Raw genomic sequence first — 72,089 nt, forward strand, 5'->3', positions numbered from 1 at the left:
TGAACACTCAATATTCCTTCCTGATATGGGAAATGTGTAAATTGGGTGATAACCTTTATTAAAAAACCCAATTGACTAATCTGTCCTCCAAAATAACCTTCACTTTGTCTTTTAAGAACATTGCAGTCAATGTCTCCTATTTTTCTTTGTACAATGTATTTGGTTACAGAACTCCATTTAAAAGATGTTGATGACTAAGAAAACTTTCATAATTCTTTTTCATCAAGGTCCTTGTCCTTGTGGCCATGGAACAAAAGAGAAAGAACAAAATCAGCGGGAACAATGGTGATACAAAGGATAACACATGAGTTTCACACCATTGCAAGGGAAATAACAAGCTATACAACATGACAACATTCTGAGTCATCTAATAAGTGTTCCTGAGGCCATTTTTAATAGATATAATTATTGCCAAGGTTGTGAAGGTTACAAATGGAAAACATTTTAGGAAAAAAGTAAACAGAAACACAACAGAAATTATATTTTAACTGAAACTAAACAACAGTTTATAGAGACCCAACATTAATGTCATTTTACTAGTCTGTGGCTTTTATTAAAATAATCCCTGTTGTGTGGGTTTTCGGGTACTTTTTGTTATAGAACTACACGGTTCTTTCTTTCACCCTGATTGCGTGCCTGCATTGTTTCTCAGTCACATGGGCTTCCAAAGTGAACAAGATTCTTTCTTGTACCCTGATTGCATTCCTGCATTGTCCCTTTGTTGGATTGGCTTCTAAGGGCCACAAGGTTCTTTTTTGTACCCTGATTGTGTCCCTGCGTTGTCTCACATTAGCTTCTATGGACCACAAGGTTCTTTTCCTGTACGCGAATTGATTGTCACATGGGCAGATTTGCGATTGACAGCAACATTCTATAGCAGGCTCCCAGTTGCTTTCATACAACTGAACAGGAGTGGCTGGAAACCATTTGTGTTTCTGTTTGCACATAGCTGCAGTTGTGAGGATTCTTTGTGGCAATAAGTCCTTTCTGGTTATGCAATTATATTTCATACTCCAAAGGAAGAACCGTATTCCAACTGCACTCAACCTCATAACAAAGAAGATTTAAAACACTAAAAAAATGCTTGGTTGAAAAGGGATGGTCAGGAGAAGGTAACCGCACACTTTTATGGGGAACTATGAATGATTATTTTACCTAAAATAGAGACATTACTGAAATTCACGTAGAAAAGGTGTGACAGCATAGATGCTAAATGATATTAGCAGCAATGAGAATTAGCAAGGGATCATATAAAGGGAAAACAATTGTCAAAAAAGAAAAAGGAAGAAGAAAAGATCCGCAGAATACAGAAAGCAGAAGCAAGGGGATCCTTGCGCTGCAGGTCCTCAGGTACGGTTTTCACTCCAACAAGGATAACAGGGAGCAGCATAATGGTGATACCAACAGATCTCACTCCAAATCTGCTGAGATTAATAGTCAGAAGCAACAATGCCTTCAGAACCATTTCATATAGCTTTTAGGTCTTGAGGAAACCCTGCGATGATTCCATATCCACAGCTCACAATACATTAGTGTGGTGGTCAAGGAACCTGAGAGGAACAAATCACTCATTGCTCAAGGAACCCCTAGCAACTTTCGGAGGAAGCCTGGCTGAGAAACACTGCCTTGGATCATCACAGATATTATGTTGTAGGCACAGATGTACATTTTTCAACTGACATTTCCAAAAATGAAACCACCAATGTAACAAATCTCCACTTTTCAGGTCCACTTTGCATTAGGAGCAAACACTATCTGGCAAACATTTCAGTAAAATATTTGATGCATCTAAAATAGGTGAAATTGTTCCTGAATATTATTCTGTTGTTTTTCGTTTTTAGTAGATAATTGAAGATTCTCAATTCTGCTTATCCAAGCAATAGAAAGGTAAGCGGAGCTGTCAGGGGCCGCTGACGTCTCCTAGGAAATTAAGCTTCACAGTGGAAGCATTTGTGTCCCGGATCCTTTATGCTGAGACTTCACTTTAAATTTGTCTGACGGAAGAATGCCTCAGAAAGTTCTTCAGATGTACAGAAGAAAGGGATTTATAGAGTTACGTCCCATTCGGCTTGAGAATGCTTATTATATTAGAAATAATTGTGAGCTGCTTTGGTGATAGAAGTCTCTCCAAGCACCACTGTCAAAACTGTCAAAAAGGTTCATAATTCCCCACGTAGGTGATTTATTAGAACCAAGACATTATATCGAACAATTGCTTTGCCAACCACACATAACTCTGGCTGGTGCTTGTAAGGTAAACATCTACTCGAGCCTTTCTCAAACTTTTTTAAGTGGTGGTACCCTCAAAATAAATTTTGGAACTTAGGGAACCCCTATTAAGTTTTCTATATCCACAGCTCACCATCAGCATATTGGTCAGTGGAAAGAATTCCCCCATATTGCTAGCCAGTGGGAGAATGTTACCCTTATTTATAGCCAAAAAGATGATTGGGGTCACTTATACTGACCCGAGAGGTGCAAATTACTCCAAGGAACCCCCAGCAACCTCTGGAGGAACCCCGGTTAGGAAAAACTGATCTATGCACGCACCAGCTAAACCAGTCTTCTCAGCCAGGGTTCCTCCAAGGGGCGCTGGGGGTGCAATGAGTAATTTGCCCCTCTCAGGTCAGTGTAAGTGACCCCAATAAAGTTTTTGGTTATCTGTAAGGGTGACATTCTTCCCACTGACCACCACACTAATATACTGTATGCTGTGGATTTAATAATTTTAGAAGGGGTTCCCTGAAGACTGGAAAGCTATTTCCATTTCCAAATAATAAAATGTAAATGTAACATACTACGATAACAAACATAACATAAAACAACTGCAAATCTACTGCCATTATATTTCCTACTAATCTATATCTGTGCCTATGGATAAATCATATGAAACAATAATTCAAGGCAAATAAACAAAATGGTCAGAAGCACTTGCTTTACAGAACTGATATTCAAATTGGAAATGATCTTGACTTGTCCTAATGTTCCATATAATGTTTGAAAGAAAAATAAAATCCAATCTCCGATAACTTAAAGGCCATCATAGCAAATACGCACAGCACAACGGAAACACAAAAGAGCATTCATTCATTATGAATTACTGAGAAAACAGAAATATCAGTTCCAAGAAATCATTACAGTCAATTGAAGATGATCGTTCCAACAAACTGGTAAATTATCACTAAGCATAAAAAAAAATTGTTAATAAATAATGGATGTGAAATGGAACCGATGGTTAGGGTATAGCAAAGATGAAAACAAAAACTCTTGACCTGATGCATGTTTGAGCAATAAAGCGATGCAAGTTTTCTAAAAACAGCAAAGGATATTTCACTGATTCTGGAAATGTAAAGCGAATGGAGAGATATATGCACAAAAAAAGGTCATTACTTGCCCCGAATCTGGGGCTAAGCAATCTCTAAACCTTTAAAATAAACCCCCTAAGACTAAAGTTAAATCATTGCTTTTGTGCTTCCCAATTCTTTGATTTTCATGGCTGAATGTCTGAAGGAAACTCTTAAATTATTAATCAGTATTTATATAGCGCCAACATATTATGCAGCGCTGTACCCCATGCATTCCCAAGCACAGCATGTTAGATGCTTTGTTATTCATGGAGTACATGTATGACGTGTCTCTCTGTGTGACTTCCCCTAAAGAAGCCTCTTATAGGCGAAACACGAGACCTTTTACTTCTTTATATATGGATTTATTCCAACCCAAGATTTGATATAACATAACCTTGAATGTTCTTGCTGTCACTAACTTATGAATAAAAATTGTGCAGATTTTTATACTACTCGAGGTTTTGGCCCTGATTTATGAAAGCTCTCCAAGGCTGGAGAGAATACACTTTCAGAAGTGAAACTGGGTGATCCAGAAAACATGGAATGGATTTTTAAAAATGATTTGCTATTTGCTAGCAAATGTTTTGAATCCTGGACCAGATCCATTCCAGGTTTGCTGGATCACCCAGCTTCACTGATAAATATGTATTCTCTCCAGCCTTGGAGAACTTTCATAAATCAGGGCCTTTGAGTTTTTTTCTCTATATATTTTTGAATCTATGGGGTAGCATTTTAACATATTTAAAGCATTTTTAGAGTCTCCCAGTTTTCTTTTTCTCATGTATATCATTATTATTAGCTAGGATTTATAAAGCGCTGACATATTACGCAGAGCTGTACAAAGCCCATAGTCATGTGACTAGCTGTCCCTCATAGGAGCTCACAATATCCCTACCATAGTCATATGTGATTACCAAAGTCTAAGGTCAATTTTAGGGAGATGCCAAATAACCTAACTTCATGTTTTTAGAATATGGGAGGAAACCCACACAAGAGACGGTAGAGACACAGAAAGACGCATGGGGAGAACCAGCAAACTCAACACAAGTTTCTGGAGAACCTAAAGACCCTTTGGTGAGGTCATGTTTGGATGTTGGATGAGAAGACCTGGCTCACCAAAGGTGTTCAGTAGGATTGAGGTCAGGGCTCTGTGCAGGACACTCGAGTTCCTGCACACCAAACTGGTGACCCCGAGTCTTTATGGAGAGGGCTTTGTACCCCGGGGCACAGTCATGGCACAATTGTCTACAATGTCTCATGTTTGACCCTTCACTGGAAACATCTGAACCCAACCATGGAGAGGTTCCTCAGACATTCGACCATTGGGCCAGAAATTGTCTACAATGTTTTTGTATGATGGGGAATTACCAGGACTTTTCATTGGGGACAACTAGTTTCCATCATTTGGGGAGGTGTCCTCCTTACATCTGCCCAAATGAGTAGGTACTAATGTTGGATGAGAAGACCTGGCTCACCATTCCAATTCATCCCAAAGGTGTTCAGTAGGATGAGGTCAGGGCTCTGTACAGGACACTTGAGTTCCTCCACACCAAACTGGTGACCCCATGTCTTTATGGAGGGGTCTTTGTACCCCGGGGCACAGTCATGGGGGAACAGAAAAGGGTCTTCACCAAACTGTGACCACAAGGCTGGAAGAGCACAATTGTCTACAATGTTTTTGTATGATGGTGTATTAACATTTCACTTTACTTTACCCTTTAACTGGTACTTATTTATTGGTGAGTACAGATCCTTATGTTGGATGAGAAGACCTGGCTCACCATTACAATTCACAACTCCATGCAGATAGCGTCTTGGCCAGATTTAAACCTGGTATCTAGCATTGCAAAGTAGCATTGTGGCTCAGTAGTGCCTGAGCTGCAATGTTATGGGTTGGTCTAGAAGAATCTGTGTCCCATTCCCATGGTTGGAAGGTATCCATGCATTGGTTACAGTGCGGTCATGATATTAAAGAGAAGTGCAGGAACAAGATTTATTGGAGAGACCAATGTCAGCAAAGTGGTTGACACACCAGAATAGGAGGAGCAAATCATCAGATGACAAATTAAGGTATATTTTAGTGGGTGTATAGGCTTCACTGGAAAAAAAAATGATTGATTGCTTAGTAGAGGGGGCTACAAGGGAACATCCTGCCAGCTTGGACATGTATGGCACCTGAAACCCTTGGCCCTCCCCTTGGCTTCCTTATAACCACTTTGTCTGTGCGCCCTCCATTGCTCTTCCCTCCTCTTCAGCCAATGATAATTTTGGGTGTAGAGCAGACGTGGCGTCTTCACCTGTGACAATACTCAGCAACCAGCTGTACGGCCCAAGCATCGTCTCATGTCTATAGGAATGATTAATGCTCCGCAGAAAAAGGGGTCGAAGATGTCCTTTTCATAGACATTGTCCCATCGCCGTGCATGATCATGGGTTAAAGATATACACAATATGATTTATTAAAGCTCTCCAAAACTGGATACGGTAAGATAGGCTATCACGGGAGAAACTGGGTAATCCAACAAATCTGGAATAAATTTCTTAAAACCATTTGCTATTAGTTGCCAAATCTTTTCAGTCCTGGACCAAATCCATTTAAAGGTTACAGGATCACCCAGGTTCTTGCATGATAATCTATCTTATCCAGGTTTTAGGAGCTTTAATAAATCAGGTCCAATGTGTTTTTGTTTTAATTTTGACATACACTTTAGGCAGCCTGCTGTAAACCAGAATGAATTGCTCCACAGTGCCTGCAGCTACATGAATCAATGATGGTTTGTTTGAAATTTCCTTTTCTAAGTATTATGAATACCTATATACCTAAATACATGAATATCTACAAGCTGGACAGATTCTCTTATTATGCTTCCATTTGTAATAATATGAATAATTCTTTAAATATTGTAAATAGCTTTCTCAGACTCGTCAGATGATCCAGATAACGCAGGCCAACACCAGATGAACTTGCCCCTAAACAATTTACCAACTATTGTCCACCAGCTATTCATTGTTGCAGAAAAGTATTTAAAAGGAGATAATATACTAATATATTTCCATTATACCACCTTTACAATCTTAAGGGAAGACCACAACAAGTGCATCTCTTTTAGAACTCTGGAAGATTATTATGCGTTATTTTAAAAAGTTTTAAAAGAATGTATAGAATGTATTGTTTATTATTGAGAGGCAAAACATTTCTGTGTATAATCTCTAAGTACATTTCTATTTATTCTTTGTCAGGAATATGCAATTATAGAGCTTTATATGTTTATTATAGAGCATGGGAACCGTTCAAAGAGTTGTAGTTACACATTAGCCACCGACTTCTAAGAGGAGTGAGGATCTGAAATGAAGCTGCTTCAGGCTCCTACTAGTGAGGAAATACATTTTGCTTTTAATATCCAAAAATGCCAGTCATAAATATATCTGCCAGTTTATTGCATTTCTAAGTTTGTGCATTTACAAACTAATGCTTATTTGTTATGTGACCTAAACATTGTGGATGTTTAACCAGTATGTTTTAACCTCCCTAGTGGTTCATTTCTTTCTTGTTTTTATTTGTCTAAAAGCCGTACATTGTTTTTCATGAAAATGCATTTTACGGTATAATATAACAGTATAAGTATAATAAAGTTTGAAACACAAAATCATGTAAAAATAGTAAATTAAATACATTTAAAAATCTATATATTTAAAAAAAATACATATTATACTCATACTATTATATATACTGTAAAAAATATTGTTGAAAACAATGTACTGCTTTTACACATATAAATCCAATGTATTGCATTTAGTACAGGTATTTGGTATTGAATGCAATACAAATAGATTTTGAATTTCCCGCCCCGCCGTCAATGTATACACGCACCAACGTGACTGGGAACTCCCCGGTGACTCATCGGATGCAGAAGCCGGCCGTAGGAAGAAGGAAGAAGACGGAGATCTCAGCAATGGGCGACACGGGATGCTGGCAGATCAGGTAAGGCTCTATTTACTATTACCTTCTATAGGTTTACCTACCCCGAGTGTGACTTGGGGTTACTGCTTTCAGCAACTTTTTTCCAGCCCTGTGACTCGGGGTTACCGCTGGGAGGTTAATGAGCATGGTGGAGATCAAATTGGCACAGCCATTTATATAGAATTGCCCCTTTCTGTGGCTTTAACATCCTCCATCCCCCAAGTTTCTGGAGAACCTAAAGACCCTTTGGTGAGGTCATGTTTGGATGTTGGATGAGAAGACCTGGCTCACCATTCCAATTCATCACAAAGGTGTTCAGTAGGATGAGGTCAGGGCTCTGTGCAGAACACTCGAGTTCCTCCACACCAAACTGGTGACCCCATGTCTTTATGGAGCTGGCTTTGTACCCCGGGGCACAGTCATGGGGGAACAGAAAATTGCCCTCATCATACGGTGACTTCAAGGTTGATAGAAGACAATAGGAATACCGTTGCATTAACAATGACTTCTCCAAAATTTTAAGGGGTTTCCACATAGATCATGTATTGTGCCTGTTAATTTTCCACTCCAACCTCTTGAAACCATATCCTTATGGAACTGCTTTTGAGGCATTTAAACAAGCTTCTACTGGCATATTCAACCAGTGACCATTTATCCTCTAACACCCTTTTGGAAATGATAAAGGGTTGGACATCATTTTAAAGTAGACATTTATTTTTATTTATTCAAATGAGCACACTGAGAAATACGGACACTTATATTCACTGAGATGACAAAGGGCCTCTGAGGTGTACACGCAGATTCGATAGCTGTCTTGTAGTTTGGTAGAGAGTGCTTATCTCCTGAAAGATGATAGTTCTTCATCACAAATGCAAGGCTTATCACGAACAATATCTATATATTTATATATATCCTTTTCTTAATGCGCAATGAGCAGAATAAAGTAAGTGCTTCATTCTTTCTGCTCCAATGACTTTTAAAAGGTCTCACAGTTGGCGTCCTTGATAAAGACGCTTCCTCTCTTGCTGCCTTGCACATAGGCACACCCGTACATCTATGAATGCATACATTTATCTTTACTTCCTATTTGCATTAGAAAGATGATTACCAGGAATACAAAAAATAAGTTCTGTATACATAGACTTACAATGATATCTTCATCACCTGTGCCCAATGATTTTTACTATTTTGCAGCATCACAGCATTTTTTTTTTTAGCGGTGCATTAGTTAAGCATTTTAGGGAAAAATCCAATTCATATAGTTACCAGATAATGTTTATTTTGGTAAAAGATTTGGATGCATACATTTTACTTCCTAGATTTTAACTATTAAAGGTGAGGATTTCATGTTTTAAATTTTTAAAGCCCAAGTCCATTATTTTAATTATGTTTCATGCTTATTTTAAAGTATAATATTTTGTTAAATGCATGTGTTTCTCCAGGTACAGCTGATTCTGACAAAATAAATCAGAACTAGTATTATTCATATAATTCAAAAGTACATATTGCAGGACATTTAGTAGGTTCTAACCTGCAGATTCTTGTCCCTGATATCCTGAAGAAGATAAGTCGAAGGCTCTGCCAATTATAATATCATGATAGAATACTAACGCTGGTGATGTAGGCGGCTTGGTGCATTCTGAAGAAATAAGATTTCTGAGCGTGTTCTGTGCACAAATAGTATACTGTATTTTATATGTTTGTGTTTTCCATTATTTGAGCTAAAGCTATGTGTTACATGAATGTGTATAATTCTTATCAAATAATTGACGCAAAATTAAAGCTTGGAGATCTTAGTTTATTTCACACAAATGTCCCATTTCCCAACAACAAATGCTCAAATAATCTAGCAGAACATAAATCCTATTTTTCTGTACACAAGTGTAATGAAATACAAGAATCTAATGCAGTATATAGAAATGAGTAGTTAGGTTGAATTGAACTTTTTCTGTAATAATGAGGATTTTTTTAAAAGATTCAAGTATCTTCCTCAGTGTTGGAAATAGAGGTGAGCATCTTCATTTTACTGTTTGGTAAGATTGGAGTCAATGAGAACAAGTCAATGCTCAAGACACTTAAGTTCTTTTACAACAAACTGGTCAAATCATTTCTATATAGAGTTGGCTTTCTACATAAGGGTGCAGTCATGTTGGGGCAGAGAATTGATGAGCAGACCAAGCTCAGTTATTCGTTAGGATTGAGGGCTGATGGTGAATGAGAAGACCTGGCTCACCATTTCAATTCATCCCAAAGATGTTCAGTAGGTTTGGGGTCTGGAGTCTGTGCAGGACACTCAAGTTCCAATTGTCTCCAATGTCTTTGTATGATGGAATAATACCAGGACCCTGCACTGGGGACATCAGGTCCCTATCATTTGGGGAGGTGTCCTCCATACATATAGCCTTATAGGAAGATGTGATGTTCAGGTGAGAAGATCTGGTTCACCATTCCAATTCATCCCAAAGGTGTTCAGTAGGGATGAGGTCAGGGCTCTGTGCAGGACACTCGAGTTCCTCCACACCAAACTGGTGACCCCATGTCTTTATGGAGGGGGCTTTGTACCCCGGGGCACAGTCATGGGGGAACAGAAAAGGGTTTTCACCAAACTGTGACCACAAGGCTAGAAGATTGTCTGCAATGTCTTTGTATGATGGAGGATTACCAAGATCTCATAGATCTTGCTTGCCTGGAGACACCTGGCCTTCATTATTTGGAAGTTAGTCCACATAGCCCCATTTTTGAGCAGGCCACTTGATTTCTACCACTGCAATCTCATCAGACCATTTGCACATAAAAAAGATTTTTTATGTTTAATGTAATATATACAAAATTAACTGCAATTTTTTGAAACAAAATATATTTTCCCTGAATCATTCAAGTAATCCCTATTTGATAATATTTCCATGACATGTTCCCAACACTTATTACAGCTATATATACGTCACAGGTACGTAAAACAAGATAGCAATCATCTAATAATGATGGACAAGTTCTAGAATAAATCTTAATCTTAAATATACACAGCAACACGTTGTAATAACTTCACATACAATAGCAAATATATTTGTAACACCGGCACCACAATTAGGTGAATTCTGTGGGTATATTTAAAATATTTATATCACCTACAAATAATTTAACCTGAGAATTTGCTAAAGTTTGAACCATTTAGGATCTACCCTGACACTTATGGCGTGTGCATGTTAATTAGTGTTAAAATGTTTTTGAAGAATATCAAGATTTTTTCCAAGCTGTTAGAATTTGAAACATGGCCTTCGAAAACTCTTCTTATGGATACATTTTACATCTTTGTGGAATTTTTCATTTTCTTTTAAGGTTGGTTTTCTTTGTTGGAAATTCTCTTTGTGATAGAAGAAAACTTTGTACGGTCTGGGACCCTAAGTGGCCCGGAATAAAAATGATCCAATCGGTATTATTTCTGTAAAGCAAAAGAAAAATGGTTAGTGTTTGAAAGAATTAACAAGATGTTTATGGAAGCAAAAATTTCCTAGACACAAAATAACACATCACAGTAAAATCAATCCTTAATTTATCATTTAATCAATCAAGCCCTTAAAGATGTTGTGGCTGAATTATGTCCTCTCTTATCTCTAACATCCCCTTGATAACATTGTCTATAACTAAGGCTTCTCGTCCACAAAGCATAGACTATAACTGTGTCCTTTCCCCATCTCTACATTATCCTAATAACACATGTCTTCTCCTCATCTCTATTACATTACTACAGCATATTCCATAACTATGTCAATAAAATCTCTATAGTACAATCCGTGCTAATCCTCATCTCTATAGCATAACCCATAACTACATTTTTTCCTCTATTACATCTCCATACCATAGTCCACAGGTATGTCCTTTCCTCATCCGTAACATCTTTATAGTAGCATAGTCAATAGATAGGGCTCCACTGTGCCCTCTACTTATCGCTATAGCATAGTCCATAACTACATTTTTTCCTATACAACATCTCTATAACATCATCCACAGCTATGTCCTCTCCTCATCTCCACAGCATAGCCCATATTATGTCCTCTCTTCCCTAAATCATCTCCATAACATAGTCCATAACAATGTCCTCTTCTTATCTCCAGAATATTTTAATAATCTAAGTCTTCTTCTTATCTCTATTACATTACTGCAACACAATCCATATCTATGTCCTCTTCCCACCTCTATAGTATAGTCCCTATCTACGTCCTTTTCTCCATGACATCTCTTTAACATAGTTAACAGCTATGTCCTCTCCTCATCTCTAAAACACCTTCATAACTAATACGCTTTTCATCTCTAAACCATCTTCATGAGATAGCTATGTCTTCTAACATCTCCATAAAATGGTCCAAACCTATGTCCTCTCCTTATCTCCAGAATATCCTATTAATACATGTCTTCTCCTCATCTCTATTACATCTCCACAACATAATCCATAACTATGTTCATAAAATCTCCAATGTCAATGTCTCTCAAAGAACAATGTCCTTTCCTTATCTCTAATTTAATTTTATCTATTCTAATATAGAATATATTAATAACATAAGTCTTCTCCATCCTCATCTCATCTCTCACACACTACAACATAATACATAACTAGGTCCTCACCTGATCTCTAACATCTCCATAATATATTATCTATTACTATGTCTTCTCTTCATCTCTAAAACATCTCCATAACATAGTCCTGAACAATGTCATCTCCTTATCTCTAGAATATCTTTTTAATATATGTCTTCTCCTCATCTCTATTACATTACTACAACATAATCCATAGCTATGTCCTCTTCCCATCTTTAACATCTTCATAATATATTATCTATAACTATGTCTTCACTTCATCTCTATAACATCTCCATAGTATCTCTCCATATGTCATCTCATTATGCTTATAACATCATAATATATTTCTTCTTTTGATCTCTATTTCCATAAAATTGTCTATAACTATGTCCTCTTCACATCTCTAGCATCTCTACAACATAGTCCACAACTATGTCCTCTCCTTTTATTATATCTCCATGATATATTGATATAACTATGCCTTCTTCTCTTCTTTACCATCGCCATTGTGCTATAATCCATAACTAAGGCTTTTCTTTATCTCTATAACGTTTCTATAACATGATCCACAACTATGTCCTCTCCTTTATAACATTTATACAATATAGTCCCTAACTATATCCTCCCCTCATCGCTATAACACCTTCATAACATATTTCATAACTAAATCCTTTCCTTATCTTCACGACTTCACCACAATAACATAACCCATACTTATACCTTCACCAAATCTCCACAACATGAACAATATAATTTTCATAATATAGTCTAGACATATTCCTGTTGCACTTACTATCATTATTAATATTATTATTATTATTATTATGAATAAACAGGATTCATATAGCGCCAACATATTACACAGCACTGTACAATAAATAGGGGTTGTAAATGACAGACAGGAGGAGGAGAGGACCCTGCCCCAAAGAGCTTACTATCTATGGAGAAACAGTGTTGTCTCCCTAGGAAACGATAAAACTACAGAACATTTCTCCTTTATGGTATGGTAATATGGAGAGGGAAGTATTACAAAGATAAGGAGGAGATGAGTGTTTCTGTAGTCCTGCAGGAAGGAACCCGACATGGCTGATAACATTGCTTCAGTTTTTAATGCAGATTTAGCAGTGTAGTCAGCTCACTACGGGAAGTTTGGAACTTTTTTAACATTTTTCCCAGACTTATTCTTTAATATAAATTTGTTTACTTGTTTTCTGCAGACAACCACAGAATTTAAAATGTTTCAAGCAATTTAAGAAGTTTGTGGAGAGCTACAATTAAACATGACAGCGTTATGAAAACCAGCACAGCAATAATAGCAGCTCGAATTTTATCGAAGCAGCTTGTTTAGAGAAATGTCCAGAAAGCCCAGAACAAAATGTACAGCCCTGATTAGAAAAGATAATTGGATCTTTTATACAGCCTGGACCTCTAAAAGCTATACTTCGGATCTGGTACACATTCTTTGATCAGAGAAAAAAAATCTCAACAATTTTCAAAAGGGTCTACTTATAAAGCAATTTGACATTTACCAGACATTCCCTGGTGGACATTCAATCGCTGCCATTGAAAAGACAATGACCTGGAGGGCGCTTTTTCTTGACTATTTTTAACTTTGATTTTCAGCAGGCTTTTAAAAAACCTTTTGCTGGGGAGATATTCCCACACGACCCATTGAACCCCCCAGCAATTTTGGTCATCATACTAAGTTTAGTGCAATTAACTTACATCATACTTTTACAGACATCTCCCACATGCGATATGTTCCCACTGAGTTATTTAGTTATTTTGAGTTATCCAGTTGTTTTAGTGACAATATGATGTTCAGGGGCTTTGCAATTAACTATAATGTATGTGGGCCCTTGATGCATTCACATTAAATGCAGAACCAGTGGGGGCTGTTGGTCCTGCAATATACACGATGACATTGGCAATAGGGATATCCAGACAGCCAATAAAACATAAGTGGTTTTATTTATATGGTTTAAGAGATCCTCTCAGCAGCTCAACTCACCCTGCACCGACCTCCCAACAGCGACCCAGCAGCTCAGCTCACCCTGCACCAACCTCCCAACAGTGACCCAGCAGTCCCAACAGTGACCCAGCAGCTCAGCTCACCCTGCACCAACCTCCCAACAGTGACCCAGCAGCTCAGCTCACCCTGCACCAACCTCCCAACAGTGTCCCAGCAGGTTGGCTCACCCTGCACCACCCCCACAACAGTGACCCAGCAGCCCAACTCACCCTGCACCAACCTGCCAAGAGTAACGCAGCAGCCCACCAGCCTTCTGGAAGGAATTTTGTATCTCCTATTGAAGACCATCATGCTGGAAGCTGGAAAGTTATAAAAACTATTATGTTTTTCCTGATCTGCTGTTAATTTTGTAATGGAGAGGAAGCAGTTAAAAAAGTCACCCAATTAGAAAATCAATAGAATATCTTTTTTTTATTCCAGATTTCATTTCACATATGAATAATACAGATGTAAACAGATTTGAAGACAGCCTTCCAGTAGTTTGATGGGATTTACTGGAGGAGAAGATCAATAAGATAAATCCCCTTCTAATCTTTTTTTTTCTGTGTTAATAACATTCATGGCATTAACTCCCCTCTTAGATATTTTACAATAAGTTTTAAAATGGAAAATGGAATGTCTGAAATCTTTTCATTTTAAAAAAAACTGAATCATTGTTACAAAATGTCATTATTATTCCACTTTTTTTTCCAGCATATAATGACTTTTTATTTGCTAATAATATATTTTTCTCTCCTTTCCTTTACGTTGCAATATAAGGTGAAATATATTTAATTACTTAGATTATAATCTTGTTTATTAGTATTCTGCTAATGTGAAAAGGCTTTTCAACATTTTCCACTCTAACCCACTCATGATAAAATTCTCTGCTGTCAAAATGTATTTCAATGAAGCTTCTCAAGGTGCTTCCAACCCCAACAATGGCTGGAAAGCTACAAATAATGAACCACAAGCACATTCTTCCACGGTATTGTAATATAAATGATATGATAAATATATCAATTATACCCAAATCTCCTCCTATACAAAATGGAAAACAAACTATGAATCCTGAAAATCAATATTCTTCCAATATTCAACATATGATGGTCAATGCACATATTAGGTATCTCTTAGTCAAAATCTAACCCCCACCCAAAATACCATTTCATAGCTTAGCAGTGCTTGGATTCTGCCAGTAACACACTTCCTGACAATGTTCACCCATTGCACTTTAGCCATGAATGCCTGGTCCACCTAGTCTACTGAATTAGACTACCAAATATTCATCTAAAATACGAACAGGAAATTTGTAGAATGAAAATAATATTGTTAAGCTAGATCAACAAGATTCTCTACTTTATCTTCATAAAGGAAAACTAATGCAGCCAAGGTAACCTACACTATAATACATTTTTGTTATATTATCCATTAATTCATATCCACAAATATTTTAAAAATCATCAAAACATCATTTACAACAATTTGCTTTAGACCTACATTATATATGGTTAAGTCTTATTATTGATGCAACGTGTGTTCACAAAGTTTTGCTTCATCAGGAATAATGAGACCGATGCATCCACATTTACTCTTTATAATACTCACTAACTGGCAACAGGATAGGTAAAATATTAAATTTTAACAACACAATAAGAAGGTATGTCTGCATGATGTTAGTATTTGAACATTGTTTACAATTAGTAGTTAGTTAGCTGATGTATGAATTTCCAACGCGTTTCGCAGGCAGTTTTCCTGCTTCTTCTGGGGAGTAAATCAGTGCACAGGGGATTTCCTAAAAAAGTCCACGGGGAGGTAACGATCCCTCCTGAGTGTTTGGTTACACTAATTGTAGCAGGACAGATAACTCTGTACCCACAGCACACACACAGCATAAAAGAAAACGGCCGATGGCAGGTATTCTTGCCCACGTGAGCTGGCAGGGATCTGTCTCAGTTGCCCCAATCACTGCCCTCTAATGCTGAGGATCTGACAGATCCCTGCACGCCCACGTTGAGAGCTTGGGTTGTCAAACTTTTTTCTTTGCTGTTTTTTTACCCAATCATGAAAATAATTCTTACAAAATAATAATTCAGAAAAATATTTGTGCATATGAATAATCAAAGGTGGCAAATAGTCCCGTTTTTTTATTTTGCGTGATGTATTTTTGATATAGGATGTGACTCCAGATATTTTACCCATTCACTGATATGAAGCTTACAATATACCTTAGGTTGAGATATACTTTAATCACATGTGGTTGGAAGGTGCATGTGGCAATGGAAGTGCTACAGTTAATATAGCAGACCATTAATTCACTGAGGCTATATATACGTTTTAATTCTACAGCTGTCAGAGTGTTCCCTGAATAGACATTCACCGTCATTAATCATTTACATTTACGTAATTATTTTAGTGCTAGAGACTTCTGATGCTGGTGGGCTCTTATGGATGCATACAACAATCACATGCCTGATGCCTACACTTTGCTTTTTTTCTTGTCAAACCAAAAGTTTTCCATAGCCTCATATCAAAAAGATGAATTTTATTTTTGGAAGATTGTTTTCATCTCTGTGTTGCTGAGAACGATGCACCAACCAAACCACTAAATTTGTTTAGAAAACTGTGATATTTCTATATTTAGATATCAATGCATTGCATGCAATAAGAAAGTTGGTGCAATGATTAGAGCTGAAATAGTAATGGTATTCTTCAAACTTACCATCAAGCTTACCATAACATCAATAAGTTATATTGTAATATATCTGTATGCTTTGATTATTATATCTGTCCTCTGACTGTGGGTCTGATTTATTAAAGTTCTCCAGGACTAGATAATAGAGACTTATGGAAGAACCTGAGCGATTGAGCAATTATGGAATAGATTTCATAAAAGTAATTTGCTCTGTGTTAGCAAATGTTTTCAAACCTTGACCAGATCTATTTCAAAGTTATCTGTATCACCTAAGTTCTCCCATGATAGTGTATCTTCTGCAGACTTTAATAACTCGGCCCCTATGTGTCAGCCTTTCCTGAACTGTGACCACAAGCCTGGAGGAGCACAATGTTCCACAATGTCTTTGTATGATGGAGGATTAGCAGGACTTCAGGGATATACAGTCAATCTAGTGATCCTTCAATGAAGGTTCAGGCACTTCCTGTTATAAATTGACGACACTCTGTCCTTATCTGCCTTTCAAGCTCTTGTATTGACCTTTTTTCATGAACATTTGAAAAAGAATGGCCACCATTATGAGACAATACGATGCAGCCATCAATGAAGTCCATGTAGATAGAGAATGGCCATGTAGAGAGAGTAACAAACAATGAAAAGAATCTAAAAGATGTAAAGCATTTTATTTAAAAAAAATGACAATTGGTTTTGATACACAGCAAACCTAAAATCATTTAGCGAGTATATTTATCTACATTCCTGATCGTCCACTCCTGCATGCCTACTTTTTTCAGTTTTGTATAATGGTAGAAAAATGCCTAATTTTTTTTTTTTAGAATGGCATCTTTAATTTAATGTCAGGGACATCAGTAGAAATCAACCCAAATTGGATGGCTTTGTGGATGGGCCAGAGACCCTCTTCCCAATCCATGCTTGTGACTGGCAAGGGGTTGCCAGTATCTGTCACCTTTTCTAGTGTTCATGGTGGCCACATTTCTGCTGCTACCAGCGGTTGCTGTTCTTACATGTATTCTCCCCTGCCTCCTCCAATGCCCAATCACAATTGTATAGAAGATGAGAAGGCAGCAGGCTGAAGTGGAGATGTCATGGGAATGTTTGGCAGGTAAGAATGACAATGGCAATCCTAACCTGCTGGACTAAACCTCCCCTTTTCCATCTTCAGGTCCCCTCTGGAACTTGAAGGGTCATAAAAGTAATTAGTATATCCATGTTTAAAGAGAACCTGTGCCCAGACCAACAAATGTAGCTTAAGAGCTAAAGAACTCATTTATTGCTTTATCTGTAAGCACTGTGGAGAAACGCATCTTTAAAAATCCCAGCAAATGCCCTGAAATCATAGGATCACTGCCAATTATTTTCCATTCCAGCAAAAAATTGCTACTCATTTGATGTAAGTAGTTGTTTCTAAGCTGCTAAAAACATCTAAAAGTATTTATGTTCTAACCACTGATAATGAATAATTTCACAGTACAATGAGCTAGAGAGGACAATGCTTGCTACTTGTTGTAAAGCTCTTTTACTGGTTGTTAAGACAAATTTTTATACCCAAAATCTGGACACAAGTGTGGGTGCCATTACTTATATTGTAATGTCTTACTGTAAGTTTTGCTTTTAGAAAAGGTTCACGGCATGCTTCATGTACTAAAAATAAGGGGCTAATTTCTCATATATATTTATTAGTACTGAAATACTATAGAATATACAAAATAATATAAAAAGTTATCCACCCACACTAAGCTAAATTCTGTTTATACTTGTGCTAAACATGTGCAACAACACTTTGTAGAATTCTAAGATTCGGATTATTCCTATCACTGTGTGCATCGGTAATCGCTACTTTCTGGAATAGCATAAAGAAGATTTATCTAAATATCTCATATATTATAAACAAATACATCCCAAAATCTTACCTAACTGTCACATGGTAATGTCTTTTCAAAAGTAACTTTTTGTGTTAAATCTGCAGCTTTCAATAAAATAAAATGCTATAGCCAAAGGTTTGTGTCTACTTGACCGTACCTCTACACGCTTGGTGGACATCCTATTCCAAAAATATTGCCAATAATATGCAGTTGTTCCTCCGCTTTTTGTTTTGTAGCCTCCTTCTTTCCCAGAAATATTTCCACAAGATCTTGGAGGGTATCTGTGGGGATTTGCCCCTCATTGGTGCAATCAGGTGCTGATGGTGGATGAGAAGACCTGGTCCATCATTCCAATTCTCCCCAAAGGTGTTCAGTAGGGTTGAGGTCAGGGCTCTGTGCAGGACACTTGAGTTCCTCCACACCAAACTGGTGACCCCATGTCTTTACGGAGCTGGCTTTGTACCCCAGGGTTGGCAGAAAAGGGTCTTCACCAGACTGTGACCACATGGCTGGAAGAGCACAATTGTCTACAATGTCTTTGTATGATGGAGACACCCTCCTTCGGTGTTATTCACAAACTTTTGGCCATGCAGTGCACCAGCCTTGTGCTGAAGGCATCATACTTTTTCACAGCCTCAAGTCAAAATCTGTACAATGACTTTTAATAACTATCATAAAAAAACAAACTTTATTCAAATTAAATGATTTAAATCAATGAATTGGCCCTTTGTAGTAAATGTATGATAAATAAAATGAAATAAGACAAGTTGTGCAATGAATCACCATTGGATGATATCACAATTGTCTTTAACTGACTGTGACAATTGGCTCCACAATGGAAATGTCAGTTCTCCCTGAATGTACATTAGTGGCAGAGCCACCAGTCTGAGGGCTGTTACCTTGCTTGCAGTTACAGTTTTCAGTCCAGGCGTGTCTGAATTGTGGTGAGACGGTCTGCAGTGCGTGGCTCTGAGCAGGGCTCCTTCTTCTGCATACACACAACAAGGCCTTGAGCTCTGAGCGAAAACTCTCATTCAGCCAACAGTAGATAAACGGGTTGTAGCAGGTGCTGCTCATGGCAAACCAGTGGCAAGCAAAGTACATGGCATTGCTGCTGCTGATAAGTTTACTGGATATCAGAATCACATAGCAATTCAACGGGAACCAGCAGACGGCAAAGACCACCACAACAAGCATCAGCATCTTAAGGGTCATCTTTTTCTTCCTCCTGTGGGCATAGTATTGTTCCATGGTAATGTCCCCGATCGCATTTCTTAGCCATAGTTTCTTTGCCACCATGGTATAGGTGATTGAGATGACAATCAAGGGTAATACATAGAGAAGTACAAATGTAGCCAAGTCCAAATACTTCCAGAAGAGGTCAGCTGGGTAAGGGAAACTAGGAAGGCAAACCATCCGCACAGTATTTCTGCAAGAGAAAACATTAAAATCTGGTTATGGTATGCCAAGTACCAAGACAACTTGGTTACAACTATGGATAAACAAAATTTAGAGTTTTCATTATCCCAAAATTTAGGTAAAATTGGGAAGTTGAAACAAAATTTCCTGAGGAAATTGTTCCTCATTGAGTGAAAGGAGTTTAGGTTTTTGTTGAATGTTTTTGATACAGTTGGCTTTCAAAAACTTTTGGGGGTTGTAAAAACTTGATAAAAATTTCCCATACCTGAACCAAAAAAGAAACCTTCAGGAGCCACTTAAAACCCATTGAACTCTGAAAAACCATGGCTCTGTCACACAGCACAGCCAGTTAATTGGCACATTTTACTTTTTTGCACTCAAGAAGGGAAAAAAAGTTTGGATTGGACAATGAAGGTGCAACAGCAGACTGGTTTGGTTATATCTTTGCTACACCAACTGAACATTTACCATACCTCAAATTGTGCATCCATGTCATGTTCTATTCATTAGTATTAATGAGTTATTCATGGGTTAGTGACTTTCTGAGAATAATTAAATTCCAGAAAATGTTATTACCAACAAATTTAGCAAATTGTCTGTAAAAGCCGATACATTCCGATTAATGCCCATTTAACGCTTGCCATTGAACATTAACATGCAGAAACATGCATTAAAGACAGAAATAAACCACAGCTACAGAGCAGTATGAATATCTTGCTGCTGAGAAATCTAACCCTTTGGTCATCGGTGCCTCAACAGGATAAAAATGCTCATTTCTGCTACTAAATCATTAGAATTTAAACCTGTGGCGCCTTTCCCAGTCTCTTCTTCCACCCCCTCATCAACATGCTTCTGAAATGTTTAAATAAATATTTCCATTTTCATCATATATGCTATTCTAGACTTAGACTGAGTATTTGTACTTCTGTATACACTAAAGGAAGATCATGGTTGGTCCGAGGGAGTGCAGTCTCCAAAAAAACATGCCTCCGTATTCCTAGTAAGGGTCTTGAGGACTGCGGCCGGCCATAGGCTACCATTTGGGTACATTGATGGCTGGATATTAGTTTGGAGGTATGAGTCTGTATTAGCATGCAGAGCATTCTAGGTAACACTCACACGTGGTTCTGAACCTCCATGGTTGGAAGAACTAAAATCCAATAAATGAAAAGCCAAGGGCTAGGTGATGCTGGACATCCTACAGAATAGCAATGAACCAGACAACACCATAGACTCAACCAGGATGGACTCCTTTTAACTTGAGTTGGTATATTCAGGTGAAATTTAGAACAGGTAAATTATTTTTTGTGGTCCCACCTATAGAAGTTATCTGCATGATCAGCAGTTATGCCCTTCAATCACGTTCAATAAGTTTTTAAAATTACCCCGAACTCATAATAAATTGACTGTACCCTGCTATTTTTTCTACCCCTTGCCCTGCTAGATCAATAAGTTTCCCTGCTAGCCCAAGACATTGCATATTTGCATTCAGCATACTTTTAAAGATGCAGTTTCGATTGTCCTTTCAGCTCTTTCAAAACTAGAACAAAACTGCCTTTGCTTCCATGCTTTGTTTATTATTATTGATGTGACCAGAAAAGTGTGAACTCCTTTTGTTGGAGAATATGTTCCGGAAAAAAAACAAAAAGTCTTCAGCATGGAACCTAAAGTGACTCTACAAAAATATAAAAATAATTATAAAGAAATTGGCAATTGTTACTTGGTTTATTATGTCTATAAAAAGTCTTCATAGATTGGAAATTTTGTTGTCATAGAAACTACCACGCTCCTATTTTGTTATTTTTTCCTAAAGTGATTCATACTCCATGTGGGGCCAGAAACAGCTAACACCAAGAGGCTGATTCACTGCATGGAAACACAATAAGGAGCGGGAGATAACACACTGTACATTGCTTTGTTGTGTATTTGCATTAGGAAGTACAAGTGCTTTATGGAATGTCTGCCAAACTTCAAAGAGTTTGAACAGATGAGATACATATATGCGAGTTGCTTCTCCTGCCAGCATTTTTTCTTGTTCATTCAGTACAAAAACTCAAACAACTCTACTGCACAATGAATGACACAACTTAACGAATATTTACCCCCCCCACACACACACACCCTGCGTATTAATCTTGTTCTTCTGATCTCTGATCACTGTTGACCTTCTTCTGATTTACAGTTAACCTTCTTTTGTTTGGTTGACCTTCTTACGCAGTTTGTCATGCACGGGGAGAAAGAACCATTAGGGGGCGCTATGGCTTGCACAGAGATGGTGTGAGCCCTGAGAAGGGCCAAAGGTGCAGAGTCTAAGCAGTAACCAGGTTTTCCTCAGAGCCTCTAGTGGTGAGGATGTTGCGCTGCTGGTTACTGCCAGGTTGCGATCCGTGGGCACACCAAGGTGGGAAAAGCACGGTACCAAATCACAAAGCAGAAGGATAATCAACGAAAGCCAGGGTCGTGGCAGGCAGCAAGCAAGAGAGGTCAGGTCACACGCCAGGGGTCCAGTACCAGGGATTCAAGGGACAGACACTAGTGACACAGGGGCCACTGCGGGCACAGGGAACACAGGGGACACTGGAAGCAACAGGAGGCACAGGTGACACAGGAATATCCACAGACAGACAGGAACACTGGAACAGCACAGGGAAGTTGGCTGGGAACCAACAGACTGGACAACAAGGGGTTAACACAGGAGCTGGACACAGGAAACACTGGATTAAGCACCAGATGTACAGGAACTAGCTCACAGAACTAGGGGGCTCGGCACAATGGAGACACGTTGCATGAACACTGAGTGCAGTTTGTGAGCTAGCTAAATAGCCAGGGCTGGTCAAGAGGCTATTTTCTGATTGGCCTAGCTGATTGAATGGAGATGATAAAGCTTGGAAACAGAGACATACCCTGCATTAGAAAAGCCCGCATGCGCAGGAGAGAGACGCCTGCGCTTTAGTGAGGAACAGGTAAGTATGACACAGTTGACCTTCTACTGATCTACATTGACCTTTTTCTTATGTACAGTTGATCATCTTCTGATCCACAGTTGACAATCTTCTGATGTACAATTGACCTTCTTCTGATCCACAGTTGATTTGTCTTCTGATCAAGAGTTGACTTCTGATTCACAGTTACCCTTAGGACTTCAGTGCGTGAAAGATGGCTTCTCATCCACAGTTGACCTTCTTCTGAACTACAGTAGACCGTCTTCTGATCGTCAGTTAACAATCTTCTGATGTACAATTGACCTTCTTCTGATCCACTGTTGATTGTCTTTCAATCCACAGTTTACTTTCCTATGATCTACAGTTGACCTTCCTCTAAACCACAGTTGACCTTCCTCTAAACCACAGTTGACCTTCCCTTGATCCACAGGTCACCTCCTTCTTACCTACAGTTGACGTTTTCTTATCCAAAGTTACCCCCAGGACTCCCATATGTAAAGGATAGCATCTGGAGAAGACTAAAAGAGGATCACGACCTTACATTATGATAAACAACTGGTGTGGAACATGGGAAGCTTTAAGGGATCAGTAGCCAATGACAAATATCATAGCCAGGAACCAATGCACTTATAAGCTGCAAGACATATTCTTTAAAGCTTCTCAGCTCCCAAGCTCCAGTGGCCCATCGTTATAAAGGGTCTGGTCCTCTGTCAGTCCTCCCTAGACCAGGCCTTACATTACGATGGGCTACTGGTGCTATGGAGCTGGGAAGCTTTAAAGAATTTGTGCTGAAGCCAATGAGTGCATTGGTTCCAGGCTTTGATCTTGCTCTGCCATTGTCAACTGGTCCTTTAAAGTTTCCCAACTCCGAAGCACCAGAAGATCATGGTAATGTAAGGCCCCGGTCTGTCAGTCCTCCCCAGGATCCTATCCTTTGCATACTGAAGTCCTCGGGGCAACCACTTGCCTTACATTATGGTGTGCCACTGGTGCTTGGGAGCTGAGAAGCAATAAGGACCAGTGTCAGAGCAAGATCATATTGAATCTGCCTCATTGATAAATCAGAAGGCTATAGGAGGAAGTTCTTAGTAAGGTGGAATGGGCTGTCAATCATAGGCTGCCAAAGGACACGGAACGACAGGTCAGATGGCTGGAGGAGACATTTTGGCATAATGAACATGAACAGTCAGTAATTGAATGTCAAAATTTGCATAAATCTACAGATGGCTACGTTTCAGCATAAAGAACTTTTAAAATGGTAATTCAGTAATAAAATATTTTCAAACAAATGTAACATATTTGGGCAGGGAATATCAAGATTTGGCTTGGGATGGTTTTGGCCAAGTTTGGGAACTCTTTGGGATTACCTTCATATATCTATGTTACATTTTAGTTCCAGTCCACCCTTACCTTCTCTCTACATAGTCTTATAAGTGGTAGCTCGGGGAATATAACACAGTGTCACTTGAGTGGCAGCTATGAGTCTGCTGGGGCTGCTAATATAATATTAAAGATGGCAGAACCCCCCAATGGTCTCAGGGTTCAGAGATCGGTACACTAGGGTGGCTTTTACCAGTTATAACAAGCACTAAATACATTTATAATCTTATGAAAACATTTTTTGTTTAGATAAATAGTCTGACAACAGGGTTTCCTTACAGAATTGCATTAATTATTGTTTTATATCTGCATAGAGTCCACCTTTTACTGCACCAAATGGCCAATTTGTCCTCCAAACATGCTTTGTTCTCCCATTTTCTAACATGCTTTTATCTTGGTGATATAGTTGATTCAAAACATTCTAATAAATTTATGATGAGCATTTTTGTCCAATTATCGGACTAATTAAACTTTGTGTAACCACTTACAATAATTAGGTTCATGTTTAATGGTTCCATTAGATTTTTGATTGGACTATAGAAAGAACATAATGAGGGGTTCATGATCTGAACCATCCAGGATTTCTAATAATACTTTCAGTGCTCAGCAAAGGACCTAATTACATCTTTGCATATTTAGATCTAGACTCTCACAGCATGCTCACCCAGATCTTGGGTTTATTTTATGAATCAAGATCTGTGTGTTTTTGTGTTGTCTTGGTAGCTAGAAAGATACCTGTGGCACTTTTACAGCATAGAAAATGACTTAATAAAAGGACACTGTCAGCTTGCCCTTGCTTCTAAAAGAGACCCAGTCTGAAACCCTTACTACTCACCTCCTGCTCTCCCTATAGCTCATTGCATCTCTGCAGACATTGGGAATACCCAGTATGGTGGAGCACGTGATCTGCTACGCTGGGACAGCGTCTGGGCCTAACAGCCAATTGGCCTGAACACATTACTTGGTAGGTGATATCAATGCTTCAGCATGCTGTGAACACTACTGACTGCAGAGAAGCAAAGAGCTGTGAGGGATCAAAGGAAGTGTGAGCATGCAGATAGTGTCTTCTTCATACAAAGCATGAAAAGGCTAGTCTTTAAAGAATGAACTGATACATACCTGTTCCAATGTCTATGGTGCAGAACACCACTCATTTGTGAAGCAACAGTGTCTCTAAACTTTTCAGCATCCAACATTTCTAGGTGTTGCATGGTCCTTTTTTCTAACCTATGGTTCCAGTCACCATCCCCAGCACACTAGGAAAAAGAAGTCCTGTCTGATAAGACTAGCAGATAGAACCACATTGTACACAGGTCGGATAGAAGTCAACTGCACATCAGAAGATTGTCAACTGTAGATCAGAAGATGGTCAACTGTAGATCAGAAGATGGTCAACTGTAGATCAGAAGACCGTCAAATTTGGATCAGAAGACCGACAAATGTGGATCAGAAGATAGTCAACTGTAGATCAGAAGACAATCAACTATTGATCACAAGACAGTCAACTGTAGAAAAGAAAATGGTCAACTGTGGATCAGGAGGCGGTAAACTGTAGAACAGAGAACGGTCAGCAGTAGATAAGAAGATGGCCAACTGTGTATCAGAAGAATGTCAACTGGAGATAAGAAGACACGTAACTGTGGATCAGAAGGTTGTCATCTGCAGATGAGTTTAGATCAACCACATGTCTATCAAAGTAATATAAATGATCGTGCATCTGTTAATCTGAATCAATGCCATCAACACAAGCACAAAACAATTTGTTCACAGACTTGCCCCATTTTTATTTTTTTTTAAATAGCAACAGATACACATACAAAATTGTAGTTTGTATTGTTTAAATGTATTGACTGATTTTGCTGTTGTATATGTGAAGACATTACATTCACAGCTATAATCTAGAGGTCATAAACCTCTAGGAATTGTGAAAAATGAGAACAAAGCTGTAGAAATAGAAAGAAGTTGTTATGAACGAGGTGTGGACTCACTGTGCCGCTGGCCAGGTAAACTCTAGAGGGGCGTAACTAAGCAGCTACCCGGTTTTCACTAGAGCCTCTGATGGTGAGGATAGGCTTGGCTGCGGGGTAGCTACCAGGTGCCACTCCAGAACAATCCCCAGGCCAGTGGCAGCTGACCACAGGAGTCAAGACCAGGGTGAAGACAAGCAGAGTCCAAAAGCGTAGTCCGAGGTCAGGGTCAGGCAGCCAACAAGCAAGGTCCAAAAACGTAGCAAGGTCCGGTACACAGGAAAGCAGTCAGATGAATCACTAAACACAGGGTAATGCAGGTAAGCCAGAGATTGCTCAGGCAACTTCCTGTGGTAGGAAGTGCCTTTAAATACCTGCAGGGCATCAGCCATAGGCTGAAGGAAACAGAGGGCGTGTGTGTGTTACCTCAGAGACACACCCACACCAGAGCAAGTCTCAGCATGAAAGAAACACTGACATGGAAGACAGGTAGTGGATTACCTGAGAGATAGGACCCTGCGCCCGTGCCTGCGATTAGGAGCAGCGGCGCCGCCACGGCCTGCAGTGCTAACAGAAGTGTTGCATTTATCCCGAGGTGGCAGGAGAAGCTCCTACTACTACATATAATTAAGCAATCAGTTGTGGTAGCAATGGATCAGTCCTGTAATTTGTTTTCCAAAATTATAATTATGCTTTATTACTAGAGTTTTTCTAGAAAATACATGAAAAAAAATGAAATGTGGTAGAATCTAAAAGTAGACAGATAGAGAATGTGAACCTTCCAAAATCCACTTGTGAAGAACTGCAATTTTATGGGAGCTTAAAATTAAAATCCATTAATCCACTAACTACACAATCAGGGTATAAATATATCAAAGTAGATCACTGAAATCCCATTAGCATTCCATGTCAGTAAAATAATTCCTGGTGATCCTACCACAAAGGTCCTTATTCAGGTACATCTTTTTATAGGGTGTCTTATAACTGTGCTCCATGTGTTGTCACACAGACATTTAATGGTGATTACAAGTGCTTGATCAACAAATGTTCACTAAAGCAAACAGGACCTGGGCACGTCATGACTCTGTAAAAACTGCCAAGAATGCAAAGCAAACACCCCAGGGATGTTTATTTGACTAGAATGTTCAAGACTAAGCACGAGGAGCCAATCAAGGGTGCTGCAGAGCAGGAAGGATGCCGAAGGCAAAGGAATCAGAGAATATGATTATCAATGTTAAAAGACGCTGATCTGGGCAATTCTGTGATGTGCACCTTATTTATTCTCTATAGTGTTTTCACTTGCAGCAGCAAAGAAATCAAGGAATTAGTTGTCTGCCCTCTGCTCAGCAGCTCGGAGCATCCCCAGCTTTCCTTTATCCATGCAGCCTGAGATAAACCTTCTCAGCATCCCCAGCACGTACACAGAGGGTGGGCATAGCTGAAAGGGATTTTAGGAGCAGATTAGTCCTTGGCTTCACCCTACCCTGCCAATGGCTTTTAGGACTTTATAGCTTTTCTCATTGTGACTAGTTGCCTGTTGTAGCGTTAAGCTGGGCTGACCTGCCGCTGGTGTGTTTAATTATACATTTACTGTTGGCGATTCTGCCTGTTTTCTGGACCTGAAATTGTTTGCTGCCTGATCCGACCTTTGCCTGTAACTCTACTTTGTGTTTGCCCCTGGATACCTCTTTAGCAGACAGATTATATGCATAAGTACCGGTATGTATTCTGGACTTAACTCTGCTGCACTCACCTGTTATGCATTATCTGTGGGCTCCTGGGCCCCTGTCAGTTCCTCCCCAGATGCCATGCTTTGCAAACAGAAGACCTGGGGGCAACCGTGTGCTGGGACAGAGCAACTAGCCGCTGAGCGGGGGCTTGCTATAGGTGATGAGTGTGGCATGGTGGAATGGCATGTGGCGAGCAATTGCACCTGACTAGGGCCTTACAATGCTTATGATGCTTCTTTTGTCATAGTCCATGATGGGTGCAAAGGAAAGAGTTTGGGACAACTCCATAATAACGACCATGGTTGTGAGATTGAATTACCAAGCTCATATGGGGACACCGGTACCAAACTGGTATCATCTTCTTAGATGTTATCTTTTGAGATGATATTATCCTGCAATATATCTTTGTCCCCGTTATAATAAATGTTAAATCCATGGGTTATTTTCTGCTATCGTCTGCACATAAAAAGTCAGATGCATTTGTATCCATTGTATAAAACATCTGCGCAGATCGTTCTCAGAGGGACATCATTCATTTTTACAGATGGTCGGTTGGCACAATAACTACAAAACTTTAAATTATTTCTAAAGCTGAGACTTTTTTTAAAGTTTTATATAGAGCTAGAACAAGTTTACATTGCTGGAAAAGTAGCAGAAAAAATGCTCTTTAAGCAGAAGGTGTTCTTAGTGAAGTTTTAAGGTGGACTTGTCATTGGAAGATGATGGAAATTGCCATTGCTGCACTCATTCTATGGGATTCTGATTGCCTGGGTTGATCTTTGGATTTCAGTAGCTTTAATCATACACCTGAAACAATCATTTAGATAACAATATGGAATTAGCTGAACACTCGAGCTGCATCTTCATTCTCAGTCAATGATTCAGAAAGTAATAAAGATTGTGGACTTTCACTGTGAAAGAAAGTAAAGACTGCAGCTGACCTGCATTGTTGTCTTAAAGATCTTTCCAAGAATGATTCAACATCAGTCTGTGGTGCAAAGAAAGATTGGGAACCGCTGGTGTACTAAGAAAATATTCTGTTTTATTTAGACTTGTATGTTGGTTAGTTGGTTCAAAGGGTCCCTCTTCTTTGGAGCTTAGTATTGTAGAACAAAGCATGTTCTTGTCTGACAAAAGTGGAAAGTTTCTCAGGGATTATCCATATGATTGCTCCAGATGGAACCATCAGTGTCCAGGAGTTATCCAGGATCACGATATACTTCCAGGACTGATATTCTGGTCCAGAAATGACGCAATCATGTAAATAACGGTGCATGTCTGTGCCTACAAATGTCTGGTGAGGATCAAATATAGTATGTGCCTTGCTATAATGGTACAATGTTAGTCTGATAATTGTGGGAGAGGAGACTGAAGAATACATAATATTAATATGTCACTGTTTACATGCTCTACTTTGCCCATGTGAGGAATGCATTCATGCAATATTACAGACAGGTCCACTTAATAACGCTAATAACAGTACTGCATATACAGGTGCCACTGGCATTATCAGTTGTAAGGCTTAGAACCATAAAAATATATTTATATTTAGGATATATTATTCTAAAACTCAGGCCAACAATACAGTTCTTATGAATATTATCATATTAATTCAAAATGTATGCATATGTAAAGAATACTATAGTTATAATTTAAAAAGAAGGAAAGCCGACTAATTTACCCAATATAAAATCGCTCCATTTTTTGGTAGACAGCATGAGGTATGGAGAATCCACTGGCCATGAACCAAATGAAGATAATACAGATTATTCCTCGAACAGTTGACATTCGAGGTTTTAGAGGATGCATAATGACCTGAAAAAAAAAAGAAAGGCTTTATAGTCTAAACAGAAATAGATAAATATCGGAATATGAAAAAGCCAAACCTGCACAAGATAGGGGCAAAGTTTATGTGGGTTACTGACCATCACAAGCCTTTGAGCTTAGAGGATATCGAAATCTAAACCCATGGTTATTAATATGGAGTTTCTCTTAATGGCCACTGGTATGGAGCTGCACCACAGAGCCAAAAATATTGAGTTGGCTACAATATCATGCACTTTTCTGGGAAGTCTTTTCACCCTTTGGAGGGCGTCTATGAGAATTTGCCCCCATTGGTGAGGTCAGGTACAGATGGTGGGGATTTCCCCCTGCTGGTGAGGTCAGGTACTGATGCTGGAGGAGAAGACCTGGGTTCACCATTTAAACTCATCGCAAAGGTGTTCAGTAGGGATGAGGTCAGGGCTCTGTGCAGGACACTTCAGTTCCTCCACATCAAACTGGTGACCCCATGTCTTTATGGAGCTGGCATTGTACCCCAGGGCACAGTCATGGGGGAACAGAAAAGGGTCTTCACCAAACTGTGACCACAAGGCTGGAAGAGCACAATTGTCTGCAATGTCTTTGTATGATGGAGGATTACCAGGACCCCTCACTGGAGACACCTGAACTCCATTACTCATTGGATTGTCCATACATTTGGCCAAGTGGAGTATTAGTAGGCCATAGTCATGGGGGAAGAGAAAAGAGTCTTCACCAACCTGTGACCACAAGGCTGGAAGTACAATATTTGTATGACGGAGGATCCTTCAATGACTCTTCAAGGAAGACAACTGAATACAGTGGGCTCTCCAAGATTATAAAAGACTATCATGGGAGAACCTGGGTGATCCAATAAACCTTAAATGGATATCATAATAATAATTTGCTGCTAGTTGGCAAATGCTTCCAATCCTGGATCCTGGACCATATCTGTTCCAGGTTAGTTGGATCACCCAGGTGCTCCAATGATAGACTATCTTCTCCAGTTTTGGAGATTTTTAATAAATCATACCCAATCAGTCTGAAGAAGGTCTATTGATTTTTTTTCCAAATAGATAGGTGTGATGGTCAGGTGATCACATGTCAAGAAAGCCATTAGGATCAACCAATAAATACATATTGTAGCCCATATAATATACATTGAATTATTTATTTTTTATAATTACATTCTTAGATTAAAAAGCTCTAACGTGTAAATAACATAAAATATATTGAATAGGAATATAAGGAATCCAGAACAGCTGGAAACATAAAATTAAAATTGCTCTAATCAGTTACATAAGATTCGCCAACACAAGCAGCTGAAGCAGCTGTTACATTTACATAATAACTGGTTGTAAACTCTAACATTTCATCTATCACATTTGGTTTAATTGCAGCTAAAAAGGCCATCCAATCAGATATTATTGCAGTGGGAAGTCAACAAAAAGTCCTTCTAAAGGAAAGATAATAAAGGGTTAATAAAATAAACCCCATGATCCCTAAAGTAGCATTGTCTAGACAGTCCCTGAAACATACAAATTATTATATTCCTCTTTCTATAGCTTCTAATTTTTTCTTCATTTACGTAATATGGTCTCTATCAGACTATACAGCATTTCACGCTTCTGGGAGTATCGGACATCTGTGTCCCCCGCTGTGTGTTGTGGTTCATTTCTTTAATATCTCAGCAGGGATGAAGAACAGTAGGACCACAGTGCTTGGTCTGGGAGGAAAGATCTGGCACTCCTAAAAGTGTAGAATTTTAAAGAGTCTGGGGGAAGCTACATTGCTGGAATGGAAGTAGGGAATAGGAAAGGCCTCCAGATGGGGACAGAGAATAGACATAGAGAATAATATTTGTACAGATCTGCTGCTTTTGTAACAACAATGTCATATTATTAAAAGATCCACATTTTTTATCATGTTACAATGAGGCGTATTTACTTTATAATATAAACTCAAGCAAAGATGAACCATAGAGCAGAGGTGAGTTGTACAGCAGGGGTGAGTCATAGAGTAGTGACGAGACATGGAGTATTGGTGAGACATAGATTAGTGGCGACACATGGAGTAATGGTGAGCCATAGAGTAGTGACGAGACATGGAGTAGTGGTGAGAAATAGATTAGTAACGAGACATAGAGTAATAGTGAGACATAGATTAGTGACGAGACATAGAGTAATGGTGAGACATAGAGTAGTGGCGAGACATGGAGTAATGGTGAGACTTTGAGTAGTGGCGAGACATAGAGTAGTGGCGAGACACGGAGTAGTGGTGAGTCATAGAGTAGTGGTGAGATATAGAGTAGTGGTGAGCAATAGAGTAGTAGTGAAACATAGAGTAATGGTGAGACATAGAGTAGTTGTGAGCCATAGAGTACTGGCGAGACATAGAGCAGAGGGTAGTAGTGAGACATGGAGTACTGGTGAGACAGAGAGTAGTGGTGAGACATAGAGTACTGATGAGACAGAGAGTAGTGGTGAGTCATAGAGTAGTGGTGAGTCATAGAGTAGTGGTGAGATATAGAGTAGTGGTGAGCAATAGAGTACAGGTGAGACACAGAGCAGAGGAGAACCATAGGGTAGTAGTGAGATATAGAGTAGTGATGAGACAGAGAGTAGTGGTGAGACATAGAGCAGAATGGGAGCCATAGAGTAGTGGTGAGACATAGATTAGTGGTGAGATATAGAGTAGTGGTGAGCAATAGAGTACAGGTGAGACACAGAGCAGAGGAGAACCATAGGGTAGTAGTGAGATATAGAGTAGTGATGAGACAGAGAGTAGTGGTGAGACATAGAGCAGAATGGGAGCCATAGAGTAGTGGTGAGACATAGATTAGTGGTGAGCGATAGAGTAGTGGTAAGACATAGAGTGGTGGTGAGACATAGAGCAGAGGTGATCCATAGAGTAGTGACGAGACGTAGAGTAATGGTGAGACATAGACTAGTGGTGAGCAATAGAGTAGTGGTGAAACATAGAGTACTGGTGAGACATAGAGTAGTGGTGAGACATAGAGTAGTGGTGAGCCATAGAGCAGAGGTGAGCAATAGAGTAGTGGCCAGACATAGACACTCATTGGGGCCATAGAGTAGTGGTGGGACATAGAGTAGTAGTGAAACATTGAGTAGTGGCGAGCCATAGAGTAGTGGTGAGATATAGAGTAGTGGTGAGCAATAGAGTAGTGGTGAAACATAGAGTACTGGTGAGACATAGAGCAGTGGTGAGACATAGAGCAGAAGTGAGCCATAGAGTAGTGGCCAGACATAGACACTCATTGAGGCCATAGAGTAGTGGTGAAACATAGAGTAGTTGTGAGACATAGAGTGGTGGTGAGCCATAAAGTGGAGGTGAGACATTAAGTAGTGGTGAGATATAGAGTAGTGGCGAGACATAGAGTAGTTGTGGGAAAAAGAGCAGAGGTGAGCATTAGAGTAGTGGTGAGACATAGAGTAGTGGTGAGACATAGAGTAGTGGTGAAACGTAGAGGTGAGCAATAGAGTAGTGGCCAGACATAGACACTCATTGAGGCCATAGAGTAGTGGTGGGACATAGAGTAGTAGTGAAACATAGAATAGTGGCGAGCCATAGAGTAGTGGCGAGTCATAGAGTAGAGGTGTGCCATAGAGTAGTGGTAAGATATAGAGTAGTAGTGAAACATAGAATAGTGGCGAGCCATAGAGTAGTGGCGAGAAAGAGAGTAGTGGTGAGACCCTGATACTTTTTCAAGGTAATATCTGAATCTGCCAAAGTCTTTGTTGCACACAAGGTGATCTTTTATTTATTTCATGTTAGATCTCTCACCTGATGTCTGTCCAGAGCGATAGCAGTTAGAGTAAGGACAGATACATGGACCGAGCAATATTGGACAAACCGGCTCACATGACACATGACTTTACTGAAAGCCCAGTTGCTGCTCACAAATCGAACCTGAAGAAAGAGAAGAGGGTTTAGATAATTAGGACCTAATTAGAAAAAGACAATCCAGATGTGTAATTTAAACATACAATGACTCCAGTCTCACAAATGTTGCCTACACATAAAGAAGATTTACTGTTTTATGATTCTTTTTATCTGCAGGTGCAATTTCTCACATTGACCAGCCACTGGCTTTTGTGTTATAAAGGTATAATAACAGTGAGTGTTTTCATTGGTCGGTGGTTTGTAGCAGTGGCCCCGCCCCCAAGGAACCAGAGTCAATGAAAATGTTTTCTATTATCTTGTTAAAGGTTATGTTCACCTTGCAAAACTTTGGTTTGGATTTTTTTCAAATCCAATTTTTTGCCTCATTTAAACCAAACAAATGTTGGACCAAAGTAACTCCAGTGATGATCCCTTCAGCTAATCACCAACTACAAAAATGGACCCCATAAAGTGAGATGACACAGCTGTGCAAGTGGAGAAAACATTTAAAATGGAAAAATTAGAAAGTTCTAGAAGATAATTTTTTCTGTGCTCAACACATTTGGATCATGGTGGTGATCACATGACCTAAAAGCACTCAAATTGATTTTTTGAATTTTCCAGGAATTTAATAAAATGGCAATGTTTTCATCCATGGAGGAACCAACAAATTCACACATATTTGTCACAATGCAGTGAAGAGAACCAAGAATAGATCAATGTGATGGAGCTGTCACACAGAGCCGAGAATAACTCGGAGAGGGGGTGCTGGATCCAAAACAAAAGATTCAAGATCTATGAGAATAATAACTATAGTGATCTAAAAATAGGAATATCACAGTATGAAAAAGGTCAGAGGGGGAGGGACACAATGAGACTCAATATATCATAATACAATTTAATATACCACAATACAAATCAATATAACACAAGACAATGCAATATATTATTATGCAACTTATACTTATTAATATAATATAATACAAATTCATCTACCAGGTACTTTAAGATCTAACTCATTTAAAAAAAAAAAAAAACAAGTGATAGAATATTTACAGTTATTTACACAAGCCTCGGAATATAAAATGTTCACATATAGGAGATTTCTACCATTCCCGGTTTAGGCAGTGGGGGCTTTCCAAACCCCAGAGTAACGAGAGAATGTGCATGGACATTTTGCTATTCCTTAGCCATCATTTGATTGGCTATAACCCCAATGAATGGCATTCAAGAACAACTCCTAATTCATGACTATGGAAGGGGGAAATTCCATACTAATTTGCATGGGCAGCAACTCCAAATTACCTTCATATTGATGACCATAGAATGAGGGGAAAAAGGAAATTCCACACTAATTCCAATAGAAGAGCAAAAAGTAGATACCGGCTCTTTATGGCAGAAAATGAATCCAGCATGGCATAAAACCTTTTATTTCATTTACTAAAACATATACTTTTTAGAAACATAATTTGTAAAAAAGGCAATGGCAATGATAACCATTAATTTAATAAAATACTCTCACTACTAAAGAGTCCAAGATGTGGGTCAGTACTGTACTTATGGTCTTAGCCGACGCGTTATGCCTTAAACAGGCTTCCTCAGGAGATTGCCTAGACCCTAGAAATTACATTAATGATAAAATAGAATAGAATTTCCATAGTATTCCTACAATTTTAACAGAAAAAGTCACAAAAAGGGGAAATGGCCCGATTGGAGATTCTACAATTTCATGTGAAAAATAACTGCATTTCGAATTTATGTCATGCTAGATTTGTTTTCTGCCATAAAGAGCCGCTATATTTCCACTTTTTTCCTTCTGTACTATTGGCTCAGCTAAGGCTTTTCTAACCTTATCACTGCGGGATTGGTAATTCCAAAAGAAGGTATCTTTAAAAAATGGCAACGGAGGGAAGTGTTCCTATGGGTGCAACTCTATTTTAAAGGTCATGGAGGGAGGGGAATGATTCCATACCAGTTCCCAAGCGAATGGGGGGGGGAGCAACTCCATATTCATGACCAAAGAGGGAGGCTAACAATTCTATAACAAATTTCATGGGGGGGGGGGGGGTGAGAGGAGTTCAATTTTAAAAGCCATAGAGGGAAGGGGTGCATTTCCACACCAATTCCAATGAAGAGCAACTCCATTTTAATGGCCATGGAGGGAGGGGGCAATGCCATACTAATTCCAATGTAGAGCAACCCCATAATAATGGCTAAGGATAGAGGGGGCAATTCGATATCAGTTCTGATGGGGAGGCAACTCCATATTAATGGCCATAGTTTTGGAATGGGATATCCAGCAAGCTCCTTTTAGTGTGATGGTCAGTGGTTTCCAGAGACTTTTCACCCTAGAGTGTACTTTCCCCATTGAATTGATATCATATGAGTATTAGTCATTTCCAGGAGACCGCAGCCTCATACAATTAGTTCCGCTCTGATACATTGTATCCTAACATATTAGCATACTAAATATCTAATCCGATTTGAAAACAAATCTAATTTCATGGATAATGCAAGGGATTTATTCTAATGTATGAAAAGTCAGAATATAAGGAAGGCTTGTACTCATTATAGATGTCAGCTCATCTCATTTCACCCCATCAGAGATAAGCCTGACTTCCCTGAGAAGGAATCCCACAAATTGCAATGCTACAGATGTCATAAAATAATCCTCATTCCATTTAAAACTATTTCCTACACCTCCAAGTTGACATTTTTTATTTAATATACAGAGTGGAGATTATTTTTTCTCAGATTTACGGAAAAAGAAAATGCCGCACACATTCCATCTGCTGCTCACTAATCTATTCTGAGCATTTGAAAAACTCAGACAGTTGCAGCAACCCTTAGTGGTACACAATACAATGGTTTAACTTGCACTTAGATGAGACAATCATCATCTTCCAAATACCTACCTGGTACATAGGTGTTTATAATTATTCCACAGAGTAATACATTCAACAAAAATGCTTGTCTTATTGATGTGGGATAGGTTGAATATACATAAAGTTAATAAATGAATATACTTTAAAGCACTTGAACGATATTAAAAAGACATGAACACACAGATCTATTGGTTAATTAGAGATTGTCATTGTCGACTTGTTCACTAGATGGCGCTGTGTTTACTTTTATTAGCAATTAGTGCAGTAGTCTAAAGCTACGTACACACTTCCAATAATTATCGTTGGTAAACGAACGACGAACGATCCTGCACGATATCCTTTTTTTACAAACGATTTTTGACCAATCGATCGTTCGTCGTTCGTTCGTCGTTCATTTCCAACGATAAAAATTGGACGTGTGTACGCAGCTTAATTCTCTGTAATTGAAAATGGGCGCAGCTCCACCTAGTGGACAAATTGAGAAATACCTCTCTAATAAAGCAATGTCTCTGCGCATTCGCCCATGTCAACCTAATACCTTTCAAGTACATTTGCCCATCTCTAATTAAATTTTAATTACATTCAACCATCTCAGTTCACACAAAACTCTAAAGCAGCACTTTCATTATGCAAATTGTTTATAAATTTATCCCCTAGAGTTAATGTAAAACTTGCAGCTTTCAAAAAGACAATCCCTGGGCACAGAGATCGTTGTTCAAACAATCAGTATTTCAAGGTGAAAACACTCAATCTGTCTCTCAGTCAAACAGAGTTGTCACCTTGTCTGATGGAGATAAGAAGTGGCCAATTCAATACACAATATAGGGCCATGGTCCACTATTGTCACCATCAGGAAACTGGTCCAAGAAAAGCCATTGGGTCATCAATGGTGGCCTTGTATACAAGAAGTGGTTGACAAAAATGCAGGAGATCAGCTTTATTGAATCAATCAACATTTGAGACTAGCAAGAAAAGCATTATTAATAGTCTAGTTGCCATGCTGTCCTTGGTGCTGCAAATATATGATCATATTATTATTCACTTTTTTGATGGACTTGTTATTGGAGGTGCTGCAGCATAGAAAGCTGATTGATAGCGGCTGCACTGCAATCGTATCCCAGGTGTTGTCACCTCCTGGTTCCAGCATGATAAGGACAGCAGCTGTCAGAATGCATTTATGTTGCAGCCAATCTACAAGCATTTTATTATACAAAGCAGTATATGGTGTCACCTCTGTCACATCCCTGGTGGCATCTCATCCTATGGCCAAGGCATGATCGGAGTATTGATTAGTGCTTGAATGAAAAGAATGGAAATTCCCCCAAAAGGCTGGCAGAGAAAAGGTCAAAGTTGTGTCTATTCTTCCTGTCAACACCCAAGAGGGTCATAATAAGCCAAAGTCTTGGGATCCAACACCCCCCCTCCAACCACCAACTCCAACAACTCCACCATCACTACTTTCCATTACAAGGGATTGAGATTGTTTGACAAGCTGGTAGGAAGGGGAATCAGCAATATATCCAAATAATTGATGACAGCCAAGCATTGGATCCCAGAGCAATTACTGAAAATATAAATAACATAAATCACTAACCCCTTAAATATTGATAAGAAAATATCCCAGTTGTTGTTTTCCAAAATATTGGTGGAACTGGGGACATTTTGGCAAATTGTTGCATTGGAGTTAAAAGGGAATACAAAATATACAATAAGAAAGGGGTTCATTGGTTTTCAATGGCCCCTGAAGATTGCTGTTTGTTTTTTATGTTTTTAATTTTTCATATTGGAAAGAAATAAAACAATGAAACAGTACAACAAAACATAACAATTAGCAAATATGTGGAGAGGAAATAAGAGCTAGGAATGAACTATTCATCCAGGGAACATCCGATTGTCTCATGGAATCAGGAAGGAATTTTTTCCCCTGTTGAAGCAAGTTGTACACGTTTTTTTTTTTTTTTTGCCTTCCTCTGGACCAACTATGTCTTATAGGGTTTTATATCTGGGATATGGTTATGTCCCTACTGGATGAACTTGATAGACTTATGTCTTTTTTCAACCTAATCTACTATGTAACTATTGCTTGGATGTGGGAACAGGATGAGGTGAGCTGATAATTCACTGTTCTGAAAATGGGACAGGAAGAGCTGAGCTGCTGAGCTAGGACGGGAGAAGGGTGAGTCAGGTCAATCCTGGAAGAGGGAGCTTAGCTGCGAAGTCACTACTGAGATGGTGAGCTGAGCTGGTGAATCACTGTTCTGCAAGGAAAGCAGGATAAGGTGAGCTGCTGATTCACTGTTCTTATAATAGGGAAGAGCTGAGTCATTTTTGGTAGGAGGACAAGGGTGAGCTGAGCTGCAGAGTCATGACTTAGAGAAGGGAGCAGGGGGAGCTAAGCTTTTAAGTCACTGCTGGGAATGGGAGAAAGGTGAGCTGAGCTGCAGAGTCAATCCTTGGAGGGGGAGCTTAGTTGTTAAGTCACTACAGAGATAGTGAGCTGAGCTGGCGAATCACTACTGTGAAAGGAAATCAGGATGAGCTGAGCTGCTGATGCACTGTTCTTATAATAGAGAAGGAAGAGCCGAGCAATTGCTGGGAGGTGAAGGGTGAGCTGAACTGCAGAGTCATGGCTCAGAGAAGGGAGCAGGGGGAGCTAAGCTTTTAAGTCACTGCTGAGAATGGGAGAAAGGTGAGCTGAGCTGCAGAGTCAATCCTTGGAGGGGGAGTAGGGTAAGCTGAGTTGCTACATCAATACTGAAATAGGGAGAATGTTGAGCTGAGCTGCCAAGCTGCTCCTGGGAGGTGGAACAGGGGGAGCTGAGCTGCTAAATCACTGCTGGTAATAGGGGAAAGGTGAGCTGAGCTGCTGAGCCAATCCTTGGTAAGGGAGCAGGGTAAGCTGAGTTGCTAAGTCACTGCTGGGTGGGTATGCTAAGCTACTGAATCCTTATCGAAAGAAATGAGCAGGGTGAGCTGAGCTGCTGAGTCAGTTTTGAGAGAGGGGGGCAGGGGAACTAAGCTGATGAGTAGCTCCACATTAGGTATCTCAATATGAAAGCTGCATTGGAAAGAGTATTCTTCTCTACATTGGCTACCTAACAAAATGAAAAGTTGTTCAGAAGAAGTACTGTCTTTACAATCTTACGTTACCAAGGTGAAGGGGTGTTGGGAACAGAAATCATGTCTACACTGGGCACATTACCAGAGTGTAGGGGTGTTGAGAAGAGGTACCATCTCTAAACTGGGCGCATTACCAAGGTATAGGGGTGCTCGGAACAGGAATAATGTCAACATTGGGCACATAACTAAATTAAAAGAATGCTAGGAATAGAAATCATGTCTACACTGGGCACATTAAAAAGGTAAAAGGGTGCTGGGAAAAGAATTATTGTCTACAATGGGCGTATTACCAAGGTAAAAGGGTGCTGGAAACAGAAATCTTATCTACACTGGGCACATGACCAAGGTGAAGGGGTGTTGGGAAAGTAATCATTTAAAACCGGTACCTTACCAGGGTGAAGGGTGTATTAAGCAGAGTAATCATGATATCTGCCACTGCCAAGTTCACAATGAACAAGCTGGTCGCCGACTGAATCCTCTTGTTCTTTATAACAACGTGACAAACCAGAATATTCCCAAAAAGAGAGATGATGAAGATGACAGAATATGCGACTATCAATAGGACTTTGACCGTCAAGCTCTGGGATTCGGCTTCATACTTTGTGCTATTCTCAAAGTCCCCAATGTCATCAATATTTATGTCCCCATTGAAGAGGGAGGAGATGTTGGGAAAGCCATAGAAGGCAGAGAAAATATCGGAGGAGTTCACCACATCGGTCCTACTGAAGGGCTTCGAGACGTAAGGTAAAGAGAACCACATGTGCCTGGTCATTTTAACGCATTAGGTTATCCGATAATTGTCTCTAGAGCTGGATTCCACCGATATCCCCGTCCAGGTGTGCAAAACTTTCCTAGAAGGTGATTGGCTGTCCCATGATAGTCACTTGGCAAGGGGTTCTGGTCCTCCCAAGAACCAATAAATTACTTTTTTTGTTCATGAAAAACCAAAAATACCTAAGGAGAGGACAGCTGTTGAGCTAATGGAGAATGTTTTGAGATGGTGACCACAATGGGTATAAATCTTTTACCAGAGACAAAGCTTGGGTGTCCATCCATCTGTGTTGAAATCAGAACTCTTGTGCATGCTCCAGCATCTTGGTTTTTATGATGTGCCAGATGGTGACGTTTGTCTCCACCACTCAACGACCAATGCAAGCTTTTCTGTATTCGAGAGCTGATTCTAACGTCTTACTTTTTCCATATCCAGCAGTTATTGTTGTCAGTCCTGTGTGCCGGAGCTGCAATGAAGATAAATCTCCCCAGCATCCCTTTGGATGTGCATATACATTCCCAACGTGCGCTGTTGGATCTGTTCATTGGATATACAATGTGCCCAATCCAAGGCAGCCAATCAATGCTTCTGCTGCCTATTAAAAACAAACAGACACAAAAATACATACTACACTACATTAAATCTTTTTGCTGCTCAGAGGTTTATATGCTGGTTGGCAATCATCTCATCAGCAGCATACTGATTCATCTTTCACCATGGTTGGTTTTATTTTGTGTGCTTTTTGTGTATTATGTGTATTATCAGCCATTTATATTTTTATTTCATATTTTTCATTTTTATTTACCTTTTTACATTCTTCATCTGGTGACCTCCTGCAAACTCTTTGAAGACACTTCACTCGAGTGATGGCTCCATGGCATTTCACAGGAGGGATTTCTGATGGTGACAGCAGTGAACTAAGTCTGTGTAATCTGTGTTATAATACTTTCTATCAGAACATCAATGTTATGTTATGATCTGTTATGATGTTTTGTTATGATCTGTTCTTGGAGGTGCCAAGAATATGGTTGGGTGCTACAATGCATGGTGCAGTATAATACTAGTATAATACATAATAATAATAATACAGTATAATACTATATATATAAAGCGTACAGTGTAAAAAAAAGGAAGAAAATACCACCAAGAGAAAAAGCAAATTATATTTATATGTTTATTCTTACTGAGGGGAACAAAGCCAACAGTGTGCAGAACCCCACTATTGAAAGGACTTGGGGCTCCTTTTGATTGAGGAAGTTCCTGGACCCTCATGAAGCAGCACAAATTGTACCTCTTTATATCCTCCCCTGTCACCTCTGGCACAATCATCAGCCTCCTGCTGAATATATTTTTTGTTTGTTTCTTTGTTTCTTTGTTTTTTTAATATTGTTAATATTAATATTGATATTTGTTATCATAACATTTCTTTCTCAGTTTTAGTACTTGGTATAAAATTATTAACATTTTTGTTAATTGAAGATCAAAATATTTTTTCGTAGTTGTTTTACGCTTCCACAAATATTTCTATTTCAACTGATTTTCGGAGAAAAAAAGGTTAACTGCAGAAATGTAGATTCAACCTTTCTCCATTTCTACTGCAATTTACCCCTCCCTCTTCGGGGCAGGGTCCTCTCCTCCTCCTGTGTCACTGTCTGTATTCGCCTGTCATTTGTAACCCGAATTTAATGTACAGCGCTTTGTAATATGTTGGCGCTATATTAATCCTGTTTATTATTGTTAATAATACTAGTAATAAAATGTGATGACCTTGAATAGTTTTAATGATGGTAAGGGGTTATAATTCACATTTAAGGGGTTAATGCCTTATTCTACATAATGACCTGGTGATATCAGTAAGCGCAGTGTGATGTGTGGCAGTGAACAGGGAACCTCACAGCATCAGCCCACAAGCAAAGACAATGCATGTCAAAGGAATGCAGGAGATGCGGTTTTTGGGAATTCTCTGGCTTAAACACACTTGCTCATAGTTTCCCTGGAGGCGAATTATATTCATATCAGATTGTGTAACTAATGCGACTGATTTCTACAATGTTTACACCAATGTTCTACTTAGTTTAGTGTTTTATATTTATTTATTTTTGCATTTATTATTGTGTCATTTTAAAATGTTATATTATTTTTTTTCACTTTTTTTGTGTGTAATAAATAAACAAATATTGAGACTAGAGCTGTGTACACGCTCAATTACTGACATTGGAAACGATTTTTCATGATTGTTTCCAGCGACAAAAGATTGACAGATGAATAGTGGAACATTGTACACACATCATTGTTCTATTCTGCTGAGAGAGGAGGGGGGAGAACAAGTGAGTGGCACCCTGCTGTGCTCTCCTCCCTTCACTTCTATTGCAGTCCTTCATCCTCTGTCACTCATGTATCCGTCACGACGAATCCATGAACGTCAGGCGACGACTGTACACATGTCAGATTCTCGCCCAAGATGAGCGTAAATGTTAGTATCTGGTGTGAATCATTTGATGCGTGTACATAGCCTAAGGTTTAGACCTGCTTTGGTTTTTGGTTGCTGACACCTTGCCATTCACTCTGCCCCTAAGAACCAGTGTCTGCACTTTGAGCATCTAGTGGTAGTAAGTCGTACAGTACTGCTCATTTCTGCCCGCATTCATTCTGGATGGAGCTGCTGATTGGAGTATGGAGTCCTTGGGGTCCTAATGCCAGGGAACTGCTATGTACCTTGCATGACGAAGTGGTAAATGCACTCCAACCTCACCGCCAATATGAACATTGCTTAATGAGGGGTGAAGTTCCAGGACAAATAAAATTGTTTTTCCATGAATCTAGAATGACATCCTAATTATTGCCAACACATCCGCAGTACATCACACCAACAATGCATGTGGCATGTATTGCAGTTCACTGTGTTGCCAAAATTAAAGCAGCTGCATATTGCATGGGTTACCCAGTGCATTGTGTAAATGGGCCTTCAAACCAATAACCAAAAATCATTAACATGTTTTTATTGGTGGCTAATCCTCTCCCTGGGAGTCTAATTTTTGCAGAAATGCACAATTCACACTGTTACAAAATGAACTGATCCAAATCATATTTCCTATGATTTCACTTTAAAATCAGATGGATTTTTCTGTACAGTGAGCTAAGCCATTATCTTAGGTTTATAAAACATTTTCACAATAGCTTTCTGTTCTTAATATCCCCTGTAGCACACATTGATGTAGCTGGGAGCTCTCATAAAGCAGCAGGATGACCCCATGGCCCCCGGTGAGTTCCTATTGCTGATGGCATGCTCTTAATGTGTCACACTACGTGACTAGGTGTGCGGGAGGTGAAAATGAACCGTGTGTCACATGAACAGTTATGTAGCATCTCTTTCTCATTCCAGGTATTTCTCATCATCAGCTTTTCTTCTTTATCAAGGACACATTTTTGTAAACTGTTGTGAGTTAATGACTTTGATTTATTAAAGAAATGCAAGTTTTTGTAAGTGAATTATCTTCTTACAAGGTATTTCATTTAGCTTAGTGAATGTGGTAAAAATTAATCTTGCAAAGGATAACCAACTTGTTGAATAATCAAAACTGTTTAGCAAAATGCATCAGCCTTGCAGATTGTATCAACTGCAATATATAACTGAGGATTGTATCACCGGCAATGGTTAATTGCTCATTATACCCTTTATTGTATCATTAAAAGTTGTATCCTCTGAAATTTATGATTGATTACTGTATTATTATTATTAATATTATTAAACAGGATTTATATAGCGCCAACATATTACGCAGCGCTGTACATTAAATAGGGATTGCAAATGACAGACTAATACAGACAGTGATACAGGAGGAGAGGACCCTGGCCCGAAAAGCTTACAATCTGGTAGGTGGGGGAATTAACACACAATAGGAGGGGAGATATGTAGTGGTGGGAAGTAGTGAGAGTTTTAAATGACAGAAAGACGGGTAGGCAAGTTTGAAAAAATGAGTATTGAGCGCTTTTCTAACTGAGCAGAAAGTAGGTCTTCAATGTATTATTGCTCATTGTATCTTCTGCAATGTATAACTAAATATTGTATCTCCTGCAATGTATAATTCATTATTGTATCCTCTGCAATATATCATTGATTATTGTATCATCAGCAATTTATCATTATTTATTGTATCATCAGCAATATTGATTATTGTATCATGGGTAATGCATGGTTGCTCATTGTATCCTCTGCAATAAATTATTGATTTTTGTATTATTATTATTATTATTATTAAACAGGATTTATATAGCGCCAACATATTACGCAGCGCTGTACATTAAATAGGGATCCTCTGCATTGTATCATTGATTATTGTATCCTCTGCAATATATCATTGATTATTGTATCATCAGCAATGTATCATTATTTATTGTATCATCAGCAATATTGATTATTGTATCATGGGTAATGCATGGTTGTTCATTGTATCCTCTGCAATATATCATTGATTATTGTATCCTCTGCATTGTATCATTGATTATTGTATCGTCTGCAATGTATGATTGATTATTTGATCCTATGCAATGTATGATTGATTATTGTATCCTCTGCAAAATATCATGGAATAACAAAATATCATGGAATAATGAATCCTCTGCAATGTATGATTGATTATTGTATCATCAGCAATATTGATTATTGTATCATGGGTAATGCATGGTTGTTCATTGTATCCCCGGCAATATATCATTGATTATTGTATCCTCTGCATTGTATCATTGATTATTGTATCCTCTGCAATGTATAATTGAATATTGTATCTTTTGCAAAGTATCATTGAATTTTGTTTCCTCTTTAATGTAATGGGTAATGTATGGTTGCTCATTGTATCATCTGCAATGTGCCTTTAAATATTGTATTCCCTGCAATGTTTCATTGATTATTGTATCCTCTGCAAAATATCATTGATTATTGTATTATCTGCAAAGTATTGTTGCTTATCCTCATACTTCCACCATTGCGCATGCATACAGCTGTTGGCTAGAATACAAATTTAATGTAGGCGATTAATAGCAAAGATCAAATATAGAAAAATGTAAAACCCAATATTTGATGTAAAAAGATAATAATGTCATGATTAAACAAATCCTTCATATTTGCCTTTTTCGTGACGCTATATTTGTCATATATCATCAAAGGGATTTATAATAATTGCTTTCCTATATTTGTGGTTTATTTCTTTCTGTGACTACAATATAACAATTTTATTTCAAATTAAGCTCTCCCAAAGATTCTCCATCATCTATAAAGGTGAAGAAAGTAACATGTGAAGCCGTGATGGGAGGATGTATTACCAATAAAATGACAACAGCAATTCACATGTTTCACACTATAGAAGCTTAACCATTGACCTTATGGTTAATGTAAAACATGCCAAGGCAACAGTTATTATCTGTTATGGCTTGTGATATATTATTAGTAAATTCTATCACCGGGGTATTAGCTTTCACATTTCCTTCAGCTTCCAGGGTATGAGCAGCTAGGTATGGGCTGTAGTGGTGGAGCTTTAACATGGGCTTATGTTTTGCCTAACAGTGATTGTATCTTTGCTGTGTATTAGAAAATGTTTTATTGACATTCCCAAAACATTACCACATGGTACCTAAGATGTATGGCGTCCTTTCTGATTACTTGTGGACCTTGTGGACCCCAAGGTGTGCTTCATCAGGTCAGCTTGCAGTCTATTGGAAGTATTCAGCCCAGGGTAACAATCATTCTCTTACTTGGCTGACAGTGAGAAAGTGCTCTTGTATACAGGTGATCAGTGAAGTCTCATCCTAGATTGGTGATCAGTGGAGAAGTCCAATCCTAGATTGCTGATCAGTGGAGAAGTCCCATCCTAGATTGGTGATCTATGGGGAAGTCCCATCCTAGATTGGTGATCAGTGGAGAAGTCCAATCCTAGATTGGTGATCAGTGGAGAAGTCCCATCTTAGATTGGTGATCAGTGGAGATGTCCCATCCTAGATTGGTGATCAGTGGAAAAGTCCCATCCTATATTGATGATCAGTGGAGATGTCCATCCTAAATTGGTGATCAGCGTAGATGTCCAATCCTAGATTGGTGATCGATGGGGAAGTTCTAAATTGATGATCAGTGGGGAAGTCCCATCCTTGGCTGGTGATCAGTGGAAAAATCTTATTCTAGATTGGTGATCAGTGGAGAAATCCCATCCTAGATTGGTGATCAGTGGAGAAGTCCCATCCTAGATTGATGATCTGTGGAGAAGTCCAATCCTAGATTGGTGATCGGTGAGGAAGTCCCATCCTAGATTGGTGATCAGTGGAGAAGTCCCATCCTGGATTGGTGTTCAGGGGAGAAGGCCATTCAAAGATTGGTTGTTAGCAGAGAGTCTTTTGTGAATCCCCTTTACATTTAGGGCCACTAATGAATTTCCCTCTTACATTGGTGGTAAACATTTAAGTTACATTTTTGAGCAGTGGGAGAAGGCCCACCTTCATTGCTGGTCATTGAGATAGTGCCCCATTTTTTGGGTGGTTGGTGAAAAAGAGCACGCTTATATTCGCAGTGATCAGCAATTAGGTGAACCTTTACAATGGTGGTGAGTAGATGAGGTCCACCTTACACTGGTTGTCAGTGGAGAAGTGCCCATTTACATTGATGATTGCTTGTGAGTTTTCCCTTTACATTGGTGGTTAGTAGTAGCTTTGCATGTTGATGACTAGGAGAGGAGAAGAACCTCTGGCCCAGCTCTGGCTCAGCTACATGACATTGGCACAGAACTTGGCAGGCACCATCAGATGACCGATCACTTAGGTGTCACTAGACTGGAGCATCACACCCAAACCATTTGCTCCAGGAGTTTTGGTCTCTGGAAACTCATCCCAGCTCCTGTTTTCATTCACCATTCTACTCTGCTGCCGTGCTCTACCAACCACAGGAAAAACAAACAGTTCTGAAATTTAGGATGCCATTTCATTACAATTAATGTTCTCCAAGATCACAAAGACTACTGCTAAAACGATTTAACGCTCACTACGGAAAGTCCTATTACTTCATGCTGCACCTTGGCAGAACTTGGACATGGATATCATGGCACAGAAATCTGTTCTCATCTGTTCTCTTGGCTGTTATTATAAAAGATTCTGCACAGATCATTTCAGGAAAGCAATTATAAGATCGCATTAAATATCCGTGTCATTGCCTTGATGTCATCTTTGCAGAATTAGCCTAATTAAATATAATTATCTCATTTGATTCCCGGGAATCGAAGGAAATATTTACCCTTTTGACAAGAAAATACTCAATGCTCCTATATTTAGAAGCATGCACTCTTGTAATAATCTGTTTACATACACTGTGCTTACAAATTATCAATATCCCACTTATTTACATCTGAAAAATAAAAAAAATATTGTCATCATATTAGCTGCTACATGAAATGCATTGTAAGTATGTATTAAAAAAGGAAAACGGCAATTATAAAGCAGATATAAAATATTTCATTGCAATTTCATATAAGTCTATATAATGTGTCTTCAAATTTTTTAAATTCTTGTTTTAGCACATTCTAAGGTGTATTTATAAATTACAGGAAGTCCCCAGGTTACATATGAGATGTAGGTTTGTTCCTAAGTTGAATTTGTATGTAAATCGGAACAGGTAGATTATTTTAATAAATGTAATTAGGACAGATGTTTGTCTCAACATAATATTAAGCAGTGTGGTGTCAGTTACTGTAAAATATCCTCACTGAGAGTTATTCACAAACAAAGCAAAAAGCTTTATGGAGCCCAGACATTCATTAACTTCTGGAGCAAGCTGTTCTTTGATATGTAAAAAGAAATAACTGCAGAGTTTGTCTTGGTGATTAAAGAGTTACAAGATGTTAGAGAAGAGCCCAGTCCCAGCTGTGTTTAGCAAAAGATTTCCTCTGCAAGTCTTGCAAACTGTCCCCTCACCCCCATCAAGCCTCTGTCCTGCACAGGAGGGAGCAGGGAAGCCTCGCTCGTATCTAGGAGTCGTCCGAATGTCCTTAACTCTGGGACTACCTGTATTCACCCGTTTCTTCTGTTTCTTCATTAGAAGGTAAAAGCATTTTCTGTAGTAACCGCTCTGCAGTTTTGATAATTGGCCATTAGGGTCAGAGTGGGTCTTAGCCCAGTGTATTGGGAATCCAATGGCTGTGAATAAAAATACAGCCAATTTGAGCGGTGATATTTTTTAAAATAATTGTGTTGTCAACCTATCACATAGACTTTAAATAAAGGTGTTTGTTTTTATCTCACCATTGTTTGTTTCTGCTACTAATCTTCAAAAATCTTTTTCCAGCTACTTATACATGTATTCAAGCTATGACTGCGTGAGGGCAGGGTGACAATAATGCAAGCCACCTGTCTTCATTGATCAAGCAAAAGTCCAACTGGGGAACAAGGACAGCGTGTTGTCACTAGTATTGCTTGAGGTTTATGATAGACTTTGCATGGTAAATGATTTGGGAGCATTGAAATGTTCACAGGGTTGCTTATTGTGCTTTTGCTGACTACCACTACTATTATTAGGTTACTAGCTGATTATCTGGTGTTGGTTGGGTATTTATTTATTGCAATCTAATATTAAAATAAAAAAAAAGTATGTAAAAATATAAACAAAAAGCACACTTGCTGAGCAATACATTCACTCATACATACATGCAAATATAAATACATATACACATACATACATACATACACACATACATACATACATACAAACTCACATACATACATACATACATACAAACTCACATACATACATACAAATATACATACATATACACATACATGCACACATACATACATACATACATGCAAATATACATACATATACACATACATAAACACATACATACATACATACATGCAAATATACATACATATACACATACATACATGCAAATATACATACATATTTACATACATAAACATATACATACATACATACATACATGCAAATATACATACATATACACATACATAAACACATACACACATACATACATACAAAAATACATACATACACACATACATACACACACACATACATACATACATACACACACACATACATACATACACACTCACATACATACACACATACATACATTCACACTCACATACATACACACATACATACATTCACACTCACATACATACACACATACATACATACATACACACATACACACACACACATACATACACACACACATACATACATACACACTCACATACATACACACATACATACATGCGATTTTATATATATAGATAGGGCTAATAAAAATTAATACTACAGTGGGAGTTTTCATTGGCTAGTTGTCATCAGGCAGCAGGACCAATCCCATATCACTGGTTAATGAGAAGACGTTCCACTCTATGAGCATTTTCATTGGCTGGTGGTGTCTGAAGTCTAAATCCGAGCAGTAAAATACGTTGGTCTCTTATTAACAATAGAAGAAAGACCCCGTGGCAGGAGCAGCATACATTATTTTAATAAAAGCTGCAGATTTAGGAAGACTGAGCTATTGAAAATAAAATGAGTATGTTAAAACTTATCTGGAATTTTAGCAATTTGGTCTACCTTAAAGAAAAGTCACATTTCTAATAAAAAGGTCATGTCAATTTGCTCCTGTGCCTTGTAAGAGCCCTTAATGTATGAGTTACCCATCCATGGATCATGGGAACTGTACAGCTCAATGACCATCAGCTTTAAAGATCATCACTGGGGCATCAAACAGAACTAGAAAGGTCAATGTAGCAAAACCCGGGATAAGCCTGGGATCAGTTATATTAGCTGTAAAGTAAAGAATAAAACAGAATCTCAAAAAGCAATTATTTGGACTAGTTAGCAAGCAAAGACCCCGGCAGACGTGAGATATTATCAGAGAGGATTTTATTCCTTGGTTTAAATATCTCAGATCAGCTCCACCATATATAAGAGAGCGAAATGCAAAATCCAGGATGTCTGACACATAGAATACAAAGAAAGTCATTTACTATGAAGATATGTCGCTGCAGGAATCTGATAAGTTGAAGGCGTAAAAAAGGAGCAAATAAAAAAAAAATTGGTTAAAGCAGTATGGAATTATAATGACATCACCAATTCATTGCAAGTAGATAGAAATGGTAGATATGAATAGACTGGCAGATAGTCATTAGCTTTTCCCAAAGCTCAGCCTTAACAGTTTTCCATTTTGAGTAGAATACTCAGCTTATCATTATAATCTTCCAGTCTCATGGGTCTAAAATTTGGCCTTGCCCTAATATATTGCACAGGACTATCACAGGTAAAACTTCAAATGATGTTGCATTGACGTATCCACTTCAATAACATATTGGACTCATTTCTAAATTTTATGATCAGCTCTGCACAGGCTCAGCAACCAGATCGTCGTAGTGCTACAGGTTAATTTACACCTCAGTGTGATCACCCATGGCTTGCCGGTCGGAGACCTGATTTAACATGCCACCATCATATCATGAAATCAAAGAGAGACACGAAGGTTAATGACAAATTCTTGGTTATGAAATTGAAGTCTGTAAGGTTCAGAGTGCCTAAAGCCTTCTTTTTTTTCCAGGTTTGAATATTGCACCGATTGCACCATAATTACAGGGAGGTCTCTGCGTTCACAACATTGGAGATAATCAGCATGTAACTAATGTAGGTAATGTAAATTTATACAAGTGATAATAAAATACTCCTGATCTGGCTACATTGACCTACTGTTGAAAATATGTTTCCCTACAAGGTACAATGACACCCACATAAGGTCTAGGGATGAATCTGCCTGGGTTCAATTTGAAAATCTTGCTAGAAGTTGAAGAGCCCCATTACCATTCATAGGGGGGTGGTGAATTTTGAAAATCAAATCTGCCTATTGGGTACCAAAGGGTACATTTTAGAAAAATGTAACAAATCCAGAATATCTTCATACACTGTTGGAGTGCACAACATGAATTGTATAAAGACAGCACTTATGCATATTCCATTTCAAATGATGGGTTCAATATGACTGTTGGTGAGCCTTGATGGGGGTTGCCTTTGAAATGTCAATGGGGACAAATCTAGCAGACTGACTCCAGCTGGGGCTTGGATCCATGGAACTGGAAGGAAAGGTAATACCACCTTAAACAGGAAGATCACACCATACCAGGTGTGAGGTATGGGGATTGTGCATGGAAGCATCTGACTTCTCCAATTACCCTGTCTGGTGTATAAACATACCTGCTATCTGATGACCCCCAAAGGAGCCAGAGGACTTGCCCCCAATGCAACAGTGACACCTACTGGAGAATATCAGCAGGCACCTATAAGCAGTGTATTTCTAGAAGTGGAAGGACACCAAAGTAAGGGGCGGATGCGTGGGTGTGACTGGATGTGGCCAGGGGTCCCGGAGACGTATAAGAAGGAACAACAGCCACAAATCATTCTTTTATACCCCCTTTACTTCTTATTGCCTCTCCTTTTCTCTCTCCAATCTTCATAGAACCCAGCCAGGGTGTAAGATATGGAGGACGGACTCTTTGTGTAATGTATAATTTTGCTTTGTCTATGTCATCATTAGCTTATTTGAATAATTGTTGATTACTTGTTAATTTGTTCTCTGGTAATAAATATCTTGTTATTTAGGATCTGTGTGATTATTATGCTAATAGAGACTTAGTAAAGATAGCTTTCCAGAAAAGGGATAAGGAAAACAGGAAAAAATATCCTTCATACACTAAATGGTCAGCTCTTCATAAAGGACACATACTAATGGTATGGCTTCTATGAACTCAGCCACTAATGGTGCAAATGCCCCATTGCATCATGGAATAAATACTCCAGGGCTACCATTGGGGGAAAGGTGGGGACAAGGGGTACTGCTGTATAGGGATCTGAAAAAAAGATCCAGACATTTACCCAAAGCCCCGTAGCCCAGAAATTTTCTGATAGTGGCCCTGGAAAGCAAATTATGTCACTTTTCCACCCAACCAGCACCCACCTACTAGCTGTGTGAATGATCCTTCATTGTCTAGGGACATTTGTACACATGACTATGCCAGAAAATTGCCAAGACAAATTTATCCCAATGGGAATAATCAAAGACTGTCATCTTTTGATGTCATTGGATGCTTTTTTTTAAATGAATATGTAACAATATTAACACCTGATCTCTCTTACTGAATGTTCTAGCGTGCAATTAGAGCATTGCTATGATAAGCTTCATAAATTTAGATTCTGATGATGGAAAGGTTTTACTTGACTATTAGTTGCACAAAATGGAATGTATACTCAGACCTGCTCCAAGGACTATAGCTTGTGGAATCCATCGCCCCATTGTAATTCTGAAGGCTCTATCCTATGGCTGATACCAGATTACCTTGAAATGTACAAATGGATACAATGTTTTATCACCTGACATAATAAAAGGGACCATTATTGTAAGGAATATAGATTGAACGCATGTGTGCAAGGAGGTCAAAGTGAATTCTTTCAGTGCAGGAGAGGAGCGGGTACAATAGTGCAAGAAGGGAGGCTGGAGGGCAGATTTAAAGAAGGGAGGCTAGGCATCAGATTTGATTAAGGGATAGCTAGGGGCAAATTTATTGAAGGGAAGACTGGAAGGCACATTTATTAAAAATCCTATTGGTATGTATATCGAACATTGCCACATTATGTTCTGTATAAAGGAACTGTTATACAGCATTTTCAGTGCAGCCAGAAATTCTGTTTGTTATGACTCGTTGGTTGTTGTGACTCATACTGCAGGCTAAAGCACTAATTGTATTCTAATGTTGGAGCCAATTCAGCCCACACATGGTTAGAAAAGCCACTTTTCGTGTTCTTGAGCTTTTCTCTCAGCTCCATCAATTACATAACTGGATTTTATTGATCACATTAAAAGCTAGGAGGTGTTAAAATGAATATAAGAGGTAAAGTTACAACCCGAGAGATGTTCATCTTTTCATTTTATTATTTTCTATACCACAGGCTGGAGCCTTCCTGAATCTCCTGAATCACATCTACTTTTCTCACAGTCATTGTTTGCCCAGTTTTTAGCCACACCATATCCACTATTGTAAAGCCAAGGCTTACCAATACTCCACTTGGCAAATGAATGGACAGTGGACTGGAGACATTAGAACTCCATTACTCATTGGATTCAATGAGTAATGGAGTTCTAATGTCTCCAGTGAAGTCCTGGTAAACCTTCATTATACAAAGACATTGCAGACAATTGGGCTCTTTCATCCTTCTGGTCACAGTTTGGTGGAGACCCTTTTCTGTTCCCCCATGACCGTACCTCGGGGTACAAAGCCAGCTCCATAAAGACATGGGGTCACCAGTTTGGTGGGGAGGAACTCGAGTGTCCTGCACAGAGCCCTGACCTCAGCCTACTGAACTTTGGGATGAATTGGAATGGTGAGACAGGTCTTCTCCTCCAACATCAGTGCCTAACCTCTCAAATCGGGTCAAATTCCCCCAGACACCCTCCAAAATCTTGTGGAAAACCTTCACAGAACAGTGAAGGATGTCAAGGGGGGCAACTCCATATTGGTGACTATGGGTGGAGACAACTCCATAGTAATGGCCATGGGAAAAGGCCAACTCCATAATTATGTCAATAGTGGGGTCAGTCCTATATTCTTTCCTATGGTTATGGAATAGAATGTACCACAAGCTCATATAGGTGTGATAGTTGGGGGGCAGTAATGGTGATTTGTGTCTGAGACTTCTAACTAAAGCCTGACTCAGTAGCCTTTCCATTCATTCTGACTTGGCTGACTTGCTGATTTTCCATTCATCCTGAGTTTACCGACTTGGTGGCCTTACCATTCAACCTGACTTGGCTGTCTTCTTGGCATTTCCATATATTTTGACTTGGTGTCCTTTTTATTCATCCAAACTTGACTGACTTGGTGGCCTTAACATTTATCCTGACTTGGTGGCCTTGACATTCATCCTGACTTGGTAGCCTTATCATTCATCCTGACTTGGTGGCCTTGACATTCATCCTGACTTGGCTTGGTGGCTTATACCTCACTGAAGCTCCAAAACGAGCAATCTCTAGAACTTTTTGAGTTACCATCAGTGAAGTATAAGCCACCAAGCCAAGTCAGGATGAATGTCAAGGCCACCAAGTCAGGATGAATGTCAAGGCCACCAAGTCAGGATGAATGTCAAGGCCACCAAGTCAGGATAAATATCCATATCTTTTGCAAGCTATTACCCAATGATTTACCAATGAATGATTTATATTCCCTCATTCACCCACCTGCAATATGTTTACTGCGCAATCTAATTGAAGTTTAGGAGAATTAATAAAAGGAGAGAAAGCATGCAGGGAGCAGTGACGCACGCAGCGCCCTGAAATACATTTCATCGAGGACGCCCTCATTATGTATTCAGCTTGAAATCAAACATTTATTTGTTTATTTTCCAAACAGGGCAATTAGAGTCAACACGTAAATGGATTTATAATCACCCCTTGTAGATGAAGCTGTGGACAAAACACATACCATTTCCAGTGGGGTCGATGTGCTGCAAACATACTACTGACAACCATTCCAAAAACATCAAATGCCCAAAAACTATATCCCATACAATGTGATAACCTGTTCAAGTACTTCAGTTCTTTATTCTTTATTGCTGTGGCCTCTTTTTACAGGCACGTCCTGTCTGTATGCACTGCCATGATAGCTGCTGGACATTTCCCAGGGTTGGTTTGCCCATGGTGGCACATTCATTGGCTGTAAGCAATGAAAAAGGCAGGGAGCATTCTGATTGGCTGATTGTCTTTAGAAGGCGGGACTGCCCATCACCATCAGCGAATGAGAATAGGCTGTAGGGTTGTTAACTAGATACTAAAAGAACTTTAAGGGCAAGGTTCTTTAAGGACTAATATTAATTCTATCTTAACCAAACTGAATGTTGGATTTTTTAGCAGATTTTGCAACCAGACCAATCCAAACAGCAAAACTAATGACAACAATGTCTGCTTGATTTGTGACGATGGTCGAATGGCAGGGTGACAACACCAGTACAGAATTATGAGAAAGGGACGAAGCGTTGTCACACTATAAGTAAGTGTTTATTTTAGGATCACTAAAGATTATTTCAATGAATGCTGCTGTAAAAATGAACTTTTTCATTCGTTTTAAACTGATGATATCTAAATCCGTGAGATTCCATCAATCAATGGGACATTGAGGGCCGGTGGATTCAATATTCAAAATTAATTTATATTATATGAAAGAATTATACTTTATTTATTACCAATAAAATCACTGATATATAAAACCTTAAAAAACATGCAGACCAAACACAGTGTAAGATATTCCTGTCGGGATCACCCTAGAGGGTGGACCCTGTATGTTCCTACGCGTTTCACTGAATAATGAACAGGGATATCTGATGTTTGTGGCATGTGGAACCTCACCCAAATTAAGTGGCAACCGTACAACAGTACGAGGAGTATTTCTCACTAACATTCTCAGAGATCATCATTTTATCATTATTCACTATCGAGTAATTCATCTGTATTTTTCTTCCATTTTAGCAAAAAACACCATTACTGAAAAACAGGGTACTGATCACACTCCCACGGATTTAGAATGGATATGTATTAGGGATGTGGCCTTGTTAAATTAAACTGGTTGGATATTGTATTATTATCATGTTTTAAGCTGAATTACTCTATATGATTGTTGCTGTTGCTGCTTGACATTCAGAATCCTGACTCAGAAAATTTTATAATTCCATTCTTTCACTAATGTTGGGAGAATTTTTCAACTTCTGATAGGGTGAAGGCTTCAAGCAGAAATGGCATTTATACTGCATTTTCAACATTTTTACATAAAAATACGACAACAACAAGGCATAAAAATATACTCAGAAATGTTCAAAAAGAAATTGCTTGAGTTCTATTGATTTGATTGATTTTTTTTTTTGGAAGAATGGGCTGGAGACATACTGCACCCCTCTCTATATTCCTTATGGTAAGGGAGGAACAATCTGGGGGCCCTTTATTAAAGGTGATTTCCAGATTCCAATAGGCCACCCCCCAACCTTTCAGGAGCAAGTTGTGGGGGATGAGACCCTGTCCCTAAATATTGGGTTCCCACTGTTGAGTGAGCAAGGGGTCAGGTATGTCCAGGAAAAAAGGTACACATTTGTTTCATTTTTGGGCACCTATGGGTCTGGTATGGCTAACTGAAGGGACACACACCATGCAAGCAACTATCTTGAGCTTCTTTATTAAAATTGATTTTTAGATTCCAAAAGGCCACACTTCCAACCAGTTAGGGGTTAACACATTTGTTGGAGGTGGGAGTTGGAGGTCAAGTATGTCTAGGAAGGTGGTACACATCCATTACCCCCCATTTTTGGCCAGCCGGGAACCCATGGGCCTGGTAAGGCTATTGGAGAGGCCACAAACCTCCCTCTACATTGTCATGGTAAGAAGGTAAATATCCAGGGGCCATTTATTAAAATTGACTTCCAGATTCCAGGGTCACCACTGTTGAGGGAGCTGGGGGTCTGCTATGTCCAGGAGGGTGATACACATTCATTGACCCCTTCCCATTTCTGGCCAACTAGGAACCTTTGTGCCTGGTATAGGTAATGGATGGGGCCAAAAGGAAAGGAACATAAGGAAGTAACCCCTCCAACCATTTAGGGAACAGGTTACAGGGAATGAGACCCTTTGCCCCAACATAGGTCCCTACTCTAAAGGGAGCTGGGAGTCTGATACATCCAGGAAAGGGCCACACATTTTTTGTCCTCCATTTCTGGCTATCCAGGCGCCTTTGGGTGTGGTATGGACAACAAATGGGCCACAAGCCATCCTCCACCTTACCATGGAGAGGAAGCAACTATTGGGGTACCATTTATTAAAGTTGATTTCCAGATTCCAGCAGACCTCCAATGATTTGGGGAACAGATTTTGGGGGATAAGGCTTTGTCTTGGTGGTTCCCATTGCTAAGGGAGCAGAGGTTCTGGTATGCCCAGGAAAGGCACTCAGCTGTTGCTCCCCCATTTCTGGCCGGCTTGGCACCTACTGGTCTGATATGGCTAATGGAGGGGCCACATGCCAGCCTCTACTTCTCTATGCTGGGGATTTAACAAGGTGGCTTTAAACTCTTCCCTTCAACCATTTGGGAATTAGGTTATGGGGGCTCCCACTGTGGAAGGAGCATTGGGTCTGGGACACACATCCAATGGCCCCCAATTTCTGGCCAGCCAAGAACCTAAAGGAAGGGCTAATGGAGGGGCCACAAGCTTGTTGCCCCTTTTTTTCCTGGCCCGCCAAATCGTACATTAAACAATCCACAAAAATGACTTCTAGTATTCGGGGGGACATCTCCCACCCATCCTCCCATTCAATAGTCTGTAAAGTGTTCATCTGTTCTATTGTAACTGAGAACAATCAGCAACACTCTGAGAACCTTCACCTTTCCTGCAGAATATCGAGCTATCCAGGACGGAATATGAAGATCTCTATAACATGAGACACTAATTGCTGAATTGAGAGGAGACTACAGTCATGTTTCAGCATTCCGTCCCCCGGGCTGGCAGAGAATCCCTCAGCCTACAATATCTGGAATCATTGTGATCTCATTTTATCCATAATTACCTCTGCCACCAGAAACTGAGAGAACCGCTCGTGATCCATAATCATACAGCGAAAAGAATAAACCTGGTGTATAGGGAATATAGAGCCAAGGTTGGGGGTTGTCATATCAATACTGAGCAAAATATGTGTACATATCAAATATGGCCAAGAAAAGCAACATTGTAACATAACAAGGAGCTGAAAATAATTACAATGATATTCATCTGCCCTTCAGCCTCCCCTTCATTAAATTTGTCCTCCATCCTTCTCTTCAATAAATCTGCCCTCCAGCCTCCTTTTAATTAAATCTGCCCTCCAGCCTCATCCTAATTCAATCTGCCCTATAGCCTCCCCTTTATCAAATCTGCCCTCCAGCCTCCATCGCATTACATATGCCCTCTGGTCTCCCCTTCATTAAATCTTTCCTCTAGCTTGTCCTTCATTAAGTTTGCCCTCCAGTCTCCCTTTCACTAAATCTGCCCTCCAGCCTCCCCTTTATCGAATCTGCCCTTCCAGCCTCCCCTTCATTAAATCTGCCCTCCAGCCTCCCCTTCAGTAAATCTGTCCTCCAGCCCCCCCTTCATTAAATCTGCCCTCCAGCTCCCCCTTCATTAAATCTGCCCTCCAGCCTCCCTTTCATTTAATCTGCCAACCAGCCTTCACTTCATTAAATCTGCCATCCATGCTCCCTTTTAGTTAATCTGCTCTCCAGGCTCTCCTTCATTTAATTTGCCCTCCGGTCTCCCATTTATCAAATCTGCCCTCCAGCCTCCATCCTAATACATATGCCCTCTGGCCTCCCCTTCATTTAATCTGCCCTCCAGCCTTTCCTTCATTAAATCTTTCCTCCAGCTTCTCCTTCAATACATTTTCCTTCCAGCCCCTCCAATAAATTTGCCCCCCAGTTTCCCCTTCATTAAATCTCCCCTCGAGCCTTTCACTTTTATAAAGTGAATTTGATAGCCATTTCTGTATTAAATCTGCCCTCCAGCCTCCCCTTCATTACTCTGCCCTCCAGTCTCTCCATCATTGAACCCCCCCAGACTCCCCATTCATTAAATCTGCCCTCCAGCCTCCACCTAATTTATTCTGCCCTCCAGTATTTCTCTTCATTTAATCTGCCCTCCAGCTCAGTTGTTCTGTACTTTTTTTTACGAATTCAGTCGCCTCATCCAAGGGTTCTGTAATTTCTGATGTTTTTGGATTTAATTTTTTATTTATTTATTTTGAAGTGAGGAGGTCAGTGTGAATGTAGAGAGAACAGATTGTAGAGTGTTGTTGTCTTTGTACATTGCGCTGAACATATGTTCATATTTCACATTTTATACTTCTGAAATGAACACTGCCAATGGATGAGGTTCCAAAACTGCAGAAAAACAAAATATAAAACATGTTTTAGTTATCACCAGCCAGTTTTTTAGCGCCATGCTTTCCAATGATAGGAGTTGTAGTGGGCACAGAAGTGTATCAATCTATTTGCAAAGTTCTACATACTGAGCACAAGGCCTCCTTCCTTGTCAGGGGACTGTCACCACTATTTGCTCTATCCACCATGAAGCATCATGAAATTAAATCTGTCCCCCGCCCCAAGGCCATTCACCGGACCCTAAATCCATGGTCACCTGCTTGGGATGGCAGCCAGTCCTCTGTTACAATAGGCTACCCGCTGCTACCCACTGACCTGTCTGACCTGGAAGGTTTAGCTTATTCTTTTAGCTGGTGGCTCAGTATGGGGGGTTTGATTTTGGGTTGATTAGCTTTTGCTTAGGGCTATACCCTGGAAACTAGGAAGGGGTTAAACTTGGGTTCCAACAGGAAGGGTTCGGGCTGGGCACCTATTCGATAAGCTGTAGATAAGAAGCAGGAATGGGTTAAGGTTTGGCATTAAGAAGGAAAATAAGTATCAGGAAGGAGGGGGTTATGGATAGGGGGTGGTAAGGTAAGGCACCAAGAAGGAAAAGATTAGGTTTATGCATTAAAAAAGACAGGTGTGGAGGTTAGGTGATGGTAGGAAATGATTCATGTTAGGGACTAAAGGGGGGCACACCGGGAAGTAAGGGGTTAAGGTTGAGCACTGAAAATGGGTTAAGGTGGGGCAACAGGAAGGAAAGGGTTATGTTAAGGCACTTAAGGCACTTGAGGTTAAGATTAGGTACCAAGAAGGAAAGGGTTACAATTAGGCACTAAAAAAGGGATGATAGGGTTAGGTAACAGGTAGGAAGAGGTTAGGGTTAAGAACTAGGTGAGGGGGGGGGCAACCCCAAGGAGGAAAGGGGTAACTTTAGGTGCTAAATGGTAAGGGGGGAGTGTTACTATTAGGTAACAAGAAAGAAAGAGTTAAAATTAGGCAATTACAGGGGAGGTTAAAACTAAACACCAGGAAGTAAGGGGTTAAGATAAGACAGAATAAAGTGGGGTGTTAGGGTTAGGCAACAGATAAGAAGTGGTTAAGTTTAGAGACTAGGAAGAGAGGAACACCAGAAAGGAAAGGGTTACGGTCAGGTACTGAAAAAAGGGAGCTAAAGTGGGGCAACGGGAATAAAGGGGTTAAAAATAGGAGGAGCTAAGGTTAGGCACAAGGAAAGAAAGGGTTACCATTAGGTTCTAAAAATTAGGAATGTTAGGGTTAGGTAAAAGTTAGGAAGTAGTTAAGGACTAAGGAGGGGGGGGGCAGCACCAGTGAAAAAAGGGTTAAGGTTAGGCATTGAAAAAGGGGTTTAGGGTGTAAGATTCTGTACCTAGTAGGAAAATTATAATAAGGCATCAGGAAAGAAGGGGTTAAGGTTAGCTACTTAAAGGGGAGGTTAAACTTAGACAGTAAAAAAGGCTGGTGTTAGGTTTGGCAACAGATAGGAAGCAGTTAAGGTTAGGGTCTAAAGAAGGGGACTGGAAGGGACTGAAAAAGGAAGGATAAAATTAGGCTACAGAAAGGAAGGGGTTAAAGACAAGAGGAGTAAGGGTTAGGCACCAGAAAGTTAGGGGTTAAATTAGAAGGGAGGGTAAGGTAGGAACCAGATAGGAAGGAGATTAGGGTTTGCATAAATAAAGAGGGGGGGGGTAAGGTTAAACAACAAGAAGTATGGCACTTACAAGAAAGATTATGGTTAAGCATTAGGAAGGAAAGAGTTACGTTTATCCACTTGGAAAGTAGGTTAAGTTTAAGCACCAGACCAGGAGGGGAGGGGTTAATTTAGAAAATCTGGGGGTGAAGTTTGGACACCAGGCAAAAAGGGGTTAACTCTAGGCAGCAAAACTTTTATTTTATGAGCAGACCAGCCATAGGTGTCACCTTATAGAAGGAAGTTACTATCATGGCAGGATCACCAAGTATTATTTTCATGAAAGCTGCAGCTTTAAAAAGAGATACAAAGAACTTTGTATTCATTTTTGTGGTTCAGTATGAAAATAATTTAAGAAAAGAAGAGAATTCTTTTTACCTCCTGACTGTGGGGGTCAGGTGTGACCACTCAACACATTTGCTACAAAACAAATTTTCTTTTTTCTTTTGACAACTAAAAATAGCTGTTAAAAAGTGCAATGGTGTTTGGAGAGAGGAAGAGTGTGACACGTAGGACGATGGGGGTTCAAGGTGTCACCCCTCACCTCTCCCAATGCATTGTCACAGCACAACACTTAACTGAATGGGAAGGCGAAGAGCAATTCCATCTCAGAGTCAGGGCATTGTCTGCACAACAATCACCTGCAGCAGATACCATTTCCTGCATTGTTCAAATACAAAACCTCTGCTCTGCTGCAACTTTGCCTGTCGGTTGTGGCGTTTCTATCAAAATAACCTTTTTGTTGTAAATCCAAACCCGTTCGTTATAATAAAATATAAAACGTGTATTTTGTCTGTATATTTCAATAAAATAATCTCTGGTGATCCCACCATAAAGGTTCTTGCTTGGGTATTTCCTGTTATGGGGTGACAACATTCTGTCGCTGTCTACCAATTGTACTTTTGCGTTGTCACCCTGTCATATAATTCTTTCTATATTCATAGGCAAAGAAGATCAATTTTTTTGGAGATTCCTACAGCACCAATAGTGGTAAAACAAGAAGTTCCCCAAAAATCAAATCATGCCTTTATATTCCCTTCTCCAGACACGAACAAGATGCCTTCCAGGGCAATTGCAACACTGTCACCATATTACCCCCAAAAAACAAATGCAGTACCTCCAGCATTAAAATTCCCCCCTTAAAAAAAGCAGTTTTTATGCCCCCACCGCCCCACCACTTTGGAGGTGACTAATGCAACACTGACAGCGAACTACCCCCCCCCAACACACACACAAAGTTTTACTGTGTGAACAAATGTTAAAGTGATATCATAACACGCCCCCCCTCCAAAAAAAAAATAGATGCAACCATAATACCCCAAACCCCACACACATACTTTTTTTCATTGTGATCCCAAAACAAATACAAAACGGTCATCATTTTACCCCTCCAGCCACAAAATGATCTGGGGAGGCAGAACAAATCAAAAGCACCCTAACAGACTAGACTAGACCCAGACATATACAGAGAAGAGCACCATTCCACCCCCAAGAATGAGTCCACCATTGATTTTACAACAGCAATAAAATTAATCCAACGCGTTTTGGGGACAGCTAGCCTTCTCCCTTCATCAGGGCTCAAAAATAATATATGGACCAGACATGGCGGGCTTAAAGGATGCCCAGCTCCTAGAGGGAGCCAATAGAGGGATGAGGAGGTGATCAGCTGACCACATTTCTAGTAGGACTGCTCACCCCCAAGTCCCCTTCCTCTATGACATCATTGCACACAGCGCAGGACCAGCAGTCCCGCATTGTACGGGAGGAGAGTCGGGACCCGCCCACATCCTGGAGGGTCATAAAGAATGGGAGGAGTCAGGGATAAGGCATGCAGTATTCCAGCTCATTCATTAATGGGAAGGGGGTGACCCCACTACATGGGTGCATTTAGAAGCATTTTAGGCTTTAATCTTATAAACACAATGATGAATAACAGAACAATGAAGGGGCTATTGATTTCCATGTAAAATACTTTATGAATAATTGCTCATTACGCTAAGTTCCTTCTGATTTATCACAATTGCAAAGTAACTTCAAAACAAAAACTTCACCCCCTCCCCTGTCAGGCTCATCCTTGACATCAGAAAACCGGAAGAATGGGGGTAATGGAACCATCGATGGCTTTTATGTCCTTTTAGAGGTTATCAAAGCAAAGCTAAAGAACAATATGCGGCTATTATCTCCTTGTCAGGAATGGTGGGGGTGTAAAAGGCGGATCATGGAAAATAATTGCCTGGGTTTTGTAAAGCTTTACAAAGATTCTAGTGGTCACCAAATACAGAAAAACAACTTGTTCTGATTATAAATGTGTTCCCACATTTGATAATTTATTATTTAATTTGGGTAAATACGTACATCTTGAATGTTGCATTGGGAGGACATTCAAATCCATCTGTCCCCTTTCTGTGACCACCACATGGAGTCTGTGCCAATTCTCTCCTTTCAATGCTGATGGTCTGAATTGACCATTTCCTTTTTACCTGAATTTTTGAAGGGTAAATGCATTGTACTCAATAGGAATGTAGAAATTTGGGTAAAATTGTTGCAGTTTTGAAGGATACAATTGGCTTGAGAGTTGGCGAAGATCCTTTGAACTATATTCAAACCTAATATTATTCCAAGTCAAAATCATGGGGGGTGAAGGGGACCCTATTAAGACCTTCTACCTAAAAGGAAGGTCTGCTTAGCCTGGGTCACTCAATATATGTGGGGGGGGGGTGTAATTTTAGATTTAGGATTACACCTACCTTACCCTCTTATCTAATTAATGCCATAACACCAGAATAAGCCCAAAAGGCAAAACGCGTCAGGTTTTCACTTTTTTTTCACACAAGCGCCTGTACATATGGTACCCCCAAATGGGACTATGGACATATAATGTTAGGAAAGATCTATATAGTTTTCAGTCTCAAACCTTGTGAGAATTGAAGGAGTTGAGACTATAATATCCTATTTATTGTATCACAGTGATAATATTTTTTCTGTCACTACAAGAAATGTTTGCCCAAAAAAACCCTCATCTCTCATTCGTTTACTATTCTCTTTTGAATAATGCATAGGGCGTTGGCATGTATATTGAAAATTAAACTATTTAAAAAAGAGGATTTATCCATCTTTTACTTTTTATTATTTCATTTGAACTATGCTCAACTATTCCAAGTCAAAATCATGTGGGGGTGAGGGGGGCTTAGTCTGGGTCACTCATTATATGTAGGGTGGAAATGTCATTTTAAAGTTAGGATTATACTTACCTTACTTCTATCTTCTGATTTGTTGGGCTTGGAGTCACCATCAGCTTAGCGCGCGGGCCAAACTTGGCCCACTACATCCTTTTTTTGGACCCTAAAAGAATTCCTAAAATGAATTGCAGCTGGCCCGCCGCTACAGCAATCCGTAATAACAGCGGGCCAGCTGCAATTCATATTAAGCTTCTGCTCCATAGACGTGAATACAATGCTGCTAATACAATTCCCGGCATCATTCGTGTTTATAGACCAGCGGCCTCTCTGCCTATGTGTGGCCCCACATTTTATAGACGCAAGTGATGCCGGGAATAGTAATAGCGGCATCACTCGTGCTATAAAACAGCAGCCTATGCATGGACCCTGCACAGATTATACTGACAGCTAAACTAAATAATCAGGAATTATCAGGATTATTATTATCAGGAATTATCATTGTTATTAGCTATTGCTATAATAATTGTTACTGTGCCAGAGGATCCAATGTGACACCAAATGAATGCAGCAATTCACATTGCATTCTCTGGCAAAGTAAAAGAATTAGAAAAAACAATAAGAAGAAACAAGACTACTTACCCCACTATACTACTGACAGCCATGCAGAAAACACCAAAGTAAAAGTTTTGTCGCACTCCAGGAAAAACAAAATCCAAAAGACTTCCCTTCTGCATAGCTTATTGTGATCTTTTTATTTTTCTATCATGCAGTAAAATTTGAAAAAAATTCCTAGGCCTCTGTCTATTATACACTTGTTTCATATTAAAACTTAGGCAAAACCTCTGTTTCCATATGAAAATGTTTTATATCTAATGAGAAGGAAAAAATTCCAAGTTTTGTCCCTCTGTGTATTTGTGTTTGACACCTGTCCTAGACCAACCTATTCCATCCTTTTTAACATGGAGGAACCTCTGAAATAGCTCAGGGCATCCCCGCCAAAATGTACAATACATTGTCTAGTTGTCAATGGGACTCTTACTTACTCTTACTCTTATTGCTGCCTTACAGATAACTAAAAAGATCATTGGGGTCACATAAACTTACCTGAGAGGTGCAAATTGCTCATTTGCCCCTAACAACCTCTGGAGGTACCTTGAGGATCCAATAAATCCTGTTTGAGAATCATGGCGGAGTTCTTTGGAAAGCAGAGCAAAAATGTGATAATCCAGGTCCTTGCAAAAGTGTGATTTTATCCCCTCTCATTCCACAGAAGGGCGGTGGCATCCATGCCCAGGCACCAAGAGTGGAAGATGAGGGAACAGTAAGGTCAGATTTAACTTTTTCCTATGTAGGTACAATTTTAACTTAACTATAAATGGCGATTTGAGGAGAAGAAGAGGACCAATGTGCAATTTTAATAGAAAGTCAACTTTAAGCAGCTGGAGTTCCATTAAAACTCCTAATATTGCTCCAATTTATGATCATTTCATCAGCGTTTGACTGAAAGGACTTAAGGTGCGGCAGGTTGTGTGAAAATGGAAAGAAAGTGTTACAAAAAGAACAAAAATAGAACTCAGTTCTGCAGTCTCGGAGATTGCAGCTTATTGTTCCGATTTAAATCCAAATTCCTTCTAATTGCAGCTTTAGAATAACCAGAGCCACAAATGTCAAATCCTTAAAAATCCGCACCTGCTGGATTTAACCAGAAGCAACCCTATAATACTGCTTTACTAAACACATTGCAACATTTGTATTGACATGTAGTATTTCATTCAAAAACCTGAATAAAGAAAATGTATTCCAAAAAAAAAAAAAAAACGTTACTGCTTGATAAAATTAAAAGCTGCTTACAGGGAAATATTCAGAACAGGTGTCCGATGGACATGAGATGACTGTTGCTGAGAATGAAGTTTTGCAATTATTTCCAGTGACAGATAAACAAATGAGCATCATTCTTTTAAATGGAGAGGAAGAAGGGTGGAAATGAGTGGTACCTGCTGTTCTCCCCTCTATTGAAATGCATGCACCAATCTGCTGCGGAACACATTTCAGATTTTTACCTAAAACAAGTGTGACTGTTCATCTGATTTGTGTACCTGGATTTACAAAATTATTAGAATCAAGAGCCTCCTGAGCAAGAGATGAGGTTTTGCTACAAACAATAGGATCTTGTAGATATCAGCTAGAGAAAGGTCTATGAAATGAGGAGACTGATATAACAACTTTTATTTATTTATAACAATTCTAATGTTTGTCCTCTTCAATAATCTCTCCATTCACAGTGAAACTCCGATGCCGTCTTGTTTACCACTGGTGGAAGGTGTGAAGCCCATCAGTTTCTGATGTCTTTTTCTTTCCTGCATCTATTCACACAACGCGTGTTCCTTTATTCCCTGATTTCAAGCTGACAAATCTGGTGAATATGGAGGATGTTCCAGCGTAGTAATGTGTTTGTCGGTCACAGAAAGTGCTGTGTGGGAAGGAGCATTGTCCTGATGAAGAATGAAACCATTTCCCACATTTCTGCCGTCTTTTCCTTTCTCTCAGCTTTGTCTTCCTTATAATAATGTTGGGTCACTGTTGTGCCTTCTGGAACCCATTCTGCCAAAATGACGTCTTCATGTCACAAAACACGATGACATGGCTGGGAATTTGGACTTTTCTTTATTCTTGGTGATGAAGGTGTTTCCAGTGACTGTGGTTTGGTTTCAGGATCATACTGGAAGATCCGGGTTTTGGCACCAAGTGATGACTTTATGAAAAAGGTTCCGCTCCACCTCAAGCTGCTGCAGAATGTCAGCGCAAATTTCCTTGCAGCACTCTTTTTGTTCCAATGTAAAATATTACTTAAAATATCAAATTGACACATTGCATCAACTTTTATACTTCTCATGATTTCTACACATGAGGGGAAACACAACAAAATTAAACGGTGACTGACAACAAACTAAACACAGAGAGTGCCGGGGTTTGTCCTGCGTGTTTACACATTCATGGTGAGAGATCAGAATCATCTCACTGCTTTGTGATAGAGATAGAAAAACAATCTCCTTATTACATAGACAGACTTCATATAATTCAATTTTTTTCTTCAAAATTTTGGCAAAAAAATTAATTTTACCAGAATTTGACTATTTTGGTGAAATACAGTCAAGCCAATTGGGAATCCAAATGATGGTTTTTAAAAGTTTAGTGAGCTTTATCCTGTGTCAACAAATTTTCCTGGTCAGAAGAGCAAGCCAAGGTCAAAGATAGGTTAGACCAGGCCAGATGAAGTACTAAAGGGTTAGAGTGAGGTAATGGTCAGAGTTCAGGCTGGGGTTGGTGTAGGCACCAAAGGTCAATGGAGCAAAGGTTAGAAACGGAATGAATTCAGAAAGTCCACCAACAAATGCTAAGACTGATGGAGGCAAAATAATCATTAAGCATTCAAAGGACAGATCATGAAGTGCAAATAACAAGGTTGACGCTTGTTATTTTTGACTTTTAGCATTAAGACTTCTGTCAGTGATGGGAGCAGCCTATCGGAAAAATGGTTTTGTTTGGCACTCCGGCTTTTGCTGAATGGATTTTTCTTTCTCCTCATTTATCTCATCCAAGCAGCTGAAGTGTGCCGTGTCACCGCAGCTGTCACCGGTGCATAGGATTCCATCATTTTTTTTTCTTATATAACTGAGCACAGGTACTATATGGAACAGAATATAAAGCAGTTTTCTCGGCCACACAACTAGGGCAGAACAAGGAGTAATTCTGTTCTGGGCTGTGATAAAAAATTTGACTTGCAATGCTGCGACTTATAGATTTGGGGAAGGAGGGCCCAGGAAGTTTACAGAACATGGGGCCCAAAAATTTCTTGTGGCAGCCCTGCAGGCAATTTTTAAACTTGCTGTAGATTTCAAATCATTTCTGCATGTTCTAACATTCCTTACACAATGTGCATCATTTAATAAGTTTTGTTTTGGTAAAAGAAGATTATAGAAAAAAAGCAGCTAGCTACAATACTCATCTCCTGTATTGTGCTGTCCCTTGCAGTAACCCCATTCCACCACTAGGTGTCCTGTTTTAAATAGCTGGTGCACATTTCTTACCATTAATGTCACCCGCCAAATATTGCCATGTTAAAAAAAGAGCTATTTATCAGAATGAAGTCGGGGTCCTTTGTGCTGTCTATTTCTTGCTCATCTGTCTCAGTTATAAATAAGCATACGAGAGTCCTTCCATAAAATTGAACATTTGGGGAAGTGGCTGCAGCATTTGGCAGAGAGGACATTTGTTAGAATCTGATATTCATATTTGATAAATTCCATTAAGATTCCAGATGAAGAATCTAATCAGACTGACACTTCAAAGTTCCTCATTTTTAATCTGTCGTCTCCACAGGGAGAGAAAATTAAACATTTGTAGCTTATGGAGGTGGTCGCTCTCTTGACAGATGACTGAATTTGAATCTAAAGGGGACTTGCAAGGAATAAGATTGCTTTGTGCAACCCAGTGCAATCTAGAGGGCCGGGAAGCGTGCGACCTCGTGGGAGCGCCCAATCAGGCGGCAGATCTTAGTAGTTACATTGTGATTCATTTATTATAAATGTAAACCAAAAGAGATATCAGCAAACTTCTCTTCATTCTATTGAAGATCTGTGCAGCCAAACTGGTACTAAAATTTGGGATTCTGGTTATCTGCATCCAAAGCAGTCTATAGCTGACCACTTTTAAAGATAACTGCAAACCAATTTTTGTTGCAAAATTTCAGGAAAGGTCAGGTGGACTTGTGGGAGCATGTCCCACAAGGATAAAAAAAATACAAGCGTGTTTTTTTCTGTAAATAAAGTATAGTTGCAAAAATGCAAATTTAAAGCTGATAAGGATCATTTTGCATTATTTGAACCATAAGTTTTTTTATTGTGCCTTTATGTATGAATTTTTTTGACTTCATTTTTTTATTTATTTGGTCATAAAAAAATGTTAAAGCAGAACTTCCATTGAGCTAAAAAAATTCCCCAGATCCCTCCACTCCTAGATTCAGTCCCGCGTAGTCCTGGATTCTTCCTGTGTGGAGAAAGCCGAAGGTGCCACCATCATCCTCCATCTCCTTCCTTCTTCTTCTTACATCCCCTAATCTTGCTCTGTGCATGCCTGACATCAGCAGTTTTTTAATTGCTGAGAAAAGCAAAAAATAAAAAAGCATGCACAGGAGGAGCAGCCCGAAGCCTATTCATGCTTTACTGCCGTAGAAGTAGAGGCGGAAGGGGAGGGGTTTCCCTTTTTTAAAAAAAAAAAAAGTATTTAGGGAAGAAAAAAGCAAGCCATTTATTGCATTATATAAAGAGGTTATCTACTTTTATATAAGAAAACAATTGTAGCGATAGGTCGGCTTTAAATACAGAAACCCTTCAAAAAAATGCTTAGGATGCCTTAAAGCTGTTTAATTTATATTGATTAATGCTTTCTTAGCAATGGGGACTGAGTTGCCAGAAAAAGAAAGTGAGCAATGAGCATGGTACCCCCAAAACTAAGCCTCATTCCTCTCCAGTAAGGGGTTCCATAGTTAATGGATGGGGACTCTTCCTTACAACTGTTGCAGAGTTTTGCAGGGTAATGAATTCTTAAGAAAACCCGTTCACCTTGGATGATGACAGGAGTGGTGGGGGATACCAGTTATAAAAAGCTAGAATTCCATTTTAATGTTGAAACAATCACATACACCGATAACATACCGTATTTTTCGCCCTATAAGACGCTCCGGAATATAAGACGCACCCAATTTTAAAAGAGGAAAATCAAGAAAAAAAAGATTCTGAAAGATTATTCCCCCTTTGATCACTCATGTGCCATTCATACCGTATTCCCCTTCTGATCACTCATGTGCCATTCATACCGTATTCCCCTTCTGATCACTCATGTGCCATTCAAATTCCCCTTCTGATCACTCTGTGCCGTTCTTACCTTTTTTTTCACTGTACGGCAGTTAGGGCAGGGATCAGCAGGGGGCGCTGTGCCGGCTTCTTTCGCTCTGCACTGCAGCCAGAGAGGAGAAGAGACACAAGCTGCAGCCAGCGAGGAGAGGAGACACACGCAAGATCGGGTATCGGGTGAGTATCTTATTTTAATTATTTTATAGCACATTTGTCGTATAAGACGCACCAACTCCCCCCCCCCCCCAGTTTTGGGGAAGAAAAAGTGCGTCTTATACGGCAAAAAATACGGTACATTTAAGAGAGGTGCCAACATTCAGCACTGGCTGTGCAGAAGGGGAGCTTTAGAGCCACCCAATCACTTCTGCATACTGAAGAATGTTAAGCTTTTAATATCTTTAAACCACTCAAAAATAAATTACTTTCTGCCAGTAAACAAATGCAGAATGCAATGTATTCAGCAAGGTGGATCTCTGGGTATTAAAATGGGATTATTATTCCTGACAATACACAGTAGCATTCAACGAGCGCCTTTTATTCTGCCACTCTACTCAGATGATGAGAAATAACCAGCTTCAAAAAAAGAAAAAGAAATCTACATATCATTTCAGTTTTCACACATCTAAGGCGGAGCGTGTAACCGCCATGGCAGATGGACTAATTGGAAAAGGCCGGCAATCATCCTAATGAAGATTAATATTTCTATAATTATCTTCTATTAGAAATACATTTAATTAGGTTGTAAACTGGACGTACAGAAAAGCTTAAACTGGGAAAATCAATTAAAGCTGTTTCATAGGAGTGGGGGTGGGGGTTATATTTGGCAGGGTTAAAGCTGAACTTAAGGCAAAATTGACTTTGATGGTGTTCCAGGTTCTTCTTTTCCAGAAGGACGGTCCATTTTTCAGAAAGAAGACCAGCTCAAAGGAGAATTAGACTGCTTTTGTCTTCTTTGGTGGTAAATACGGTTTTCAATCTTGTTTCCCTCCCCACATAACAATATATTGTAGCAAATATGGAAGACTGTAAAAAAATGCACAATGTCAGCAACCCAGAAAAAAAACAGTAAAAATGTAACTACTGGGAATCCAAAATGAACCGTCTGATGCTATAATGTAAGCATTTTGCTTGTTTTTTTCTTGTGGTTTTGCTGCTGAGCATGTAATGCGGCACCTGTGAGCTACTCATAAAATATGGTGGTCATCAGTTGTTCATTAAATGCCCTTTGTAGCCAAAATCCTCCGGAAATATAATAAAAGAACCGAGTTCTGAATCAATGTAACCTCAATATTTCAGTATAGTTTGTTTGAACATTTTTACCAATTCAACAGAAGAAGATAATTTGCGGTGAGATTGTAGGTTACAGGTGCACAATTCATCCGTGACTCTCGTATAGCTCAAGTTTTACTGAAAATCTTTCAGAGTCAGTATCAATGTAATTACTGAGGCTTGAAGAGTTTTGATGACATACATGAAAATTTAAAACCCCAATTATTCTGCTAGCATTTGTGGTATGACCTTATATGAAACAAAAAATTTATATCTATAAAAATATATATAGAGAGAGATATTGGTTGTGAAGGAATAACTTGGTGGCAGGGTGAGTGTAATTCCCTGGATGAGTTCACACAGAAAAAGGCACAGAAAACAATGGTTCTGCAACATACACTGCCTGGAAAAAAATCTGTGTGGATAGTGTTATGATCTGGGGTGCCTGTGGGGGCAGTGTTATGATCTGGGCAGTGTTATGATCTAGGGTACCTGTGGAGGGCAGTGTTATGATCTAGGGTACCTGTGTGGGCAGTGTTATGATATGGGGTCTCTGTGAAGGGCAGTGTTATGATCAAGGCTACCTGTGGGGGCAGTGTTATGATTTGGGGTGCCTGTGGGGGCAGTGTTATGATCTGGGGTGTCTGTGGGGGCAGTGTTATGCTCTGGGGTGTCT

At 39.4% G+C, this 72,089-nt stretch overlaps 1 protein-coding gene across 1 annotated transcript; it reads right to left on the reverse strand.

Annotated features, from left to right (window-relative positions):
- Positions 1-9,091: 9,091 nt before the first annotated feature.
- LOC140343901 (G-protein coupled receptor 83-like) lies at positions 9,092-40,804 on the reverse strand. The gene is made up of 5 exons (XM_072430801.1): positions 39,989-40,804; positions 33,494-33,619; positions 29,571-29,704; positions 18,609-19,880; positions 9,092-10,747 (listed from the first exon to the last, which is right to left on the reverse strand). Exons 1-4 carry the CDS (start codon positions 40,367-40,369, stop codon positions 19,259-19,261), a joined length of 1,263 nt encoding a protein of 420 aa, XP_072286902.1. The 5' UTR covers positions 40,370-40,804; the 3' UTR covers positions 9,092-10,747; positions 18,609-19,258.
- Positions 40,805-72,089: the final 31,285 nt, after the last annotated feature.

Source organism: Pyxicephalus adspersus, chromosome Z (assembly GCF_032062135.1).
Source record: "Pyxicephalus adspersus chromosome Z, UCB_Pads_2.0, whole genome shotgun sequence".
Taxonomy (NCBI): domain Eukaryota; kingdom Metazoa; phylum Chordata; class Amphibia; order Anura; family Pyxicephalidae; genus Pyxicephalus; species Pyxicephalus adspersus.

What these genes read in the sequence shown, in the direction of transcription:
- LOC140343901 (XM_072430801.1), bottom strand. Translation starts at nt 40,369, where the DNA reads ATGACCAGGCACATGTGGTTCTCTTTACCTTACGTCTCGAAGCCCTTC. An exon ending in TCGCTCTGGACAGACATCAG is followed by an intron (nt 29,705 to 33,493) that starts GTGAGAGATCTA and finishes TTTTTTTTTCAG; the next exon opens with GTCATTATGCATCCTCTAAA. An exon ending in ATGGAGCGATTTTATATTGG is followed by an intron (nt 19,881 to 29,570) that starts GTAAATTAGTCG and finishes TTTCTCTTGCAG; the next exon opens with AAATACTGTGCGGATGGTTT.